Below are 60,948 nucleotides of genomic sequence, written 5' to 3'. Positions count from 1 at the left end.
CAGCCCCGGGGACGGGCAGGGGAGCCCCGGGGCTGGGGGGGGGGGGTGCCCAGCTGTCACGCTGGCTGGCTCCTGCTCCTGGGGGTGGGGGTGGGGGTGCTCGCGGGAGCCTGGTGCCAGCCCATCGCGGAGGAAGCCGCGGCCGGTCCTCCCCGACCTCCTCGTCCTCCCCGTCACAGCTGCGATGATGTAACCGTGAAGAAGAACTGCCTCCCAGTCAGAACGTGCCCGAGATAAGGGCCCTCGCCAGTGCCCTGCGGCTGCTCCGGAGCGCGGCCGCCGCTCTGCTCCGTGAGCGGGGTCCCGGCGGGCGCGGGGCACGGGGCGCCCTGCGGGGCTCTGCAACCAGGCCCTGGGCTCCCTGCGAACAACCCCTCGGCCTGGGGGAGGGGGAGCAAAAGTGAGAAGTCACGATTTGTGAATATATGACCAGCGTTTCAAGCAAAAGGGGAAATAAAACCCACGGGGTACTCGTCGGGACAGAGCGGATGATAATGGTGCTATGAAAGGCCCCCGGGTCTGGTGACGTGGCTCCTGAGCAGGGCGCCGTGGTCCGCGGAGCGGCCGGGCGGCGGCGGTGTGCAGGCCCGTGCGAGGTGAGTCACAGCGGAACGGCACCCGCGCGCGGCTTTGCGCGGGCTTGGGGAGGGGCCCCACTCCGCCATTCCGGACTCTTCGGGGGCCGACATGAGAGCGCAGTGTCTGCCAGGATCTCCCAAACAGCATGTGAGTTTAGAGAGCAGGGCGTAGGTAGGATGCAAGGAGACAGCCTGGCGGGGAAGTCTCAGGGCGAATTGGGAAAGCTCCACGCAAGAAAGTGTGCCACGAAGACGGCGGCCTGTAGCGCGTAACCGAGTCCCTCGCCCCGACTTGTGCTTCTCTCTCGGGCTGGGGGCAGGGCGGCCGTCTGGAAGTCTTGGTTTTGTACGAAAGCTATGGGGGTTTGCTGAAAGATCTCCCTCGGTGTTAGGTTGACTAGTCTACTTCTTTGTCCAAAGCACCATAAATATATTTCTGTGTGCCCAGAAAAAGTGGATGGAATGAGAAAGAAGGAAAGAGACAGAAAGGGAGAAATCACAATCTCTTAATACTCCGTGAGCCCCAAATTCATAAGCACCTGGGAAGTGGCTGCCGCCTTTATAGGGCGCGCTGATTAATGCGTTTGCTCTTCAAGTCAGTGACGATCGCGCTGAGAATTTTCTTACCTGGTACAGTTTCTACTTCGTGTGAAGGAACATGCCCTCTTTCATCGTTATCGAAAAAATAGACTAATGTATGGGGCTACAGGTTAACAGTTTGTCATTTCAAAACACGATAAAGGTTTGGAAATCAGCTACCTCATTTGTCTTCATTACCTGAAAGGCAAGGCCGCGGGGGCACATTTCCAGGCGGGGGGCCCAAAGTATCACAGTGCTTCCAAGCAGACGGGGTTTGCCCCCTGGCCGCAGCCTGCCGACTGACCTCCGACCTCCGACCTCGCCCGCCCCCGTGCTGGGTGGGTGTTGCCCCCCCCCCCCCCACACACACAGCTCGTCTTGGTGAGGAGCCTGCGTTAACTTTCCTGCTGTCTGTTCAGGGTCGGCCCCGTGTCTCATGCTGCACGGGGCGCTGGGCTGCAGCCACCGCTGGGGCAAGGACATGCCGGACACCGCGCTGACCGTCCACCACTGCGTGCCGTCAGGGGACCCCTAGAGACAGGTACGTTCGGCAGCGGGGAGCGTGGCTGCGGGGTGACTCTGAGCCTGGAGACGCTGGAGCCCTGGGAGAGCGCAGCAGCACCCCCCCTCCCCGGCCCCAGCACTCGGTGGGCGGCTGCCTCCCCGCCTCTGGCGACAAGGTGCTCCCAGGGGTTGCATTTCAAGGGTATTTCAGAAAATTAACCAGGAGTCAAGTAGTAGCAAGAGAAAAAAAAGGGCATGCATTGTCCATGGTCCTCGTTATCCACGGCCGGTGTTTGGAGGGTGCGTGGTGTCAGCGGGGGGCCGCCGTGTGCCTCTCGGAGCGGTCCTTTCCGCTGTCCGCCCCGGCTTCTTTCCCCGTTCCTCGTCCTCCCCCGCCCCGCCTCCGCCCCCAAGAGATACAGTTTATTGCGGATCCCCCTGCGCAGGAAAAAATGAGGAAGTTCAAGTACATGCTTCGCATCTGAGGGCCTAGCAGAGCGTGAATCCTCTGAGCTTCTTTTCGATTCCTGTGCCCGGGGGCCGCGCCTGGAGGGAGCTGTCGCCGCAGCTGACTCAAAAAGACCCTAAAAGTGGTGCCGGGATGACACCGTCGGTTCCACCAGGAAGGCCCCAGGCAGAGCCATGAGCCAAACAGATAAATGAGACGGGCCAGTATTTACAAGTCTGAACTTCAGCAGAATTTGCCCGATTCTCAGGAACATCGGGGAAATTCATGGCCGATGGTCCAGACTTTACCCCCACCTTCTGGAAACGTCTGTAGGGCAAGAGATCTGCTCCTATTTTCTCCCAAGTTAAAAAACAAAACCCATATCTCACACCGGCCAGAAGGCTGGTTCTCAGAGGGCACTCGAGGAATTGCAGGCCGGGTCAGCGGAGCGTGAGCAGGCTCGGGAGGGGGCTGGCAGGCCACCGTCTAGGAAACGGAGCGTGTGTCTCTGGCAAAGCGGGGCCGGCGGCCGTGTCCGGGCCCCTCGGCCTCACTCGGGTCTTGTTTTACCAACCAGTGGGTGGGCGTCTGCTGGGTCTCAGCGGGCGGCCGCCAGAGGAAGAGTGAGTTGAACGCATTGTCCTTTCGATGTAATTTTAAGCTGGTCAAGGAGCCCTGTTCTTGCACAATGAAACACCGCCCAGCTGACACCTGTGAGGAGGTGGCCCAAAGACTCCTGGGTTATTTTCTCCGGCACAGCCTGGGACCCGACTCCAAAGGGGCCGTGGGCACACGCGGGAGGCGCTTTCAGGGAGCAGAGCGAAGAGGGGCCCGAACCGTGGAGCACTCGTGGTCGGGGGCTGGATGGCAGCACTGCCCAGCCCCGTGTGGGGGTGCCCAGCCCCGTGTGGGGGTGCCCAGCCCACTCCCAGTTGTAACTCTCGGCAGCCTTCACACTCCCACTCGAGGGTCTCGCACTGTCTGCAGGACAACCAGCTTTCTCTCGACGGGGGTGTATTTCCAAGACCAAATAGCACGATGACACTCGGGGTGAAAAGGCTAAGGTGATGTTGCATGGCAAAGTAGATGAACCCTCAAAAACGTTTGAATGATGCCCTTTGGAAAATAGTTCTATTTTCAGCATCAAAAAATGTGTGAATGATAAAATTTGGAAAATAGTCCAAATTTTGGAAAATAGTCCTAAATTTGGAAAATAGTGCGAAACTGGGGGATAAGAACACAGGACGGATTCTCGGAGAGGGCTCCCGGTTCTGTGAAGTATTCGGTCCTCTCCCCGCCGAGATATTTGACGGTCTCACTGCTTACTTCAACAGTTTAATTGCCAAGAATAAACAGAAACTGATCATTTTTACAAGAATGATGGTAACAAAGTATCTACTTTGCCAGTCAGTAGAAGTCACGAGGGAATACCAATTTTGCATTTTTGTTCTGACCTAGCATTGCCCCTGCTAATGAAAATTAGGGCAAAGACAGAGCGTATATAATATCACTTCAGGAAATGCTGATATTTCAAAACATCACCTTCTTAACTTAAAGAGGAAGCTGTCTTTGTTGTTGTTTGTTAGGGGATTTTCATCTTCGCTTCTCAGGCTTCATAAATACTAATGCTTCCCTTTAATTCATGAACAATCTCACTTTTTGAAACTTTAAAAAATGCTAAAATATCGGCCTTTGTTGTCGTTGATTTATACATTCTTGTTCTACCCAGCGTGGAATCGTTAGAGAGAAAAAAAAAACAAGATTATTTTTGATCAAAAGTGGCATAGCTCTGATTAGCAATACTTAAGTTTATTTCAGAAAGAAATCGAGTAACCGGTAAGTGGCTTCTGTCTTCTGTGTTGGGACATTTTCCCAGTGCCACTTGTAAGTTGAGCAGGGAGTTAGGTGAGTAGTAAGTGAAGGGGTGATAATGAAGAAAGGGAGTTTTGGGTGTTTCCTGAAGGTATCCAGCTAGCCCATGTGCAGCTTCTGTGGTCCCACCAGAAGTTTATCTGGGAAACACTTTGTAAACCACTTAACATGTTAAACTGAAACAATGACAGTCATTTGAACGAGTACAGAACCTCGGTTTTGCTGTTGGAAGATCCGAAATGGGGGTCAGGGTTTCCGTTCTGCACCAGCTGTTTGGTCTTTGCGAACGAGTCTTGTAAATTGGGTAATACTGCCCCCCCCCCCGCCCCGCATCAGGATCAGTGGGGGGCCGGGGCGGGGGGGGGGTGCGGGGAAGCAGGACGGTCTGACCTGGAGGAGCTGGGGCACCACACACCAGGCGGCTTGACCCTCAAAGTTAAGTTCCCGTGAAAACGGCTTTTCCGACTCTGCTGAGGAAACACTCAGGAACTCTAGCGACCAGCTCCCAGCAAGAGACCCCGGGCTGTCTTCCCGGACCGGGGGGAGCAGCTGTGGAAGGGACCTCGCCACGCTTTCGCGCTTCGGGGTGGAGGTTTCCACTCTCGATTCGTCTCTGTCGCCCGGGGGCTGAGGCGGGGAGAGACGGGCCTGCATGTTCTGCAGGCCCACGCCTGGGTCCGCGGGCCCTCCGGTGGAGCGCCTGCTCCCACTCGGGTCGCCCCGCCGCCCCGCAGCTGGAAGCGTCGCCGCGTCTTGTGCACTCCGGCACGCATGCCGCTTTCCCGCGTGGGAGTTGATTTAAGTTTCAGCTTCTCGCCCCAAGGGCCCGTCTTTCAATTCTCACTCACGAGAATGGCCGTGGTGTTTATTTTCCACGTGGTGAACCGCGCCTAGCACGGCTCCTGTTCTCGGGGCCGCCCTGGGACCGCTGTCCGCTCCTGCTCGCTTCCTCTCCCCGGCTGCGCCCTGGCGGTGTCGGCCCCCCCCCCCGGAGCACGGGAGGGGTCCCCTCAGAAGCCCCTCCGCTCCCGCCGTGACCCACACATACCGGCACCGGAGCAGCATCGGCGTGGGTGACAGTGGGTGTTTCCATGTCCTCCTGCGCCTTGGACGAGATTTGCTCAGATTTGTGTTTCTAGCGCGTCCCAGATTGCTCGTAACTGTTTGCTCGCCGGCCAGGGGGCTGCATTTGACTTCAGGAAACAGCTGCCAGCGTCTCCTCCAACCCCCACCGCCCCCCGGGGTCTCCTTCTCCTTCTGCAGGACCGGCGCCATGGCGCCCGCGCTGCTGATCCTGCTGGGGGCCGCGGCGATCCTCCGAGCCGACGGGACCCCTGACGACGGTGAGTGCCGCCTGTTCTCACACGCAGTGATGGCTCCTAAAAACCTGAGCGCGTGACAAAGGTGCCGGCATGGTTTTCCGCCCCGTGGCCCCTCCGCTGGGAAATTCTGTGTGGGTTTTCTCTAAAGGGGTGGGATGGCCGTCCGCGTCAGAACGCCAACTGGTTTGGCGTGCTGGGTCGTGAGAGCGTGAGGCTGGCCGAGGGGCAGACTGGCGCTGCCCGGGGCGGGGGGGGGGGCGCTGTGCCAGGGTGGGTGCACGGGCCCCACAGAATAGAGCACCCCCCCCCGGGATAAGGCTGGAGCTGGTGGCCCCTTGGGGACGTCTCTCCAGCAGGGGAGCACTGAGGAGGCCACACGCCCCAAGGACAATGACCTCCCCCTGTGTCCGGCTCAGACATGTGTCGGTGGGTGGGTTTGGTGTGGAGACCCCAAACTGAAAACTGTCACAGGCCCCCGCCCTGTAGGGTCCGAGAGGACTTCCTCCGGCAAGGCCAGTGGGCCGTGCCTGCCCTGTCCGACGCAGGGGCCATAGCCGGTGGTGACCACAACTAAGGCCATGAGGGTGTCATTTCTTTAAGTGCACTTAGATTTAAATAGTCGCATGTGGCCGCTGGTGGCCGTGACACACAGTTTGGTGCAGACAGAACCCTAGGAACCCTAGGAGTGAGGGCGGGCCAGTCACAGAGGCCGAGACAGATTCAAGGTCAGTGGGAATACCCTGACCACGCAGTAGTCGAACAGAAGCAGGTTTCATAGCTGTGCCTGTGGTACAATATTCTCCTAATTTTCTTTAACGTAAAAGGGGTTATTCACACCCCCTCAGGGGTAAAGAAATGCGTCACATGCTAGTCCCATTTGCAGTGGTAGGATTATAGGTGATTTTTCTTTTCTTTTTCTTTTTTTTTTCTCATCTGTGCTTTCCAAACTTTCCAAAATGAATGAACATTGATTCTGGAATTGAAATAAAAGCTTTTCTTTTGAAGGCAAAGTGAGAGAGTGGTTAACTTATGAAAATTAAAAACAAAACAAAAATAAATCTTTTTCCAGAAATGACTATATAAGTAGTCTTGTCTGCAAAGCTGTCGGACTTTAAATCGTGATAAGAAGTGCATTTTATGTCATGAACCAGCACTCACACAAACTTGTGAGTACAGTTAGAGTGGAAAGGAGAGGTTCATGAAAAAGATTTATTGTAGAAAGTATCTTATGACAGTTCGGTGCACGAGGCAGGACTTCGATGTCTTTTCTGTTCAGTTTTCTTCTGAGTCAGGAAAAACCATGATTAGCCACAGACAGACACATTGTCCCAGCCAATCAGCAGGTAATGGCCCTCAGTTTGAAAACCGTGGTTCTAAAAAACCACTTACAGTAAAACATTCATACTGCAATTAAAAATCTGTAGGTGCTATAGGCACATACTTAGGCAAAGTGAAAAAAAACAGAAGATAGCGAGTTAAACACAGCTGTGACCCTGGCCCGAGTGGTTCAGGTGGCTGGGCGTCATCCTGTAAACCGAAGGGTCGCTGGTCTGGTTCCCGCTCAGGGCACAGGCCCGAGTTGCGGGTTTGGTCCCCAGTTGGGGGGCGTGCGAGAGGCAACGAATCGATATTTCTCTCTACATCGATGATTCTCTCCCTCCTTTTCTCCCTTCCTTCCCCTCTTTCTAGAATCGATAAAAGACAAAAAAAAATTAAGGCAGCTTTAAAAGAAAGTCCTCCAAAATTATTTCAGTATTATACCTTCTAATAGCCATAATAGCCAGGATCGTGCGGTGCACCGTGAAATAGTTTACAACTTTAAAGGGTGCCACTCTGGACCACTGACCCTGTGTGACCTCTTTTTTTTTTTCCCTCGGTCAGTTTCACTTCTCCCACCTGTCAATTTCACCATTAAAGTGACCGGTTTGGCCCAAGTTCTTCTCAGCTGGAAACCGAATCCTGACCAAGAGGGAAGGGGCGTGCAGCTGGGCTACCACCTGAGGGTCCACACCCCACAGGACGATGACGTGAGTCCCCCCCCCCCGGACACCCGCCCCTCTTCAGAGCGAATGCTGACGTTGACGCGTTTTCCTTCCCGAAGGAAGTTTCCACTGAGCAAAACGGCCGAGACGGCCGAGCACCTGTGCCTGCAGGTCCTCAGCAGCCCGGGACGCTGTAACTCTGGGACCACTCTTTCTCTTAAAAAAGCAACTTTAGCACCTTCTGAGGTACAGGAGATTAGACGTGGGTTCTGTCTTCACTAAAATAGCCAGAAAAACAAAACAAAAGCAAACACAAACAACCCCAGAAGAGGTTGGCTAAGGAAGATGGGAGGACAGCAGCTGACCGAATCCCGGCTCCTACGCTGGCAGCCTTGACCCTGGACACGTCCATCTCGGGGCCCCGGGTTCCCTCTGGGGTCACGCTCAAGCACCTGGAACCTAGCAGGTGCCCGATACAGTGAAACAAAGGGCGGGCGAAGCGGCTGCCGGGCACCGAGTGTTTTTCCGTCAGCAGGGAATTCTAGGGAATTTTCTGCCGCAGAGTCAGCCGTGGGAGAGACTGGGAGGGGGACACGGTCAGAGGGGGCTGGAGCCTTGTTTGCAAGCTTTTGTTTTTTTAAGAAGAATGTGTTTGTGTATCGTAGAGGAATAGATTATGATGTTTTCATTATACTGTTTTTTTTTTTTTAGAAAAAACATGAATACATGCTAGAATTGGGTAACTTGTTCATTTTTAAAAACCACTTTACGGGAGGGTGTAAAAAGCTGTGCACATTTAACGCACACGACTGAGGAGGTGAGGGTTACGTGTGCACCCGTGGACCTGAGGGTCTGATTTCTGTGCAAGCCTATTCCACTGCATTTGATGTGCTATTAAGAACGGGGAGGACACGCACGTCTGCTGAAACCAGGGTTCCCAAGGTCGTTCCCCTGGGGTGCATCACGACCCGTGGGCTCTGTTTTCAGTTCGAACTCAAGTACACCGGGCGCAGGTACGAGGCCGCCCTGCATCGAGGCTTCTCGGCCAGCGTGCGCACCATCCTGTGGGAGCGCCGCCCCAGCCCCGCCAGCCGCTGGGTGTCCGCCGAGCTGAGCGCCCTGCCAGGTGAGCCGGCTTCCGAGGGCCCCGTGGACTCTGGACTCTGCCGGTAGGGGAGGTCGGGGACACTCAGCAATTCGCCCTTCTCCAGTCCTCCCCCAGGCCCCCCCCAGGGTTCCTCTGCATCTCTGACGTCCCCGCCAAGGCCGCCTTCCCATCTTACTGCCCTAACCCACCCCGAAACACCTGCCAGGTCCCTGCAAACGCCCCTCCCAGCCCTCACTGCCCTGTAGAAGCTCAAAGGGTCATCAGGTCCCTCGTAGGTGGGTCCTGAGGGACCTGCGTGGATTCTCTGCTCTGCTCAGGTGTCTGACCGTGACCCCGAGCGCTGCGCTGGGCACGCAGCCGCTGAGACCGCCCTCCTGACCCCTCTCCCCGGAGTAACCCTGCACCCCAAAGCCCTGGCCCTATTCCTCTCCCCCTGGAATGACCCTGGGCCCCAGTGACAAAAATGACCTTATAACTGACTCACCCTCAGCCAAGAAGACCCCCTTCTGTCACTTGCAGCTGAGTCTACAGGCATGTGCGTGGGTGGGGTCTCCCTGACCCTCAGCCCCCTGCGCCTTTCCGGTCCCCAGAGCACGCTCACGGCCGGTGTCGGCCGCGTGTTCCGAAAGCACCGGACCCCACTGCGCCGGGGAGGCCGAGAGAAAGCAGGGCTTCCCCGTCAAGGAGTCTGGGGAAACCCTGGGCGAAATGAACGTGAAGGCCCCGTTTGAAATCTCCAGTGTCCCTCAGTGTCCTGCCGTGGCAGCTGGTACTGGACCACACCTGCGTGTGTGGTGTCTCTCGGGGTAGAGTTATTTCGCCACGTCCCCGAACTCGCGACCTTCCGAGCAACCATCTGCCTCGTCCAGGACGCCTGTGGTCACAGCCGCGAGGGTGACCAGTGGCCTTGGAGCCCTTGCCCAGCCCAGTCCCTCCTTGGCAGCCGGGAAACCAGGGCCCAGGGTGGGTGGGACCTCGGTGGCCTGGCCAGCTGTTGACAAGTGTGCATCAGATGACCGAGGCCGCTGGACACAGAGCTCTGACCGCTCCGGAACGTCCAGTGAGTCGGCCCCACACAGCCGCCCCCAGCGCAGGGGGGAGCTCTCCAGGGCCGCAAACGCGCCCCCTCCCCCAGGGGGCCGGCCTTTGCGAACAGCAGGTTTCTACACATGCGTGATGACAATCACTCTTCGTAGGTGAAGGAGACGTTCATTCCCAGCCCCTGGGGTTTCCGAGGAAGCTCCGGGTTCAGAGGATGTCACGATCGTTTCTTGTTCTTCTCGTTTTGGACCACCCAGGGTCTCCCGGAACCTCAGCTGTGAACTTAACTTGCGCCACAAACACGGCGGCCGGCGGCCACCCCGACTCCAGGCCCTACCGAGTTTCTCTCCGCTGCGCCTGGCGCGCAGGCGAGGAGGCGCCCGCGGACACGCAGTATTTCCTCTACTACAGGTTGGTGCCTGTCGTCGCCGGGGCAACGGGGTCGTTTCCCCCGATCTGGGAAACTCACGGGTGTCCCGACGCAGGTACGGCTCTCGGACCGAAGCGTGCCGCGAGTACGGCCAGGACGCGCTGAAGAGAAACGTGGCGTGCTGGTTCCCAGCTACCTCCATCGACGGCAAAGGGCAGGACGCGCTGGCCGTGCGCGTGAGCGGCTCCAGCCCTCGGGCTGCCATCAGGCCCTACGACCGGCTGTTCGCCCTTCACGAGATCGGTGAGGCAGACCGGGGTGGGGGCCGCGGCGGCGAGGGAGGGCTGCGAACATTGCCCCCTCGGCCTCCGGTCCTTCCTGCCACTGCAACCACTGGGCCAGGCTCTGGGCCTTGGCGCTGGCACCCGGGGCCGGGTGACCAGATTGTGGGGGCTCTGTGAGCTCCTGGCTCCTGCCCACTGGGTGCCAGCAGCCACCCCTCGCCCCTGCCGACTGTGGCCACAGAAATGTCTCCACATACTGGGTGTCAGGTGTCCCTGCGGGGACAAAGTCTCCCCCAGCTGAAAACCATGAGGCCACTGCTGAGAGATGTCATTCTGTGTCTCAGCAGCTCCCACGGGGGTCAGACATTTCTGCCCGAGGGTCCTGGGTAGATGAGTAACACCCAGTTCCGACCCCCTTGCCCACAAAGCAGGCCCCCAGCCCTCCGCAGGCAGCCAGGCAGCCCGTCCTGAGACCCCTCCTACAACCCTTCTCCACCCCAGTGTGTCCTCTCCTGAGGCTCCTGAGTTTGAATGGCCTCTCTCAGTCGTCTCTCTCAGCCTGTGACCCTCAGATAGAAACCTGTTAGGTGAGGTTGCGTTTGCTCAGGTCTCAGGTAGGAGGCGCTCTCCGTCCTGCCACCTGCGTGCACGCGTCACAGCCGGGAGCCTCTCCCACAGCCGCCCTGGAGACTGACCGCCGGGTTTCAGTGGCGGGGCGGGCACTGGGGTGGGCTGTGGGCTTGTCCCCCGCTTCCCTGGGGACCAGCGAGGGGGCCTCGGACCAGCTGTCCCTGCCCTGGGCCTCAGGCTTATCTGAAAAATGGGAGGCACGAACCCTTCCTACCAGGTTTTGTGAGAGTTAAGTGTTGTTAGCGTTACAAAGCGCTTGGAACAGCAGCTTGCGCAGGCACCCACGAAGTGTGCAAAATGTTGTTGTTTAAAGGTCGTGGATTGGCTGCAGCGTATCCGTGGTGAACGGAGTATAACTTGGTTGAAAGAATCGCAGCATTTACTAAAGAGCAACGTGATTCTAGTCCACAGCCTATGTCTTAGGCGACTTAAACGTGTCACATTCACGACAGGCGGGGATGCCCACGCTGAGGAACTCGGGGAACACTGCAATTGCCGTGAAAACAGACCGAACCTGATACCGACCCCAGGAATCACCCATTTGCTTTACATGACGTTCAGTCCACTGGGGCCGATTCCTCAGATTCCTAAGACAAACGAACACTTTTTTCGGTCACAAACTTTCTCCTTAGGGAGCGGCAGGTTCTGCAGCCAGCGGGTCCCCTCTGAGCGTGTCCCCATGACCCGGTCACCGTGAGGTCTCAACCACCCAGCCTGAGACAGGAACACTCCCCTAGAGACACTTCCCGCCGAGTCACATGGCCCGAGACGGTCGCGCGAGGCCTCAGGGGAGAGGACTCGGTTCTTGTTTTAGAGCGGAGACAAATTTAGCCCGAGGCGCTGTCTCTGTGCAGGGGGCACTAGTGTTTTCCACCCCGGCCAGACCCCCGAGCAAAGGAAACAAAAGCCACAGCCCGAGAGGGGCGCTGCTCGGGGGAAGCAGGGCCTAGTGGGCACTCCGGGGCGGCCGCTCTCCAGGATCAGTTTACCCTCCGACTGGAGCAGTTGAAAGGGGTGGGGGTGGTCTTGCCCGGCTCTGAGGGGGGAGGAGGCCCCACCACTCAGGGCCGGGTGGGGCAGCAACCCCTGACGGCTGCCCCCGGGGTCTCTTCTTCCCCGGGAGGAAGCAGGAGTGTTAGGGCAGCCGCCGGAGCCATGCGTGGGGCCTGGGGTCCGGGCACGCAGCCCTTGAGGGGGATTCCCTGAGGGGTCGGTGGGACCTGTCGGCCCCGCTCACCGGCCTCTGCTTGTCTGACCCAGACCAGGTGAATCCCCCGGGGAACGTCACCGCGGAGATGCAGGGAACGCGCCTCTCCGTCCGCTGGGAGAAGCCGGTCTCTGCCTTCCCGGGCCACTGCTGGGACTATGAAGTGAAGATTTACAGCAGGAGGAGGGACTACGTGCAGGTAATTCTCCAGGCCGCCCCCAGGTGCCATGACGGCGCTCTTTCAGGAAGCTTCTAGAAGTTGTGGGCGGTGACCGCTCTGCTCGCAGCTTGGGACGGAGGAGGTCAAGGTCGGCGCTAACTCACCTCCACCCAGGCGTTAGGGAAACGAACCAAAGCTCACCGGCCCTTTGTCTCGCGAGGAGACTCGTTTAGTTGGGAATCAGGCGGCGGGGGTGGGGGGTGGGGGATCGGATACAAACACCGCACTCCTGACGGCGGGGGGTAGGGGGTGGGGGCAGGGCGCAGAGCTCGGGGGGCATGTCAGACGGCACAGCCACTGGGGGAGCAGCCCGGCCGTTTCTCAAAAGTTAGGGAATCACCGCCCGACCCAGTGCCCACCCTCGCGGCCAGTCGGTGGCGCAGTTGCCGCTCCCTTTTCCCGGGACGATGGGGCCCGGAGGACGAGGGCACTGGCCCGGAGTCACAGAGCCTGAAAACACGGGGAAGTCGGGGCGCAGACGCGCATCCCACTTACTCGTTGGAGGCGAAGCGAATTCCACTCAGTTGCATGTGATTCAACGAACATGCACAGATTGACTTCTCTGGAAGGATGCTGAGACTTTGTTTAAAAATAAGGAAAGATTTCTCTTTTAAAACCAGGGTCACAGGCGCTGGGCCCGACAGAAGGAAGGGTTTGCTCAGTGCAGAAACGGGGCGCATCTGTGGGGTCAGAGGCCATTTCGGGGGCGGCAGGAGAGCCGGGTGGGGGTGGGGAGGTGTTTCCGGGTGTCTGGATATCGGCCAATGGTTGCTGCGGCCGTCGGAGCCCCAGGTGACCAGAGCTAAAACGCTCAGTGCTCGTGGGGCAGGGGGTGGAGGGGGGAGAAACACTGCCGGGGGCATTTGGGATGCGGGAGGGACCAGGGGCCCCTCCCTGGCTGGGGTCAGGGGCCTAGTGCGGTGGGGTGACGTGGGCCAGGAGGGGGAACGGAGGAGAAGGGTTTGTGAGGGAGAGAATAGCCTCATTTCAGCACCAGACCGAGTCACAGCCCGTGGGATGAGACGGAACCTTCCAAAACTGCTGTTTTGCCCATGAAATGGGTGGAGTAGTGGCTGTGTTCCTGTGATTCGATCTAGTGGTTTCTTTCTTTTTTTTTTTAAGATTTTATTTATTTTTAGAGAGGGAAGGGAGTGAGAGAGAGAGAGGGAGAGAAACATCAATGTGCTGTTGCTGGGGGCCATGGCCTGCAACCCAGGCATGTGCCCTGACTGGGAATGGAACCTGCGACACTTTGGTTTGCAGCCTGAGCTGAATCCACTGAGCTACGCCAGCCAGGGCTTGATCTGGTAGTTTCTTAAGCTTGGCCCAGACACAGGTCACTCCACGTAACTCAGTGACCCACGAGTCAGGTGTCAGTGTCCCTGCATCACAGGCCGGGTCGGGGGGCAGCAGCTCGGGGAGGTCGAGGACTTGCCCCGTGGGCAGCCGGAGGCAGAGCTGGAACTCAGCTGCCCTGACAGCTGTCTCTCTCCTGCCCACGCGCTCCTCGACCCCCCGCCCCCCACCCCAGAGCTGTCGGTCAGGGAGCAGCAGGCGGTCTCGGCGAAGGACCAGGTACTCCGGGCTTTGCGGGCCGGCCGGTTTCAGCCACCATCGCCGGGCTCGGTGTCCGGGACGAAGGCAGCCGCAGGCGGCACAGCAGTGAGCGGGTGTGGACGGGCCCGGGCCGGGGACACTCTGTTTGTGGGGCCTGACGTTCCGATCCCATGTCACTTTCACGTGTCACGAAGTACTCTTCTTCCGAGAGTTCTCATTCACGGAAAGACTCATAAAGCATTCTTCCTCGGCGGGTCCCAGGGGCTCACGGAGTGTCGTCTGCCAGTGCGACACGGGACGGAAAACCGAGGGGCCCGGCTGGGACCTGTGAGTGTGGATGAGGAGGGGCGGGCGAGAGGCGGGATCGCACTTCGTGGGGGCGGCCGGTCCAGGCCAGGCCTTCCACCCGGAAACGCCGTTTGGGCCCCGACGGGTCATCGAGGCCTCACAGTCGCCTGTTCCGTTTATTTTGGCCGCTAGAGAGCTTCCCCCTGAAGGGTGACTCGGCCACCGGAAGCCGCTCAAATAAACCCATCGATCCGCGTCCTATGGACTGCAGACGGGTCCACTGGGCAGAGTCCCGCCCCTTATGTGCGCCCCCCCCCATTCTGGTTGTTGGCGTCGCTTAAATCACGTGTCTGGAGATGTACTAGAATGTTCCTTTCTTTCCCGTGCAGGTAGAAAATACGACGGCCAACAAGTTCAACACCACGGTCAGCGACACGTCTCGGTACTGCGTCGTGGTGAGAGCCGCCGTGAGCCCCACGTGCAGGCAGCAGGGGCTCTGGAGCGCCTGGAGCCAGCCGGTCGGCACCGGTGAGTGTCCGGGGGTCCAGCGGTCCAGCGTCCATCGCCCAGGAGCCCATGCCTGGGGGAGGCAGGCCACCCTGGAGCGTGCGCATTCACACGTGGGCGTCGGGACTCCGTCCCGGGTCCCCGGTGCCCCGTCTGCTGCCGGTTCGCCACCGCCTCCGGGACCAGAGGTGGGCTGACCCCGAGGCCCCTGACTCTCAAGGGTTCCAGCTTCTTGCCAGCGCCAGCTTTCCCAAAACCTTGTACCTGTTTTCTTTTCCAGATTATCTGATTCTACTTCTATCCTGGGTTTTTTTTTTGTATTTTCTTTCTTTTTTTTTTAAAGATTTTATTTATTTATTTTTAGAGAGGGAAGGGAGGGAGATAGAGAGAGAGAAACATCAATGTGCAGTTGCTGGGGGTCGTGGCCTGCAACCCAGGCATGTGCCCTGACTGGGAATCGAACCTGCGACGCTTTGGTTCACAGCCCGCGCTCAATCCACTGAGCCAGGCCAGCCAGGGCCTTCTATCCTATTTTTCATAACTGGATTTTTCGTTTGGGGAAAACCGTAGGTTCACGTGCGCATATGTCGTCAGACCTAAGGCGCAGCGAGCTGGAGAAGCTTGCGTCCGGGCTGGGCTGGGTCACGGGAAGGAGTCACCTCTCCCGTCACCGCCCCAGGGGGCTGAGCGGTGGCCGGAGTACCGGGCTTTCCGCCCGACTAGCCGGTCCCCCTCCCCGCCCGGGGTCCCCATTTCCTGGTCCCCGAGCTCCTCCTGCCTCTGCCGTCCCTGCCGTTTCTCGTGCCGTCAGCCCCCGGAAAACACTCAGGGAGAGAACCGGGGACCCACAGAGAGAGTCCAGGCCAGTTTGGCTTTTAGCTTCTCACCCTCCAGGGAAGCGCTGGTCGGGACCTGGGCTCCGGAGGGTCTGCCCCAGGGGCAGGGGCGCTCGCCGCCGTCATTTGGGGCAGAGTCCACTTTCTTATGAAAATGAGCTGGTCGGTCGTGCTGCTCACCTCCTCGGTCCGTCGCACTGGGACCCACTTCCCCGCTGGGCGTGGGTCGTTGGAGACCGTGACCAGTGCCGTCGTGGCATTTTCACCCCAGTGACCGGCAAACACCGTGGGCCGTCCGGCCCCTCCGGGACCCTGGGCGGGACTCTCCTTCCCCCGAGGGGCAGCGGTCAGGCCGCCCAGCTCGCAGTCCTGCAGGTGACTTCCCTGCCACGGCCATTGCCTGCCACAGCCTCGGTCCTCTGCCTCCCTGCCCTGTCGATGGCACCTGGGAGCCTCCCCTTCCTTCCACTCTCACGCCAGCCCCCCGGCTCGGCCCTCGCCTCTTTCTGGGACATCATCGAGTCCTCCTCCTCTATTTCGTGGTCGGGGAGTGGAGCCCCCGGGAGGCTGAAAAGTTCTGTGGTTCTCAAACAGGCTGTTCGAGGACGGCGTGTGTCTTTCTCCCGCAGGTGACCCACATGTCGGTCATTGGCGTGGAGCCGGCCCATCCTCGCCCAGGGCCTAGCGAGTGGGAGGGGCCTGTTCTGACGGATGAGGGACAAGGGGCCGGAGGGGCCGGGGCTGCAGCCTGGCCGGGGCGGGCACGGTGCCCAGCGGTCAGGGGGCGAGAGGACCACACCAGGGAGTGGGGGGGGGGTGGATAGCCAGCCGCCTGTGCTCCCCGCCTGCCTGAGACTCGGCCATGGTTGTGTCCGCTGGCGCTGGGGAGCCCAGAGGGGGGGGCAGATGTACTTTTTAAAAACAGAACAAGTGGTTTCATGCTATCAGTGCCCCTTATCACCTGCCCTTCCTCAACCGGCTTCTGGGCCTTATCTCAAGAGCTGACTTCCCGCTTTCCGCGTCCTCCTCTTTGCTGAACTTTCTTAACTTCCACGTTCTGCTGCTCGCTTACTGTTTGGGCCTCTCCTGTTTACCGGCGCCCGCGCCCCAGGGAAGCCCGACGCCATGCGCGAAGCACGCGAGCGTGGGAGCAGAACTTCCCGCTGCCCCGTCCTTCCCCGCTCCCGGGGGAGTGTCCCGGGTGTCCCCTGCGCTCGTTGCTGGCCGCGTCGTGGGTCTGGCTCAGTCCCTCTGAGGCCTGCCTCTCGTTGACCGGGCTCAGCCATGGCCACAGGCCTCGTCTGTCCCCCCAGGGCTCTGCCCCCGGCACGGAAGGCCAGGGTCTCAGCGACGCAGAGCAGGTGCCAGTGAGACCATCTGGTTCAGGGAGGTTTAGGCCGAGACACGCACCCGTGGCACCGGGCTCGCCACCACGGTCAGGCGGCTCGGCATGCGGGCGAGGCCCACAGGGCGCCTGCCGCCTTCGGGGGCATGTCCTTCCACGGCAGGGACCTCCTGCGAGCGGGGTGAGGCCGGAGCCGGGGGCCTGGAGGCTTTGGGCTGGGAGGTGAGAGAGGCCCCATCAAGGCCGGTGAACGGGCGGTGCTGCCGGCCTCCCTCCAGCTTGGCGTGCATGGCTGTGGCCGTGAGGAAACCCGGCCCCTCGGCCCCGGGCACCTGAGTCGGAGCCTGTGGGGCTGGACCCACCTGGGGGACCTCTACCTGGTCGCCTCCACCTATGTGTCGGGGGTGGGGGTAGGGTCCCCCCGGCCCCTAGCGTCAGCCCTGCCCTCTGGTTCCCTTGCCAGCTCCTTCTTTCCCTTTTTTCTCCTGCTGCCCGGAGGGGCGGGGCATGACCTAGGGCCCAGTGGCTGGGCAGGGACTCGGCCTTGGACGGGGTGGGGTCCAGGCCCCGTCTTTTCCCTCTCGACCCCATCCCAGTGCCCACCCATGCTCCCGCTCGCCTTCCCGGGGTTAGGAAACAGGAGAAGTTTCCTGAGTCCAATGCCGAAATCGGCGGGCACCGAAGTCACCAGAAACACCGGCACCGTCGGCCCAGCGCCCGGGACGGACGGAGGGAGGGAGGGAGGGGGTCCAGAGGGCCCCGTCCGAGGGGGCCCGGCCGGGTGACTTCCCCTTTGTGGGGCTCGTCTCTGCGCGACCACAGAGCGGTGCCCGCCGGTTTCCTGAAAAGAAAAAAAAAATCTTTGAGTTTCTCCTTGAGTCAGAGATAAAGTTCAGGTTATCTGGAAATACTCGTTCTTAAGAAATCCCCGGAGGCCAGAGACTCCAGAATTCAAACTAATGACCTTTTCAGGACCGTTGGATGGAATGACACGCTCATCATTTCCACCCGCAGGACACGCGTGGTCGGTGGGGGGGCCGTCCCCCTCTCTTCTGGGTCCCCACAGTCGGAGGAAGCACTGACTTCAGTTCACTCGCTCCTGTCGCCGGCCCTTGGGCCCCTGCACTGATGAGTAACTGAGCAGCGGGGGGCCCGGGGTCACTCCCACTCGGTGCTGAGCCCCTGGTGGCTTCGTCTGGTCTCACAGGCCTGGGCGTGTTTCCTTCGCGGTCAGCTGACCTCGGCCCCCTTCTCCGGGGTCCTCGGCCCTGGCACACCACAGACGCCTGGCGGGAAAAATGACCGCCTGGCCCGCTCCCTCTGGGCAGTGACCCTGACTTTGAACCCGAGCGCGCCCTGCGTGCGCCAGTGCCTTTGTGGGAACTGAGAATTACACTCGGGCGCCTCTCTGCTCCTGCGAACTCCGCGAGAACCTCCGCTTAGGGCCGGGGGCGCCGGAGGGAGCAGCCGCAGGGTGGTTTAACCGAAGAGATTTTTGTCATCACGGCGCGAGCCGACGGGCCGTTATCAGGCGCCGGCACCCCGGCCGGGGCGTTGCACCACGTGAGATGCAGCGGGGCGAGTGTGCCCCCCCCCGATAGTGTTTACACACGGCCGCTGCTTCCTGCAGACCCACACGTGCCCCCGGGGGAAACGGGACTTTCCCCTCGTGGGGCTGGCGCTCGGGGTGCTGGAGTCCGGAGTTTCTGGGTGTTCTTCCCAGGGGGCTGGCATCAAGGCTGAGCATGGGGGCGCCGAGCCTTGGGCACCACGGAGAAGTGGAGCCGGAGGGGGGGGCCCTGATTTGGGGAGCTCCCCTGGGATGGAAGGCCAGTGGGTGCTGAAGGCGGCGGCACTCGCTCTTCCCCATGGGTAAGTGACACTGGGTGTCAGCTCTGAGCATGTGGGGTGACAACTGGGTCTGGTGGGGCCCTGGGTCCCACCCGAGAGCCTGCTGTTGACCCTTCAGCCGCCTGTGCGGCCGGGACGTCGGAAGGTGTGACTCTTCCAGGCCCTTTGTTCCGTGACTGACGAGGCGTGGCTCTGGCTGTGTGTAAAATAGCAGATGGAAATTAAAGTTTCTCCAACACTAGGCCACAGGGTTTTAATAAAGGGACTCATTCCCACCCAGAGCCTACGGAGCACCCGCCGAATCGCTAGTGTGTGTGGGTCAGCCTGGTTCACACGGAGACGCGGCCGCAAACCCAGCCCTGTCGGGGAGTGGGGACACGCAGCCGCGAGTGTGTCCAGCCGGACAGGGGACGCGCAGGAGGGTGTTTGGTGACCAAGAAGTGCTTGGGGTGGGCTCGGGGGCGTGCCTGCCTGTGCAGCGGGCCCTGGGGTGGGGGACGGTGGTGATCAGTTTGGTCTGCACGCCCCACCCCCGCCGGTTCCCTGAGGAGGCCGCGCCCACCCCGCCACCGCAGAGAGACCACGCCCACCCCCCTGCAGAGAGGCCACGCCCACTCCCTAGTGTTGCAGGGAGAGACCACGCCCACCCCTGCAGAGAGGCCACGCCCACTCCCCCGTGTTGCAGGGAGAGGCCACGCCTACCCCGTTGGGGGGCCGCGGGAGTTGCGCGGAGAACCTGCGGCCCTTACGCCCTTTGCAGAGTGTCCAGTCGGTAGTCGCGAGCATCGCGGCCGGGGGCGTGTGGTCACAGGTTGGGAAAGAAGCTGCTTCCGTTACCGGCGAGCGTTAGGCTCACCGCGACTCGCGTGCACGGCCAGCCTCGCGCGCACTGCCCGCCTGAGGTTGGGTTTGTTCAGGATGAGCGTCCGCAAAGACGCGGGACGCGGTGGCGCTGGGCGCGGAGGGCCCTGTTTTCCCAGGCGAGGGGCCGAGGCCGCGTCCCCGCGAGCTGCGGGCAGGGCACGGGTGCAGACCAGGCAGGGGTCCCCGCATTTAGGACGGGGCACGTTGTCGGGGGGGAAGTCCACGAGGTCCCCACTCGGGAGGGCAGCGCGCTGCTGCCCGCCCCGCCCATTGCGCCCCCCGCAGCGGGGCTCAGCTCTGTTTCTCTCCGTCTTCGCCCTCCAGGACAGGACGAGCAGAAGCCATGGACCGAGTGGCTGCTGATCCCGCTCACGGCGTCCCTCTGCGCCGCGTTCGTCTGCTCGCTCAGCCGCAGGACGTAGGTGTTCTCCACGCCGGGGCTTCCCCGGGCGGAGCGTCGGCTCCTGCTCTCTGGACGAGTCGGTGGGGGGCTTGTTCTCGGGTGGCGCCCACGGCTCGGGCTCAAGGAAGGCGGCGCGGGGCTGGGAGCACTGTAGTCCCGCCCCCGTGCGACCCGGGCCGCCATCAGCGGTCCCCGAGTGGCTGGCTGGCTGTTCTTAGGTCAGACATGTGCTGGACATGACACGCTGATCTGCTGGCCCCCCCCGCCCCCCGCCCCAGGGACCACAAACGGCCCTGTGAGAACGCCTCAGCCATTCTGGCATTCAGTCCCCAGCGCGCTGTGCGGGAGGCCCCGCAGCCTGGTCCGGCCTGGCCCTGGCCCAGGAGAGCCTTTGGAACAGCCTCACTATTACAAATGTGTATTCCAGTGGCACCCTGGGGTGGGGTGGGGGTTGGGGGGGTGTGGCATCTCAAAGGAGAGGAGAGAAGTCCCGTGGGCCCGCACCGTGGGGGGAGGGCGCTGACCTCACCCACACCACACGGGACCTGGGTCTCGTGTTTGCAGAGATCAGGCCGGTAACGTGTGCTGTTGTGAGCGGCTACCCTCTGTCTCTCCGGGAGGTTCGGGCCTCACCAGAGCCCCGCGGTGCCCCCCGCCCCCCGGGCCAGCGACCACGATGACCGTGTAGTTGTTTCTTGGAGGTGTTAGCCCTGGTGTTAACGAGGCCAATTTTCAGCGGGACGTTAAGGACCTGATTCCCCCGCTGCTCTGGTTTCAGGGGACACGTGTGCACCAAGCTGTTCCCACCGGTTCCGGGCCCCAAGAGTGACATCGGCGATCTCGTGGCCACCGTGAACTACGAGGTAATGCTGGTGGTTCTCGGCGTGTGTCCTGCCCGCCCAGGGTGGGGGTTTCTCCCGACGTGCTCATTCTGGGGCCCTTTGCACAGGTCCGAGCGCTCGGGCTTCCCCGGACGCTGCTGACTCACCTCCGGCTGCTCCAGCAGCGCCACCTGTTGGAGGACATCACTTCCCCAGGGAGTCAGGCGACGTCTCTGTCCAAAGGCGGTTGTTGGCGTGTGTGTGGGGGGGGACCTCTTTCTGGACCATCTGTGTGGCCTCCCTGATCTGTTCGAGCATCTTTGTGCCGGTGCAACGCTGTCTTTACCCGTAGGACTTTATTCTGAACCCGCAGACCAGCTCCCCTGGGGCCTCTGAGCACCCTTTTCTTCAGGGCCGATTTTCTTACTCCCGGTCGCTCTCACTCTGTGTGAGTGTTAGAACCAGCCTGTCGCTTCTGCAGAGAAGGCTCGGGGGGTCTGGACCAGAACCGCGTGGCGCTGCAGGTTAATTCGGGGAGAAGGGACGTCCCGGCACCACTGACGCTTCCGCTCTGTAAACACGGCACGGCGGCCTGTTTATGTGGGTTTTCTCTAACTCCTCCTGGCGCTGCTCGCTGGTTCTCAGCGGGTTCTCAGCGGCCCGTTGGGTGACACTGCTGTCGGAGCTGGCCTCACACGGGATGATGGTTCCTTAGACCAGGGGGCCACAAGCCCGTTCTATAAAGAGGCAGGCAGTAAGCACTCGAGGGCGAAGTGGTTCATCTCAACTGTCCCACGCTGCCCTTGTCCTGGGAGAGCAGCCGCAGACGACACGCACGTGGGGCCCCCGGTTCTGCGCCAGCGAAGCTTCATCGCACAGGCAGACGGCCGGGCAGCGCTGTTGCGCCCACTGGGGTTTGTGGACCTCTGTTGCAGCTCAGGCGATGTTCTCAACAAGTCGTTTTCCCTCTGACATAGCCATTGGAGGCACCAGCTGGTGCCTCTTGTAGGGACAGCCAGGGGACAATCGGGCAGTCACCAAGTGAGCCATTTCAATAAGCTGGGACCCTGGGGGAGCAAGAATCCCCCACGCAAGGCCCCGTCTTGGTGGCCAGGGGAGCGGCCTGTGCTCTCGTGGCCTCAGCTTCTGTGGAGGGATGGTGGGCCCCAGGGGGGCCCCTCAAGGCCCCTCGGAGCTGTGCCGTCCCTGCGCCCTCCCGGTGGCATCGTGGCCCTGAGAAGCTGGCTGGAGCCTGTGGCCCGGCCTCCTCGTGGGGCAGCTTATCTGGCATCTGACTTCCCGGCAAAGCCCCAAAGCCTGCCTTTTGTCCCCGAGGCTGCCGGAGGAGACCGGCTGAAAGCTTGTCGTTCACTGAAATCAAGTCGTGTGTGTGACAAGGCGGGGCAGACCGGCGGGTTTTGGAACGAGTGAAGATGAACGGCGGAGCTCAGCACGCCGGGCTGCTCGGGCACTCGCTGTCCCTTCTCACGTCGCAGAGTCATCCGGAAACGAGGGGGGGCCCCAGCTGGCGCGGCTCCGTGGACTGAGCGCCGGCCTGCAAACCGAGGGGTCGCTGGTTTGAGTCCCAGTCGGGGCACAGGCCTGGGTTGCGGGCCAGGTCCCCATCAGGGGGCGCGTGAGAGGCAACCACACACGGATGTTTCTCTCCCTTTCTCCCTCCCCTTCTCTCTAAAAGTAAATAAAATCTTTAAAAAAGAGTAAGAGACAGAGGGCGGGAGAGAGCGGAGAGAGGGAGCACAGGTAGAGCTGGGAAAAGGCGGCACTCGGACTCTACCGCCAAACGCAAACCCGTCTGGTTTGCTCCTGGGACCTCTGCTGCCAGGGTGACGGGGGGCCTGGGAGTGTGGGGTCCGCAGACCCTGGGACACGTTCGGCTGGTGGAAAGGAAGCCCCTGGCCTGTGGTCACGACACGAGCCCCTGAGCGTGGCCGGTCCCCCGGGCCCGGGACTGGGGCAGCGGCCGCACCCCGGTATGCACAGGGCCGCCCTCAGCACCGTTTTCCTCGTTCAGACCCGAGGTAGACACTGACACCCCAAGGACAGACACGGGGGTGGGGTGGGGTGGGGGGAGGGGTGAGAGAGGGATCAGGTGGCCTTTGGCAATAGAAAACAAGGGCTTATTGTTAAAGAAAAAAGAAGAAGAATAAGCTTATTCTGAGCTTTCAGTTTGCTGGAGACGGGTCTCCAGACATATCCTTGGTTTCCGAGAGCAGAGCCAGAGGGCGCTCCTTCCCACGGGGCACGGGGCGGAGGGGCGGCGGTGGGTGGGGCCCGGCCCGGCCGGTGCACAGCCCTGTTCAGGCAGACGTGAATGAGGTGTGACAGACACGGTCTCTTACAGGCCGTGTTACTTTTTTTTTAACTTAATTTTTTTTCTTTTTTGTAAGATTTTATTTATTTATTTTTAGAGGGGGAAGGGAGGGAGAAAGAGAGAGAGAAACATCAATGTGCGGTTGCTGGGGGCCGTGGCCTGAAACCCAGGCATGTGCCCTGACTGGGAATCGAACCTGCGACACTTTGGTTCGCAGCCCGCGCTCAGTCCACTGAGCTACGCCAGCCAGGGCGGGCTGTGTTACTTTTTCCCGCCGTTTTTCTGATTCACATCGGGACTGTTCGTAATCACCAGAACGGACACAGCAAGCGTGCGCTGTGGGCAGAATGTGACAGAGCCGTTAAAGAGGCTGTGGCCAAGGCACATATAATGAAGAGTAACATATTACGTGATATGACAGGGAAAGACATCAGTTCACGAAGCCGTTGACCCACTGGACTTGGTGTAACTGTAAAAGAGATCATACGCAGAAACCAGGGGCTGAGGAGAAACTGTGGGCTGTGTTGGGGGGGAGGGTTTATGTGTATTTTTTGTCTTCTTTCTACTTAATTTGCCACATTGTCTTCCGTGAACGTTGACTGCTTTTAGAAGCAAAACAGACTGAAAGCAATTGTAGCGGACAACCAAGAAGCTCTGTGGAAGGCCGCTCAGGGGAGATGCTTTGTTTTGCAGAAAGGCGGTTCCGGCGAAACAGAGAGCGAAGTCATCAGCTACGTGGATGAGGAGCCCGAGGTCCTGGAAGACTTGGTGTTCTGATCGGGGCGCAGGCGCGGGCGCACCCGCCCCGGGAGAGAAGGGCGAGAGCGATCTCTCCGGGCTGCGCGGAGACCAGAACTCACCGAGCCTCGCACAGCCGTGGCCGTGCACCCAGACGCAGCTCTTAAAACTGTGGTTGCTGCACCCAGACCTCCTCCCGCCCTTGGGGGGCCCCAGGGGATGAAGAGGACCCCCTGTGGGTGGGATCAGTAAACCCCAGCGCACTTACTGGTCAGGGGGGAGCCGGGTCTCCGGAAGAGAGAGCGGAACCGAGAACGCCCCCCGGAGGCCCACGAGGGTGGCGGACTGTCCCCGCTTCCGGCGCCGAGGATGAGGTTCGGGGCCCTGACCCGGTGGAAACTGCCCCGCCCTGTGTGAACATCACGCCGCACTAAAAGGTGGTCTTGTTGCCCCCCACCCCCTGCCCGTTTCAGGTAACAGACGTGCGTGTGGGTGCAGGTGGGATGACAGGTGTTAATAGGAGCGGCCGAGAGCGGTCTGCGTCTGCACCCTGAACAGCTCATGTCTCATCCCCCCAAATGTCCCCTGGCCCCTCGACTCTGGTCCTCGTCTCTCAGCCAGGGCCCTCCGGCAGCCCCTCAGCTCAACCCCTCACCTCCTGTACCCCCTTTTTCTGAAGCATCTGTAAAAGGCACATGTGCCAGTCACCCCACATCCAAAACTTGCCTTGACCCCGTCCCCTTCAGGTTCAAGGCCCTTCGGAAACACTGGCCCCTTTTTCCAGCGTGTTAGCGGCGCCCCGACCGCATTCCCAAGGACGGCCCGGTCCTCGCGCTCCTGGTCCATCCCGAACACCTCCGTGCCTGCTCCCTCGGGGGCGGTGGGTGGGGTGGGGGGGGAGCTGTTCACTCTCTGCATCTCGTGGGCATTTTACCTGCTGAGTCCCCGCTCTCTGCCACCAGGAAGTCTCCCCCTCCGTTCCCGGTCCTTTCTCTTTGAGTCCGCTCCCTCACTCACTGTGCTATTCACGTTATTGACACCCCCTCCCTTATTTAAAGTGTAAGACACTCAGGGCTGACAACAGTGTCCCGCCGCTCTTTGTGGGTCTAACCCCCGAGTGGGAGCTGGTCGGTCTCAGCCGGGCAGTGAGAGCGGAGGTGAGTTTCTTAAACGGGCACCGGACTAGACAGCCAGACCCGGCCGCGGGTCTGGAGAGCTGCGTGCCCGTGGCGGACCCACTCACCAGCACTGGGGGGATGGCGCAACCGACACCACGACAGAGACAGGGACTCACGGTTGGCGCGGCTCTGCTCCGGCACCCGGCAGCCCCGGGCTCCAGGTGAATGAGATGCCGGCACCCGCCGGCTCTCAGGGGGTCCCCGCCCGTGTACGCCCTGTCCGAGTTCCCTCGAGTCTTCACCGCGAAGGTGCGTTACCAGGTTGTCTCATTCATGAAGATGAGCAGCGAAGGCGGGCCCCTGCCCGGGGAGGAAGGGAAGGAGCGTTCGGCTGGTGGTGGTGGTTGGGGAATTGCTGGGGGCATAGTTCAAGGTCGGCAAGCTTCTTAAAGGGATAGGGTGTAAGTATTTTCAGCAGCGAGAGCATCCGGTCTCTGCTGTGGCTGTGTTCCAATAAATCTTTATTTATAAAGAACAGATGATGAGCCAGATGCATGGAGTATAGTATAGTTATACTATAAAAGCTTTTTAAAAGATTTTATTTATTTTTTAGAGAGGGGAAGAGAGGGAGAAAGAGAGGGAGAGAAATAGCAATATATAGTTGCCTCTTGTGTGCCCCCCACTGGGGACTTGGCCTGCAACCCAGGCCTGTGCCCTGACTGGGAATCGAACCTGCGACCTTTTGATTTTCAGGCCAGCACTCAGTCCACTGAGCCACACCAGCCAGGGGTGGAAGCCTTTTTTGCAATGTGAAATCCAAGTTTAACTGCATTCAGCTGTGCATTCAGGCCCCACAGACCCTGTCCCAGGTAGCGAGCGCCGCGCCCAGCGGGCAGACCCAGAATCACACGCTCCTCCCCCGAGGGAGGCCGGCTGCCTGGGGGAGCCCCACTGCGTGTCCCTTGTATGGGAGTCCTGTCGGGGACGTCCAGAGACGGGTGGTAAATCCTTGATTTTAACAGGCTAACTCCTCAAATCACACGGTCGGCCAGAAAGTGCGTTTAGTTTTTTCCGTGCGGCGGCTCCGGCGGCCCTTGGTCATCTGTAACTTCACTCGAAACAGCTCTGTCAGGTTGTGTCGTGATGGCTGTCCCATCAGCTGTGCGCTTAAAAAACTTACCAGAACTCGTGCACTTTCGTGCAGCTATTTCCTTATTGAAGATGGAAGAAAATAGGCAACGTTTTCGGCATATTACGCTTTATTATTTCGAGGAAGGTAAAGGTTCAACTGAAACGCAAAGAAGGGTTTGTGCGGTGCGGGGAGAAGGGGCTGTGGCTGACCGAGCGCATCAGGAGTGGACTGCGCAGCCCCGTGCTGGAGGTTTCCTCGCTGGGCGGAGCTCCGCCAGGTCGGGCAGACCAGGTGAGGTGGTCAGCGGCCAGATCCAGACACCACCTGAGAACAGTCCACGTGCTGCCAGGCGGGAGGGAGGTCGCCGCCAGAGTCAAAGTCTCCGAATCAATAGAGTCGTCGGTGAAAAGGAAAAGCGTGCGTTTCATTTCACGGAAAAAACTGAGCGCACTTTTTGGCCGACCCACTAACTGTAACCAGGGGGAGGACACGCCCCGTTCTTGCTGGTCTGCCACGACGGAGAACAGCGCCCCCCGCAGGGCAGCGGTGTGTCAGCCTGGCGCGCCGGCTGGCCGCCGCGTCACCTTGGAAACGACTCCGCGGCAGCAGCCGGCCTGCGCTGTTTGCGGACTTCTGGTGACGCAGCGTTCTCCCAGCACGCCTGCGCCGAGGCAGGCGCGGCGGGGGCCCCGGGGGGTCAGTGGGGGCTACCAACGCTTCCCAGATGCCGGTAGCCACGCATTTGACCGCGGGAACCACGCGATCGCGCGCTTTAAGGTGGAAGCTCGGGGCAGTTCCCTCGTCACCGGCTGGGGGCGCTCTGCGCTCACCTGGAAACGAAGGGCCTCACCTGCACCTTCTGCTCCTGGGCGCGTGAGCCAGGGCGCACGAGGCGCTGCTGCTGTCTCGACTGGGACCCCGAGGCAGAGGACCCAGTCCCGAGGCAGAGGACCCAGTCACCGCAGAGCAGACTCTCCTGCTGCGCAGTCACTCCGCCGGGCGCGCAGGCCACGCAGGGCTGGGGGTGGGTGGGCACCCGACCAGGTGGAACAAGGCAAGGGGCCCCTTCGAGTCACATCACAGGCCGCCCGAGCCCACCCCGAGCCCCGGCCGGAGCTCGGGCTTAGCAAGTGTGTCGCCTGGACTTTCCCAGTGGCCGCTCCCACCTTCCGGAAACAGCGTCTCAATTCTCCTCTGGCCAATGACCCCTCCCCTGGGAACGCAGGCTGGGCGTCTCCGCGGGACTCAGCCGTGTGACGCAAAATGGGCCGAGCCCATCTCTCCTGGGAATGTGGGTCCTGAGCAGAGTGGCATCGAAGCTGGAAACAGCCGGTTTATCCCCACCACAGCACCCACAAGACCCTGGAAAGGCTGTCCCAAGTCCCCGCGCCTGCACCCTCAGAGAGGCCCGGGCTGTATTCCCTCTCTCGCCCGGGCTCTCGTTGACTCAGCACGTGGTCGGACCTGCGTCAATCTTCACGCTGGCTGGAGTCGGCTGGGGCTGCTCACCGGGAACCCACCGGCTCCGGCCGGGCAGCCGTGGGGCTGCTGGGCCCCCGGGGCACTTTCTAAAGCGTCTCCAGCCTCGGCCGCTAACCCAGGGCCCCAGGTATCGGATCTCGGAGTGAGAGATGCGAGGCCCTTCCAAGCCCCGCAGTGAGGAAGGAGCCAGGCCTCCTACGGCCCCGCCACTGCACCGAGGGCGCCGCCGTGGGCTTCCCCGGCTGGTGCGCACTGTCCGGCCACTGAGGCCAAGTGCTACGTCAGAGACCCTTCCCACCGATCCATCAACGAGTATTTATTGCAAGGCACGGGGCTAGGCGCTGCGGAGCGTACATGGAAGACAGACCGCCGCCCCTGCCCCCGGGGAGCTCACAACCTAGTGGGGAGACGTGGCGAACACACCGGACGGGGCGGGGAGGGGGCAGTCCCGACACAGGCGCTGAGTGAGAACGGGAGGCAGCAGCGTATCGGAGCCTCCCCACGGCCACACCTGACGCTGCCCGCCCGGCGTGGGGCTGACGGGGCTGGTGGCTGGTTCAGAGGGGGTACCGAGTGCGGGAAGGCCTCATGGCCGAGGACCCTCGGAATTTGGGGGCATGGGAGGGTTGTTGCAGGAAGGGGCCGCCGTGTGACCCAAAGGCACAGAGGCGGGGCAGGAAGCAGAGGCGGGGCAGGCAGCAAGCTGTGTTAGCGGGCCAGGGAGGGCTCTGCGTGGCTGGGGACCAGGCTCACTTGCTCATCGATTTAAAGGGGCCTCACACGCTCACACTTGGATTTTATCCTTTTCACAACGGGGGTGGGGGACACCCTCGGGCAGCAGGTGTCCTTAGATCGGATACCCGAGGGACCGAGCTCGCCAAGGGGAAGGGTTCAAGGTCCATCTTCAGGGCATTTAGTCGTGGATCTGACACCATGTCTGTGGGGTCGTCTCCGGGGTGAGGGGACAGCTCGGGGCCATTGGGCCTTGGGTCCAGGCCCGAGCCGTGGGAGCCCTTCTCGGGTCTCACGGTCCCACGTCGTCACCAGCACGAGGGGGAGCGAACCGGCCCCCGGCCGGCAGGCCGGAAGAACGCTCCCGAAAGACACGTATCTTTACAAACGACAGAATATTTATTAACAACACCTGTAGAAAAAGGTTACATATGCTCGCTAGACCCCTGGGGGGTGTCCCCGACACTGGGCGGGGGCTGCCCAGGGGTCCTCGTTTCCACCCGCTGTACCATGTCATGGTGTGTGTGCGTGCACACGGGAGGGAGGGAGAGGTTTTAAATGTTTTTTTAACAGAGAAGCAACCACGTCAAACTGAGGACAGACTGCAGTTCGAAATGCTGGCGGCATTTTCCCTGCCGCCACCCTAGTCGCTGTGCACGTGGGATCCTGATTGTGAGTTCACTGGACACACGGAGCTCCAAGGTGGAGAAGGTGCCTTGGGTTGTGTGGCGGAAAAGGGACAGTCGCCGGCAGGCTGAGCCCCGAGGAAGCGGAAGGGCGGCCGCGTGGCCACGTGCGGAGACTCGTGTGGAAGACGCCGCGGCCTCTCAGGTCCTCCGGAGCCAGCTGCAGCGCCCCCCGCCCCCGCCGGCACCAACAGCACTTCCGTGGGAACGCGGCTCTGCTGATGTCACTGCTTCCCAACGTGGCATTTCTCAGACTTGGGAGGTAAAGCGTGTCAAGCGTCTAGGCTGCTGACGGCACAACGGGAGGCCCGCCAAGATGCCGTGCAGCGGCACCGAAGACCTTTTTTAGGGCCTGGGGACACATTCTCGGCAGCAGCTGCTCCCTGAAAGAGGGGCGATCTGCCCCACTCCGGGCGTGGTGTGGGCCCCCCAGAAGGGCTCTGTTATCCAAGAGACACACACACACACTCTACATAGGAGGGAATCCTGGAAAGAAACCATGAACCCGTGAACAGAGAACCACCCTTGCTTTAGAAAGGTACGCTCAAACAGATACATTTAAAGAGAGGAGAGTTACCTTTCAGCCCCTGAAAGACTCGGCTGACTAGAGCGACTTCCAGGCTGTGTCCCCACCGGGAGGAGCTCCCGGAGGGACGCCTGAGACCGGGCTGCCGTGGAGACGAGCTCACACACACTCGGCCGAGCGGAGAGGAAGGCTCGCCGTGCGCCGCGCCTCGCCCGGGCCAAGAGGGCGGCGCGGGGCCCCTCTCGGGCAGCAGTCGAGGTGTGAGCTCGCAGCCGTCCCTGAGACCATCTCGAGTTGAGTCCAGATGCACAACGAAACCCACGCGGGGGCGGGAAACACGGTGTCCGTGTGCGAGGACCCGGCCCGACGCTGGGCCGCCCGCAGCGGCACCCACAGCCCGCCCCCGAGCAGCCTGGAGCGCGAACAGGCCCCGGCCCCCGCCCTTCCCCCCCCCCCCCGTGCACAGCGGGACAAGGGGTTCGCAAGCCCGTCATCGAGGTGAGTCGCAAACTCTGTCTCTAAAGGAAACATTCTCAAACCATAATTGTATGACTGGTGCCCATCGCGTTTTATAGCAGAGGAAAAAAATTAATATCTACATTTCATGTTAACTTTAAAAAATTCTATAAAACACTAAATATATAATAAAAATATGCATATAAGGACGTATGTAAACCGCTTTGGTAACATCGTATTACAGATGTCTTCAGTGCATTGCTGCGTTTCCGGGGGAACCGCGGACAAAGCTCGACTCGCTTTGAGGAAGTTCTGTCGAATGCCATTCCTAAAGAAGCAAGAAACATTTTTTTTTTTCCAGGAATAAGATGTACTCAGCGACCACATCACTCAGCCCTGGGCGCTCCCAGCGCCGCTGGCGCGGTGTCGCCGAGCGTCACAAGCTGGACCTGGCCGTGAGCGACAGCATGATGGTGCTGAGGGCGGACAGCGCGCAGGCGTTGGAGGTGGACGGGCCCGCGCCGCGGGCGTAGGCGTCTGCGGAGAGAGAAGGCGGTCACTCGACAGCGCCGCCCCCTGGCCGCCGCGGGAAGCGAGGCCAAGGGGCTTCCGAAGGGGCAGCCGGAGGGAACCGGAGGGGACTGGTGGATTCTACAGGGAATGACCGCCGCCGAGGGACGGCATGGACACCAGCCCTGCGGCTGTCCAGCTAGGGCTTCGTGGGTGCCCCGCTGTGGCTTTGCTCTTCCCGCACCCGGACACTAGCCTGGGGGACCCTTCGCAGAGGGGACGGGAACCCAGGACTCCGGGCAGGGCTTTGTCTGGGACTGAAAATGCCATCTCCCCTCTGACGGCCTGAAGCGCCCACCTCCAGCCTTTGTGAGCCTCCTGTCACGTGCAAAGGGGGCGGAGAGCCACACGGACTTTCCGGCAGCCAGCACTGCTGTCTAGTTCCAGAACGTTCCCGTCACCCCAAATGGAGCCCAGGGCCCATCGGGCCACAGCGCCCGCTGCTGGCCGGCCCCTGCCAGCCAGAAATCTGTCTCAGAATGTGCCTATTCTGTGTTTTTTTAGATAAATGAGATCACTCAGTAGTAACAAAAACTACGCTGCTGGCCGAGACATTTGCAAACGCAGCGTCTGAGGAATAGGAATGAACGTGTTTGCTCGAAAATGCAACAGGGCGGGCAAACACGGGCTTCTGGGTGTTCCTGTGGAGAACCACACGACGGTGACACGTGACGGCACAAGTAACTGTGTGTCCCGTGTGCACAGCTGTGAACACGCTTTTGACCCCTGTTATTCTCACAGGCTACTGTGCGTGCACAAAGGCGACCTTGGCTGTACACACGTGTGCGTCCACACTCACGTGTCACGTGCCCCCCTCCGAATGAAGAGTGTTGGGCCTCAGTGTTTTCAGCCAGAGACACTGCGCTGCACTGTGCCACTGGGGTGCCCATCGAGCCCCACGCTTGTCCCCGCCAAGAGAGGTGCACTCTCGACTCTCTGGGCTGCTCTCTGGGCGACCACGGGGCCCCACCGGGGCCGCCGACCCGGGGCCACTGCAGCCTGGCTCTCTGGCGCGGCTCTCTCTGCGCCCGGCCGAGCCCACAGCAGCCCGGACCCACCGTGCAGCTCCCGGCAGAGGCAGGTGGGGGAGGGGACGCACCCTCACCTGTCCTCTTTGGGATTCGGATCTGCTCGCTGGCGCTGCCGTCGCCCCCGTCGCTGAAGGGCCTGATCTCGACGATGCAGTCCTGGTCCAGCGGCAGGGCGAGCTCCACCGACGTCCCGTTCGTCTCGACGACGGACGTGCCGCCGTGTCTGTTCCACCTGTACAGGACCTGCCGGCGACGTGGAGGGGCGGGCGTCACCTGCCGTGCCCCCCGCTGGGCCCCGGCACTGCTCGGGAATGTGGGGGCTGTCAGGCCACCCGCACGCACTGCAGCGACCCCCCCCTCAAAAGGCGCTGGCTCCTGTGGCTCCCTCCATCCGAGGGGCCCTGCGGTCAGGCCCCTGAGGGGCCTCTCATTCCCACTCATTCTGGGGCCGATGGAGGCCGCTCCTACCAGGCCTGAGCGTTCTGACTTTAAGTTCTTCTCTCCGAAAACATTTCAAAATCACAGATTTGGATCTTACCATTCTTTTCTTCTATAGTGAACACACTACGAGGCAGCTCATTAAGGTGCCTGCCATTTCCTTCTTTTTTAAAGATCTTATTTACTTACTTTGAGAGAGGAGGGAGGGAGGGAGGCAAAGAGGGAGAAGAGCATCGATGTACGAATCAACGGGCTGCCTCTCACACCCCCCGACCGGGGACCCGGCCCACAGCCCGGCGTGTGCCCGGGCTGGGAACTGAACCGGCGACCTGTCGGCTGGCAGGCCGGCGCTCAGGCCACTGGGCCACCCCAGAAGGACCCTGGAGGCCTGGTCAACACGGCCCCGGGCCCGTGGTTTCTCAGAAACCTCGTTTCGGGCGTTCCCCACTCACGGTCCGGGACCGGAGAGAACTCTCAGGGCCCCGTGACTGAACTGTCCCCCCTCTGTCCCTGCCTGACACCTCACCCGGTGGCCATCGACTCTCCAGGGACGAAGAGCACCCCCTCTCTGTGAACGCTGTCCACCTTTGGAAGAGCTCCGCCCCCACACAGCAGGGCAAATGGATGCTCACCCCCAGGTGGTCCCCCCCTCCTCGGCCGCCCTTTCCCTCCTCGGGAGCTGGGGGGCTGACCCCGACCTTCCGTTGACCGCCCTTCAGATGCCCGCAGTGACCGTCACGCCTCTGAGGGTCCTCTGTCCTCCAGCTGGCTGTCCCCAGCCCCATCTTTGGTGTCGGCCTCCAGGTCCAAGCCTTCTCCGTGTAAGCAGTGGTCGGAACGTGGGCCCGACAGCCCCCTGGTGCCCACTCGGGGCACCGCACCGCGGGGAAGAGCCTGTTCCCTCCCTCAGAGCCTGAGCCGCTGACCGAGCCCGTCCGGCTGTGGCCGCGGAGAAGATGGGCAGTGTGGGCGACCTCCCACGCCGGGCCGGCAGCTGCGCAGTAAGCCTGGGGACCCGGCACCCAGCAGCCCGTGCGGGGGCCCCGCGGGGACACGGGGAGAGGCGGGGTGGGGTGGGGGGGAGGCGTGCTGACCGCCCAGCCCGGAGCCCGGGGTGACCCCACCGCGGGAGACTGTGCACTCTGGCCCCGCCCCCACTGCTGGGTCACGGAAAAAGGTCAGTTTTTGGGTGAGCCCCCCTCGCCGTTTAGGTGGGATCTCAGGCAGCAGCGAGATGCCTGAGGACACCGGCAGGATGTTTAACTCTTTTTCATTTCATTGTGACGCCCCGGTCCCGTGCATTTCCTTTTCCGGCTCTTTAAAGTCAAGTCAGGCCAACAGCATGGGATCGCGCAAAGGAATTTTCGGAAGAAGCATCCTTGCGTCTTTCCCACACACCCGTCTTCCTGACTCAGGGGCGAGAGGGCAGCGATGCGCCACCGGCAGCCCCGGGGAGCCACTGCGGCGGATGTGGGGCAAAACGCTGCAGAGACGGGAGGGGCACCGAGCGGAGAGCCGACCGGTTAACGGCTCCTCCAGATGCTCCGCAGCCCGCACCTCCGGGCCTCCGCCATCCCTGACCCGCTCTCCCTGCGCCCCGCGTAGGCGGCTCCCCAAATCCTGGCGGGTGGCCCGGGAGCGGCGACCACACTCAGGCCCAACACCACGGGGCAGAGGTTCCCGGAGGGCTGGGAGTCCGCGGCCGCGGGGGGCAGCGGGGCCCCGGCGCCCGCGCTTCCGGGGAGGGGACCGTCCCAAGAACGGCCCTGGCGGCGCGAGGAGCCACCCACCTTGTAGCCCTTCACCTCCGACTCGTTTCCCAGCGCCGTCACGCGGTCCCAGTTGAGGACAATCTTGGAGTCGGACGAGTTCCACACGATGTTTCCGGGAGGCTGACTGGGCGCTGCAGAGAAGACACCGAAGGCGCAGGTTACCGGGCTGCAGTGGGCTCCGAGGGCCGTCTCCCCACGGGGGGCGGAGCGCGGAGGCAGTTCCAGGGGCTGCCGCGCTCACGCGCGTCTCCCCGGCCCGACACCCCGCGCACGCGGCGCCACAGATGGAGCAGGACTCCGGCGGCCGCCTGCGCCCTTCCCGGTGCGGAGGGAACCACCGGCCTCTCCGCCCTCCGTCGGAGCAGGGAGCTCCGCACGGTGTCCCGCAAGGCTCTGCTGAAGAGCTCGGGTGGATCTCGATCCACGCAGTGACACAACAACTATCGCGCAGATGCCCGCGGGGGGTGGGGCGCGCGGGGGAGGCCTCGGGGCGCGTCCGAGCGAGGCCGCGCTTACGCGGCTTCCGGGTGGTCACGTTGACGGCGGCGCTGGAGGGGCCGACCCCAGCCGTGTTGTAGGCCTTGACGGCCACGTGGTACAGCGCGCTGCCTTGCAAGTTGGAGATTTTGGCCGACGTCTGGTTCCCGGGTGTCCGTATTTTCCTAGCGTTCTCCTCCTTGTCTTCGTGCCTCCAGTATTTGACCTACGGAAATAAAACGCCGGGCCTTGCAGACCACGCCCCCCGGGACGTGCGCATTGTCGCGGGGCCAGATGCTTTCCCACCGAGACCCTGACGACAGGGGCGCGCAGGCGGAGCTTCAGAGCCGCGCGCTCTGCGGGATCCTAGCCGTCACCCATGGTGGGCGGGGCCCCTGGCTCTCACGCATGTGCGTGGTGACGTGTGACCCGGGCCACCACATTGGCCCTTCCCCCCTTTTCCCCACCTCTGCTTTGGGCCACTAGACTCTGCGGGCATCCGAAGTCCAGGCTCCTCTTGCCGAGCATCTTACTCATGCAAACGCTCAGACGCGCGCACATTCTGGAATGCATCTCCGAGTGCGGCCCCGAAAGCCAGTCCCGCAGTGGGAGGCCCTCTGCTCCCGTGAACGCCCCCACCCGCGCCGGGCCCCTGGAGCGCAGGCCTCTGAGCACGAGTGTGTCTGCAGGGCTCGCCGCCCGGGAGGGACTCCTTTCCACGGCCGAGCGCCGATCCCCTGCTGACCTCATAGCCCTGTATCCGCCCTCTGTTCTTTTCCGCGGGGGAGGCCCAGAACACTTCGATGTCGGTTGCAGACAGGCTTCTGGCGAAGAGGTCGGCCGGGGGTTTGGTGGGTTCTACAGGGGAGGGTGGAAAAGGGCGTGACTCAGTCAGCTGCTTCTGCACAGGCTTCTGGACACCCAGAGGCGGGCAGAGAACCCATGGTTACGGAGCCGCCCTCGTGGGTGTTGGGTGTAACCCACGCCCCGATGCCACAGGGGAAGAGCTGTGGCTGACCACCTGCACGGACAGCTGGGGGTAAAGGCAGCGATGCACATGCTTGTGCAAGGCCCCCGGTGGTGAGGTGGGGGTGAGTGAGGCCAGCCGCCAGGACCGCTCCAGTTCGGGCACCAAGTTCCACTTAACACAGGTCCTTCTTAACTGTGATGTCCCGGCCCCATGCATTTTCTTTTCCCGCTCTTTAAATGATCCCAGCTCTTAATTGTTACGTCACAGGCACGTGTCCCAGTCCCTGGGGTATGACCGAGACAGGAAACGGGAGCAGGACCGTCGGCTGACGCTGTGGCTGTGGCCCAGGAGAGCCGGGTGGCTGCTGAGACCCGCACAGCACACCGTGTGGCCTCGGACACGTGCCCTGCTCGTCTCGGGCCTCAGCTCCCTCGGTGGCACACAAGCGTCTGGGCCAAGACTGTTTTCTGAACTTCAGTGGTTTTTACCGGATTTTTGCCAAAACTTCGTACCATTCCTAAATGTTAACATATCCTTTCAGTGTCCTTTTTTTCATAGAATTTTTTTTTTAAAGATTTAATTAATTTATTTTAGAGAGTGGAAGGGAGGGAGAAACAGAGGGAGAGAAACATCAATGGGTGGTTGCCTCTTGCACACCCCCTACTGGGGACCTGGCCCGCAACCCAGGCAAGTGCCCTGACTGGGAATGGAACCGGTGACCCTTTGTTCGCAGGCCTGCGCTCACTCCACTGAGCCACACCAGCCAGGGTCAGTGCCCTTTCTTAAAGAAGAACTTGGCCATGTCCTGAGCAATAATAGTCACGAAATCGGGGTTTGGATTTCACAGCTGTGTTTTCTCCTAATGCAGTTCCCATCTACACGGAACCACTACGTGTTTCTAAAGGTCCATCTGGCAGGTTTGCAAGCCACCTGGGCGCGCGCCCTGGGGTGCCATCGCCCTGCGGAAGGCGCCGGACAAAGACGCCCCTGAGCCCCGGCCTCTCTGGGACACTCAGTGACTGCGTTCCGTGTTCCCTGAGTCAGCACTCGTGAAGGGCCCACGCGTCCCACGCGGGTAGACACCCGTGACACGGAGGTGTCTATGGATGAACGGCGGGCCCTCCACAGACACACCTTAGTGAGGACGTAAAACTGAAATTCAAACTTTATAACGCGTGGCGAAGAGCATTACTGCAGAGGACGCTGGGAAGGGGACAGGCTGCACTCCGCCAGCCTGGGGACCGAGAGGGGGCCTCGGTCCTTCACGCTGAGGCCTGGAGGGCGCGTGTGCGAAGTCCCGAGGTGGGCGAGACCGGGGACATGTGCACGGGATGGAGCTTGCGTGGACAGCTGGATAGCTGCAGTCCTGGGAGACGGCTGGAGTGCAGGGCAGCCTGGGAGCTGGGGACAGCGGGGCGGGGTGGGGCCTGCGGGCTGCTGAGTGTCAGGGGGCTGCTCGGCGGGGAGTCCCCCACACCTCCTCCTGCTGCAAACCAGACTCAGCTGCCAGACGTCCCCCTACGGTGTCCCTGTGGACACGCCTGTTGTAACGGGGGGATGCACTCCTGTGGCGACGAAGACTGTGCAAGGGGCACTGGGGCAGCAGGGACCGTGCGTGGGGACCCTGGGGACAGGGTTGAGGGTGACCACGCCGTGTTGCGACTCATCCTTAATAACCCAGAATGAGGGTCCGTGCCAGAGGCTTTATAAAGATAAAATGGCGCGAGGCCACGCCAATCCTGCTCTGACAGTCACCGAAGGGGGTGACAGAGGCCACAGTCCTTCTGAGGGAAGCTGACGTGGGCACAGGCAGGAGGACCGCCCACGGAGCCTGCCGCTCCGGGCCTCAGCAGTGGCGCCCACTGCGGGCGGCCCGTGGAGTTACCCACAGGAGACCTGCTGTCCTGCATGGAGCCCGGTGGCGCACAACCAGCCACGGTTTCTGCGTCGCCCGTTTCCCAGATCAAGAGCCGCCTCCCGCTCGCTGACGGGCGCGGTGCCCTGCACCTGCATGTCCTGGAACCCGTACCCCGGGGGGGGGGGCCCGTCCCCACGGTGGGGGCCCGCACCTTCCTCCGCGGAGTACACCACCGTGACGGGGCTGAAGGGGCCCTCGCCCTTGCTGTTGTAGGTGCCCACGCGGACCTCGAAGGGGGCGAAGGGGCGCACGCTCTCGTTCCGGAAGACGTATCTGCAGGCGTCGGCCGAGGCCAGTACCGTCAGCATCCAGGTGCCGGTGCCGTAGGGCCGGAAGGCCACCACGTAGCCGAAGCCTCGTCCGTTCTGCAGCTCCTCGGGCACCGTCTGCGGGCGGAGGGCGCGGTCAGAGAGAGGCTCCGGAACCCCGAGGTCCGGCTCTAACGCCAGGATGGGTTTACGCGGCCAACCGGGCACTGCCGTCTGGGTTCCCCGCCCTGCCCGTCTCATTGTGGGCCTCCTCGACTCTGGAGCCTGGGCCTGGGCCGCCCTCGGCCTCCCTCCGACACTGGGGGGCGGGGCACGGGGCAGGGTTAAACAGCCTCGGCCAGTGTTTGCGTGTGCAGCGCGGCCCAGGCCCGGCTCCGAAACAGCGGAGACGGCCGTGAAAGACGGCAGCCGGCTGACGGAAAGCCACCCGCCCCGAATCTTCCTCCGGCCCCGGCCAGACCGAGGCGCCCACAGAAGGGAGAGCCCCTTGGCTCTGGCCAGACCGCCCCGCTCAGGGCTGGAGGGGGGGGGCTGGAGGCGGAGCGACTCTCGCAGCTGGGGCCTGGCCGAGGCGGTCATCGGGAATCCTCCAGAAAGATGGAGAACCCTCTGGAACCGCCCCCCCCACCCTCACGACTGTTTTAGAACTTCACCCAGTGATCGGCGGGCTGCCCCCGGCTGTGAGCTCTGGGGGGGCGGTTCGCACGCAGACGGGTTTCGGCTGCTACGACACGGGGGGCCCTTCCCAGACGTGTTTCCACGGAGGAAAACACGGAACAGCCCAGACGGGCGTGGGCTCCCCTTGGGCGGGGACCCCCTTACCTCCCAGGTGATGACCAGCTCTGACTTGCTGCCGCCTCCACCGCTGACGTTAGCTGGGGTGACCTCAGGGACTGTCGGGGGACGAGAAGGAGGTCACGTCAGGGGCAAAGGCAAATGAGGGGCCGGGAGGCGGCCGGCCGGCAGGGTGACTCACTGGGGCCCATGGCCGGGCGCACACACACCTGTCTTTTCAGACCAGAAACCCCAAGGGCCCCCGGTTCCCCTCCAACAAGGCACGGGTGTTACCGGCCCCGAGGCCCCTCGCTCGGCTCCATCCCCGGAGGCCGAGGGTCGCCGCAGGAGGAAGGGATGGTGGCTCTGGGTCTACCGCTGGGGGAGGCGCTGACCAGTCACGGGGCGGTGCATGGGGGGCAGCACACAGGGGACACGGGGCAGTCACAGCGTGAGGTCCGAGAGGGAGCGCTTGGGCTGGACGGAGAGGGGCGGGAGCGGCAGGCTGCCCAGGGGAGGGCCGGCCTCGCGGCGTCTCGGAGGGCGGAGGGGTGGGTGCGGGGGGCAGAGGCGGGCGGTGCTCAGAGGCGGACCCCCCGGCTCACGGGGCCTGAGCTGGCGGTCCCAGTTTTCTCTGTACAAGAGGGACGTGGCGCGAGCTCCCTCCTCAGGGCTGTTGGGGGGATGAAGGCCGTCCCGGCTGGCGCGGGGGGGCAGGCGGGGGCGTTAGCCGCAGCACCACCACGTCTCGGAGAAGGACTCCGGGCAGCTGTAGGGGTGCCCAGTGGTACGCAGGCAGCTGGGACTGGCCACGGCCCCCCGGTCACAGCCGTGAGACGCCCCTGGCGGGTTTGGTCCAGGAGCGGGCTCAGGGTTCCCGTCTGTTCAGGGTCCCCGCTCTCCCTTCAGCAAGCAAAGGGCCTCGTGTCGGCTGGGAACCCCGGCCCCCCCCCCCCCGGGCCCCCGTGTGCGCGACAGAATTTCAGGGACGCGTGACCCAGCGGGTTCAGGTCACCTCCTCCCTGGGCTCACTGCAGCAGCGGTCGCGGGGGTCCGACGAGGCTGCCGACCCGGGAGTGGCGGGGTGCCCGATCTCAGCTTCGGGGTGCGGTCTATCCCCTAAGACCCCTGCCTGCCCTTCTCTGAAGACCCCGCCCTCGGCCCCCGGGGGGTCCCGTGGGGGTGTGCGCGAGAGCGCGCCCTGGTGGGGGTCCCGCCGACGAGCAGACCCGGGAAGACAGAGCTGCGGCTGGAGAGGCCCAAGCGCCCCCGTGTCCCCGCACACGGGCCCGTGCGGAGGGAGAGGCTGACCCTTCTGACCCTCAGGGAGGGAGGGCGTGCTCACAGAGGCCCCGGGGATGACCGCAGGAAGGGTCACGGCCCCAAGGGGCCGTCTGCCTGGGGAGCACTCACGGGCCTCCTCGGTCCGCCGCTTCTCCGAGGGCTGGCTGGGCTCCCCGATGCCGATGGCGTTGGCCGCCACCGCGCGGAACTCGTACTCCACCCAGGGGTTTAAGCCCGCCACGGTCGCCGTGAACGTCTTCCCGTCGATGACTTCGGGGACTGAAAGGCATCAGGGGCGTCCCGGGTTGGGGGGCAGGAGTGTCCGCCCGCCTCCCCGCCCGGACCGTGCCCAGGGCGCCGCACGACCCCTGTTCCCGCGGCTGAGCCCGGAACTCAGACTCCCGCAAGGGGGTCACTGTCTTCACGGCTGGGAGCCACCTGACGTGCACGCCGGTTAGTTCTCAGCGCCGCCCCATGGGGACGGCGACGGGGTGGTCTCGTGTGTGCAGGTGAGGGCGGCGCCCTGACGCAGGAAGGGGCTCGCCCAAGGCCGCTCTGGGTTGGCGCCTCCGTCCACTGCAGGCTCCGCCCGAGCCTGACTCAGGGTGACGGGGCCGCGCTGGCTCCCCTGAGGAAGGGCTCTGTGGGCGTTGGGGGTGGCTCTGAGCTGCGAGGGCCTGGGAGTCAGGGAGGTGGAACCGCCAGGGTGGCCGGGCGGGGCTTGCAGTCGGGCTGCTTCCTGAGGCAGACTTCCCGTGGGACGCCGGGCGTCCGGAGGGGCACGGCCGGGGCAGAGCCAGGCCCTCACAGCGGGGAGCGGGCGGTGGCTGCCAGCCTCGAGGGCCAGCACAGACACAGTCCCCTCCACCCCCCGCCGAGGTGGGGCGCGGGCTCCGGAGTCAGGCGCTTAGCAGCCGGTTCCAACTCTGAATCCACACTCAGCAGCCAAGGGGCCTCGGGCGGGTCGCCCCACCGCCCCACACCTCGGGTTCCCTGCCGTCAATGAGACTGATAACAGTGTCCCTTCCTGCCTGTGGACAGGTGGACAGAGCCCACGAGGACGAGTGCCCAGCAGGGCGCAGGGTGCCTGGCGAGGGCTGGACACACCGGAGTCGTCTTTCTGTAAACTGGCCGGCACCCCCTCTCCCGTTACACGCCCACAGCATTTCCTGTGTGTGACAGAGCTCCACAGCCGCGTCTCTCCTGTGTGCCCCTCGTGCCCGCTGACCGGGACACGCAGATCCCGTCAGGGCCAGACTCCCCCCACCCCGCCCCGCCCTCCCACCTCCTGCCTCCCCTTCCTGAGCCTCGCCCGCAGCAGGAGGGCAGCCGGGACCGAGCTGGGCGAGTTACAGTGGGGAGAGGGGGGCGGGTTGTCCCAGTCCCCAGGGTTCCTCTCGGTTCCATAAAGCTGGACACATCCCTCCAGTTAATGCTGCCTCACCACGCCGAGGCCGCGCAGCCAGCGCCCGGGGGCAGGAGGAGCCGGCGCCTTGCGGGCAACAACCACCGGTGTGTCCGTTTCCCCGCAGTGGGACCCAGGCAGGACAGCAGAGCAGGCCAGTCTGGGGGCGCCGCCAGGCACAGTGGAGGAGGGGCCGACCCGCGCCCTGCGTACTGCAGCCACTTCTCACGCCTCTCCGGGCCCAGACTGATCCGCCTACAGCCGCGGGCGGCCCGCCCGGCGGCCCCGAGCCACTGCCTGGTTCCCGGGTTCCCGGAGCCCCGTGTCCCTGTGACGGGGACCGCAGTGCACCAGCCTGCACCTCTGTGTCCCCGCGGGGAGATGGCACTGAACGGGGCACAGCACAGCTGGCTGTGGACTAGGACCCACTGCCCTGGTGGGGTGTCGCCCCGCTGTGCCTGACGAGGACCCCGGCGCCCGCAGCTCTGCTGCGGCGCTGGGCCCGTCACGCCGGGTCCCGGGAGGCCCGCGGACCCCCGTGCGGACGGCCAGTGCGGTACCTGTGCTGACGGCCTGCCAGCCCACGGAGAACGGGGTCCTGGCTTGGATGGCGTACACAGTGACGGGGCTGTGGTTGTCGGGCCCGGGCCTCCAGGACAGCTGGGCGGTGGTGTCTGTGATTTCATCGACCGTCACGGCCTCGGGGGGGCCTGGGGGACCTGCCGGAGAGCAAGACCCTCAGGCGTGGGGCGGCGGGGGCCGATGTCTGAGCGCACGGGCCCTTCCTCATTGGTCCCCGACTGGTCCCGAGACCCCTCCCTACCGAACACCGCCGAGGTGCCCCGTGTCCCTCTGGGCTCGCAGCCCGCGGTGACCGAGATGCACCCCGTTCCCGGGGGCTCCCGTGCGACAGGAAGGACCAGCAGGTGGAGCGCGGGCTGCGGCAGAGCGTTTGTGCTGAGGCTGGGCCGGGGGGCCGGGGGACCGGGGGGCCGGGGGGCCGGGGGGCCGGGGGGCCGGCACGCAGGGCCCACACTCTCTAACCCGCCCCTCACTCATGTGCGCGCCCTGCTGGCCGGGCGCCGTTGCGGGACACAGCAGCGGTCAGCGGGGACGGGCGCCTGCTGGGAACGCCCCGTCCCACCCCGGAGGGTGGGGCTTGAGCAGAACCGGCTTCAGAACTTCGGGGTCCTGGTGTCGCCCTGCCCACCCTCCCCCCACCTCGAAGGCAGGGGTGTCAGGGCACGGCCGTGGCACGGCCGCTCCCCAGCACGTTCAGGATCCGGCTGGAGTCCCCAGACCCCTCCGCGGCCTCTGCAGGCCGAGCCTCAACTGTCCGGCGTCTCTCCCGGGTGGACGTTGTTTGCGCCCACGGACTCGAACCAGTGACCACAGGCTTGGAAGTGGAAGGAACAGAACGGAGGGCGGAAGTGGGTGCAGGGTTAGGGTTACGGTTAGGGTTAGGGTTAGGCAAACCGGAAATACTGATCACAGGGCGGAGACCCGGCCCGGCCCCGGTCCCGGCACAGAGCGCTCTCGCCGGGCTGTCCCAGGTCTCGCTCAGGGACATGCTGGACCGCCTCAGAGAGAAGGTGACCGCGAGGGAGGGACGCAGAATGACGGCCGCCCCGCCCATCGGACGGGCGTGGGAGGGGTTCGCCGCGCCCAGGGCAGCAGTGGGAAGCCCGGTGGGGCCCTGCGGGGCCTGCCCTGGGGCCGGGGGGTGTGGGGTGCAGGGTGGGGCAGTTAATGGCCGCTTCCTTGAGGAAGACTCCGCTCCTGACCTCGCGCCCGTGCTGTGCGTGCCCTGCCCCGAGTCCCTCTCCTTGACCAGCCCCTTCACGGACCCGCGGGAGAGACCGAGCGTGCCTTCTCCCTCCCTGCCCCGGAGGACAGGTCCGGGACCCTGGGTGCCCGCGGTGGTTGGTTTCCACGGTGACATTTCAGCGTGTCGGCCTAATGCCACCTCGGTAGGTCTTCGGGACCCTTACCACCCAGACAGAGCCCAGAAGGCGATAAAATCTCTTTCTCATCCTCGGGTCCCCCGCCCCTGACTGCCGCTGCTCGGATGGCCTTTGGAATCAGAGCCCGGAGGAGGAGGCAGAGGAGTCTCCCAGCCCCTCCACGGACGGACAGACAGGCGAGACTGACAGGGGCTGCGGGCCCCCAGCGGGCCGCTGGAGATGCTGTGGCTGGTCCAGCGACGATGGCACTGGCGGGGCTCAGCCCTTTGTAAAATCCGCACCCCCCACCCCCGCCACGATGCACAGACGTGGCCGTGCAGAATGCTCCCCAGCCTCCCCAGGGGGCCCTGGGGGCCCTGGGGGCCCTCTTTCAAGGACTCCATGAGCAGACGTGCGCCTTCTGAGCGGAAGGTTCCCGTGGTCCCGGGCTCTCTGGGGCTGTGGTCCGGGCTCAGCATGGGGGGGTGGCCCTTCCCAGCTGCCCCGGCCGCTGGAGATGAACCTGGTCACTATCAGAGGACTGGGGGGGCCGGGCTGAGGCTCCAGGCTTGGGGCTGCGCCGAGTCCCACCCGAGACTGCGCCCTCCTCCAGGGCAGGGAGCGCCTGCCCCCTCCCCACTGCCCCCCCCACCCCACCCGGAAGGGCAGCCCCTGGGACAGGCAGCTCCGGGGACAGGCAGCGAGGCCCCGGGCGGAGCTGGAGGGGATCAGGCAGGGACAGGGGCTGCCGCAGTCATTTGCCGGCCTTGGGAACTGATTAACCCAGACTTTCTTTCAGGCTACATTTGCAAATTCCTCCTGGTAGTTAATGTTATTTTCTGTGAAATGAAGTATACAGTATCATTTAGGAACTTGGAGTATTCCTGATTTAAATATTTATTAGTGTAACGTATTGGCATTTAAATTGCTGAGCTGAACAGGATCCTAATTAGACAGAAGACAGGTTTTCAGTAGCAGAACTCCTCTGTCCGCCGGCGGGGAGCGGGCTGGTGTCCTGACCTTAGAAGGGAGACAAAGGTGTTCCCACAGGGTGTCCCCGGGGGGCGGCACCCCGGCCGGCCGGAGGGTTCTCCCCTTACCCGGCCCCGTCTGTGCTGCTGTCACTGGCCACCCCGCCCCGGTCTGTGCTGTCACCGGAAGGTTTCTCAGGGCAATTTACAGAGGGACCAGAGCAGACAGGCTGGAAAATCGTTTTTTCTGGAACTTCTCCTGAGAGCCACTTTCAGTTGCTAACCCCCCAACCTCCCAGTGTTAAGCTCAGAGGAGAGGGCAGCAATTTTTGTGGCTTCCCGTGACCCTGGTTCGCTGCGCACTGAGATTCACGCCGCCCACGCCTCGGAGAGCCCCTGGATTTCACTGCCTTGTACCCAGAGTCCCATGGGCCCAAGAGGCCTGTGCACCCCCGCCAGGCCCGGCGGGGGGGGAGGGGCCCGCAGGCGCTGTCTCCACGGCCGAACGGCCCCACTTTCCCCAGGCTAGGAGGCCCGGAGCGTACACTGGCTCACGGAGATTTTACATTTAATTTAGGGAGAGTCCTTCAAAGTCCATGGACTCGTCCCTTGCAGACTGGTTTGTGGGACTTGCAACTCTGTCCATCCGTGGGGCTGGGACAGGGGGTTCGCACCCGTAGGCTGGAGTCAGGCCAAGAGACCCCCCCCACAAACGTCAGTTTGCACGTGAACTCCCAGCTTAGCCACGTCCCAGGCCACCAGGAGGCGCTGCTCTCTGGAGCCGTGTGTTAGGAACTGGACGGGACGATTAACTTCAGGGAAAGAATGGGGGGACACTGGGCGGGGGGAGGGTGTCCTGCCAGCCCTTCCTTGGCCCCAGCCTAGGCGCTCATCTGTGGCTTCGGCGAAACCTGCCCAAGCACGCCGACCCCCCCGAAGCTGTGCGCTTGTACTTGTGTGACGTTATCCCTGGTCCCCACCCACGGGTGCTCCTGGGGGGGACGCTCAGTGCCAAGGAACCGGTCTCCTCCGCCTTCCCCGACACCCTCCCGAGAGAAACCCATGCGCAGAAACCCCTGCGGACTGCGAGCCTCTGTTCACAAGGCCTCGCTCCTCCCTGGCGCCCGCCCCTGCCCCCACAATTCCGAGCCCCCGAGCCGTTCGGGGCTCCGGGCCGGGGCAGGCACCCGGGACCGGGACGGTGCGGAGGGGGAAGCCGGGCGCCTACCTCTGACCATCAGGCTGGCGGCCGCGGACAGCTGGTCCACGCCGGTCTGCACGGCGCACACGTACTTGCCGGCGTGCCTGAGCTGGATGTTGCGGATCATCAGGTCGCCCGCCGAGTCCTGCTGAGAGAGCGGCGGCTCCGGTTAGTCGTCAGGGGGCGCTGCCGGTCGCGGTCGCGGTCCCACGAAGGGCCCCGGGCCCCGTGCGCGGGCCGGGCGCTGGCCGAGGACGGGGACGTCGGGGACGCGGGCCACGGCCGCCGCAGCTGGGGTGGGGGGTCTGCCTGGGCGCCGAGAGCGCGGCTGCGTCCAGGACACACCGGGGCCGGACCCCGGGCCTGGCTGCTCCGGGTCTCTGGACTCACGTGCCGCCCACGCCGGAGGCACGTGACTTACGCACGGCGGCTCCCGACTGGGTCCCACGGGCTTCCTCGGACCCGCCCTGGGCCCGTCGGCTGCGCGGGGTCTGCTCCCCTCCCTGGGGCCCTGCATTCGGAAAGACCCTCCTCTGGGGGCCTCTGGGGGCCTCTGCAGCCCAGAGCCGGACGGCTGTCTGCGCGCCCCAGACGCAGAGCCCCGCGCGGTGCTTTCAAGGACCCGTGGACGTGCCGCACAGGCCAGTGGGAAGGCCCCGCTGTCCCAGCCCGGCGGCGGCCAGAAGCCTGGAGAACAGCTGCACAAGCAGGAGCCCCTCGGGGGCAGATGTGGGAAGACCGCTTCTTTCTAGCCCCCATGGGTGGGCGACAGTGATGAGGCTGTCCCCCCTCACACTGCAGACCCTTCTGCTGCCCTTCTCCCTCTGCCAGTGACCCTGGGCAGCGGCGAGCGGCCCCTCGCAGCCGGCAGGCAGTCACGGCACTGGCTGGGGCTCAGTCTGCGTGAGCGCCCCGCACACCTGTCCCAGGAGGCGGGGCCTGGCCACCTGATCTGACCGGGGAGGGAGCACCCGAAGTCACCGCCCAATGCCCCGCCGGTGGCCGAGCCAGGCTGCGCCCCCGCATCGTCCCAGCCCCCGTTCTGTTCTTTTCCAATCGCAGCCGACATTTGATGGTGTTCTGTGTGGGTGTCGGGCGCGGGGCGCGGTGGTGACAGCCGTGCACGTCACACTGTGCGTCCCTGGGTGCCCCCCGTGCCCTCCTGGCACCGAACCTGCAACAGTCACCGCCACCACCACCTCTTTGCTGCCCGCGTGCCCTGCGCTGTGCCCCCACCCCGGCGCCTGCTCTGTCTCAACCCCGCCTCCGCCCAGCCCCCGGCCCCGGCCCCGGCCCCTCCCCGCCGGCAGCCACCAGCCTGGTCTCGCGTCTGTGGGTCAGTTTCTGTTTTGCTTGTTGATTCAGTTCGTTCTCTAGGTTCCTCCACACACAAGTGGGATCAGCGGTGTCTGTCCTTCTCTGTCTGACAGTTTCTTTAGCACCGTGCTCTCCAGGTAGGTCGGCCCGGGCTGCTGCGAGGGGCAAGACTCCTCCCTTTCCACAGCGGAGCGGCGTTCCATCGCGTGAACGCACCACAGCTTTTCTGTCCGCCCATCCACCCACGGGCACTGGGGCTGCCTCCACGCCCCAGCGGCGGTGGTGAACACCGCTGCAGCGAACATGGCGGGCAGATACCCTTTCGAGCTGTGCTTCAGGACTCCAGCGATTCACTGGAATCGCTGAATCACAAGGCAGGTCCCCTTAAATGTTTGAGGCCCCACCACACGGCCCTTCACAGCGGCTGCCCCTGTCTGCACTCCCACAGCAGAGCACGAGCCTCCCCCTTTCTCCACGTCCGTTTGCCGATGTAGCGACGGCGGCCATTCTGACGGGGTGAGGGGACCCCTCGCTGTGGCTTTCACGTGCATGTCTCCGACGATCGGTGACACGGAGCTCAGTCCCCTTCTCACCCGGGAGGCCACCCAGCCAGCCAGCCAGCAAGGCCTCCTCTGACGGCGGCGGTGCCCCGGGCTTCCCCCCCTCGGCTCCAGCACCGTGCACCACCACTGGCCCACCGCCTGGGGCGGCGGAAGACGCGGGCCAGGGGCCGTCCCCAGGACTGGAGGGAGGGAGGCGGGCGCGGGGCCAGGAGCGAGCCGACGTCGGACGGGACAGGACTGACCGTGCGCCTCCCCCGTAAGCCCCTTCCCTCCTCTGGGCCTGAGACCACCGACTGGGAAGGCGGGGCCCACCACCCCCAGTGAGGCTGTCAGAGCGCAGGGGCTGGGTGTGAGTGTGAGAGCGTGTGAGTGTGAGAGCGTGTGTGAGAGTGTGTGAGCGCCCTCTGACAGCCGCACACTCAGCCACATCAGAGACATCACACCTAATTGAAGAGCAGCTGTGACTGTGTTTTTTTAACCTGGGAGCACACTGGGTGTGCGGACACCAGACTCTACTCCTCACTGGCCGAGTCTCCCCGTCACTCGGTTAGCTGGGAGGGTGACCCAGCACTTCCAGGCGACGAGGTGCTTGGACAACACGGGCAAAGGCGGGCTGTGCCTTGCTCTCCCGCCCGGCCAGGCGGCCCGGGGTCGGTACTTACCCCTCCGACCCTCTCGAAGTGGTCCCCGTCCCTGTCGAAGTCGACCAGCCGCCCGTTGAACCGCCAGGTGAACGCGATGTCCAGCGAGGGGTCATGGGTCACTTGGCAGGTGAGGACGATGCTCTCCCCGACCGTGACGTCCATGCTGGCGGGGGGCACGGTCAGCCTGGTGGGGTCTGTGGGGGTCGGGGGGGGGAGACAAGACAAGCAACTGTCTGTGGGGGACCCAGGTGGCAAACGGGGACCCGCAGACCCCGGCCCTCTGGGGAGTCCAGGTTCGGGCCTGGAGGTCGGTGTCCTGAGAGAAGAGGAGAACGCGCACGTCACCTGGGGAAACCGCCCAGGGCAGCGGAGCCCGGGTGGGTGGGGGCCCGGACCTGGGGTGGGGGGGGTCAGGGAGGGGGGCTGCCCTGAACTGGCCCCTCCAGCAAGGCCCCCTCCGCCCCTTCAGGAGAAGGCAGGGCAAACAGGGAAAGCTTTCTGCATTTGAAGTTCATGGAGCCTTTTTTTCCCCCTTTGATCAAAGCAATAATCAACGTTTAGTTCGGGGAATTGAGAGAACCAGGAGGTTACAAGAAGGAGCCAAACCCCCGCCCCAAACAGACAAACAAACGAACGAACAAACCAGAACAAAGTCCTGTTCCCTCCCTCGCCGTCTGGCTTACAGTTCCGTTCGCACTGCAGTGGGCCTGCCCGTCTCTGGTCCCGAGATGTCCCCTTTTCTCTCCGGCACTGCTGCCGCCAACGTGCCACACACGCACCTTTCCTGCCTTCTCGCCTCAATCTAACTTTGGGCATGTTTACATCGCTATCTACGTCTCTGATAATCTGCTTAACGCGTGTTACTGCGTTTACATAGAGGTTCGAAACCTCCCTTTGAGACTAGTACACATTTTAGGAAATTTTGTTATAAATATAATCACTGACGATGTTGTAATGAATACCATGGACGGAACGATTTACGTGTCCTGCTTCCTTCGAACCTGGACGACTCATTTGTTCCCCAGTGTGCCCGCTCCGTCCTGGTGTCCGCTGGGAACCGGACGGGACTGCGGACCCCAGACAGTTTATAAAGCCCCAGCTGCCCTCCCAGACAGGGGCACGGTGCGTTCACATGCGGCGCCGGGGGGGGGGGGTATGCGGGCGGGAGCGATCTGAGGTCAACAGGAAGGTCACATCCGTGCCTGAAGACTGAGATTCTAGCCCTGGCCCTGGGGGCTCAGGTTGGAGCACCGCTCCCCACACCAAAAGGCTGTGGGTTCGGTCCCCAGTCGAGGTATGTGCCAGAGGCAGCTGGTGGATGTTTCCCTCTCTCTCTCTCTCTCTCTGAAATCAAAAAACATATCCTCTGGTGAGGTTTAAAAAAAAAAGAATGAAATTCTGACTTAGGCTATATTCCAGAAATTTCTCTCGTGCTCCCCCAGATGAAACCAAACCAGCCCAACACGCCATAAGGAGACGGACGGAAAGCAAAGGGAGCCACACGGGAACATGGATGGACCCCCTTCCGCGTGCACAGGACGGCCTCGCGGGCTGTGGGCCCGGGCGTCTTCCCCGAGCGCGCGCCCCGCTGGGGTCCACGTCGCAGCTGGGTGTCCGGGATGGCGTCTCCCGACTACCTGACGGATCTCTCCCCGGCAACCACACCACCGCGGCCGCTCGGGAAAGCCTGTGGGACAGTTTGTCTCTCTCTGCCCTTCCACCGATCGCAGCCAGCACACCCCTCCCGGCCCAGGAAAGGGAACTCCGGCCGTAACTGCAGGGTGACGTGGGCGTGATGGAGGCGGGTGCTGTTTTCCGAGAACCCGAAGGGGGGCGGTGGCTGGGTGGGGGCTTCCAGCCGCCGCCTGGGTGGGGCCCGTGGGAAGAGGGGAGAGACAGCACTGCCGCCTGGAGGTCGCAGGGGGCAGCCCTTTATTCCCAAACCTGGGGGTTTTGCAAGTCGCATAATCAAAACTTGTTCCATAGGTTATCTGACCTGACCTGTGCAGGAATACACAGGAATAGAGGGGTTCCTTTTTTAGGTGAGGGGAGGGGCTGAGGGCAAACCACCCGAGAATAATCCTCAGCAAAAGCCTAGCAACAGCTCCACGTTGACGGAATGTGTCATTCCTCATTTCCGAAATCAAGTTTTTCTTCATCTACGAGGGAATAATTCCTGGTTAAAATGACCTGCGCCCGTGGTTTTTATTTGGCAAGACGTGGCCTCATTCTACCGTCACAGCTGTCTGCTGGTTCTGCCGTTCAGGTCTTCAGTTCAAGGCTCCTCATCCGTCGGTTGACTTGTCCACCGGGTGTGCCTCGGCCATCACGGAGACGACAGTGTCCTGTGCCAGGAGGGAGGCGAAGGGGACCGAGGGTGAGGGGGGCCGAGCCCCTCACCTTCTCCACACCGTGTCACGTGCTGTCCCTGGGCGTCTCATCCCCTCTCACCGAGCCGGTTCTGTGACCGCCCTGCACGGCGGACGAGGAAACTGGCGTCTTCCAGAGGTGCAGGGCGGCCTCTTCCCTTCCCCTGAGAACAGGACGTCTGGCTCAGATCGCTCAGGGAACAACAGTTCAAGGGCATCACGAGCAATTTGCACCCTGGATTATGCGTAGCTAAGGAAGCTATTTAAATGCAAAATAAATTCAAAGGAGGCCACCGGGTGAGGATGGTTTCTGAGAGCCTCACTGCCCGAGTAATGAGCCCACAGCCGGGATTTCACGCCCAGGCCTCAGCGCTGGCCGCTCGCTCCGCCAGTTGACAGGTGCGGCCGACTGCCGGCTCGCGTCCCTAAGAGCACACCTGGGCTTCCACACAGCTCCGGGCGGCTGGCACACACCCGGATGCCGAGAGCCACCTGCACCCTGGCTCACGTTTTTGAATGACATTTGTCTCCCAAAGAACAGTTCACCCCTTCATGCACACGCAGGGGCCGGGACAGTTCTGTTACCGGCGAACTCGGCTGCCTGTTTGCCGAGGACCAGAGCGCCCTGAGTCAGGCATTGGGGGGCACCGTCCCTGTGCCGACAGAGCATCCGATCGTTTCCTCTTGTCACCGAGCCACGTCCCGCGCCCTGAGGTGGCCGCAGTCCACGCGAAGCAGGCCGTGCACTGTGTGCACGCCAGGGAGGGCTCCTGGGGGCCGGGGGATCTAGACCGGACAGGTTCAAGTCCCTGCGAGCTACTCTTTCTCCAGCCGCGTGCGCGTTCGGCATCCGTGTGCTTGCTGCGAATTCTGATGCGGGCCGCCTCACTAATGTCCTCACGTTCACGCCGTTTAGCGGCACACGGATAAGCAGATGGCGTCTTCAAAACACACTGTCTCCCTCCCTTTGGTTTTAATTCATCAAGATCAGGAAGCTCCCACATTTACGACTTCTGTTCTGAAGGGTCACGCCAACTACTGCTCTGTGCAAGGAGCCGTCAAAGGCAGTCGGAGCTCAAGATGTGACTTGGTGTCTGGATTCGGATGTTGATTAAGTGGCGAGGATGGGCAGGGCCGACACCCCCCGACTTTCCTGCTGGCAGTTGGTTCATCCGGTGGAGAATGCTACATTGAAAGCTTTAGGAAATTCAAGCCCTGGCTGGCGTAGCTCAGTGGATTGAGCTCGGGCTGCAAACCAAAGTGTTGCAGGTTCGATTCCCAGTCAGGGCACATGCCTGGGTTGCAGGTCAGCAACCCAGCAACCGCACATTGATGTTTCTCTCTCTCTCTCTCTATCTCCCTCCCTTCCCTCTCTAAAAATAAATAAGTAAATTAAAGAAAAAGAAAAAAAAGAAATCTCTAGGAAATTTATGCTTAAACGTAGATATAATATATATACACATATATACTATATTACATATATGCATGTGTTATATGTGTGTAAATATATAGAGTGCCTTAACTCTCCTGGGATAAAAAATATCCCTTTCTGTTCTCCAGCGTCTTCTGTACCACACAGAGGATAAAATACACTCAGTGCTTTGAAGACCGTGACAGCCAGGAGAGGGAGAGTTAATTGTCAACCACGACTCACGAGGAGGCTGACCACTGGACGCACACAGTGTAACACTGATTATTACCCGAGCCGCCTTGCGCTCCCACTCGGGGCGTTTGCCGCCCGGGAACCCAGGGCTCGTGGAGCGCAGGGTCCGGGTTCCCCGGGTCTCGCCTGCCCTCTCCCATCCTGGCTGCAGCCGGTCATGTCTCTGCCTGCCACTCGCAGCGCCAAGGGGGTCCCCTGGTGCCTGTCGGGAGGGTCCCCACCCGTGTTTCAGTCGTCCCCGTGCACAGAGGGCCGTATCCCCTCCGCAGCGAGTTTCTGGAAGGCGGCGGCTTTGACGGCAGCCCTTGGCCCGGCTGTGCCCTGGGCCTGCCCTCGTTTTCACAGGCAGCTTAGAAAGCAGGACCCTTCCAGAGGACAGCAGCCAGCCAAGAGCCGACGGCCAGCTTGCCCCCAGTGACACGAGGGGAGGGGATGCGGGACGGCCTGTGATGGAGGGAGAGGCCACTGCAAAGACGGTTGGCCGAGGGTCGCAACAGGCCTGGACGTGGCCTCTCCAGGGGCGAACGTCAGCACTCTCGCTGGCCGGCCGGCGTTTTCAATAAACACGCGGCCAGCGCTGGGTGAACTGTTGGTCAGTTCTGCATGAAACAGGCATCCAAAAGGGACACCTTAAACACAGATGAGAATCAAAATTCACAGTGACCTCAGGCTGGACAAATCCTTTCACCGAGGGTAAGATTTAACAGGGACAAAGGCCGAAAGCTTCATGTCAATCAGCCGCACAGGGGTGGAGGTTGGGGGGGGGAGACCGAGGGGCCCCCTCCCAGGAAAACGACTCCAGTACGGCAGTGACCGAGGGGCTGTGCAGCCCCCTGAGCTGATGCGCCTCGCCCTCCCTGAGACAGGCACGGACCCCGCTGCGTCTGCCCCGACGAGGCGGCTGCTCACGGGGACCGTCCTCGGACGCGGGCGGGACCTCGGTTACTCTGTGTTGTCCCCAGGCAGTGAGAACGTGGCTGCGCTACCGGAAGGCGTAGGTGGGCTCTGGCCTGGGGGGCGTTCTCGGGTAGCTGGCCTTTCCCACAGGGGGAGGGGCGCCCGGGAGAGCGCGGACCACACCGTCTGCAGGTGCTCGCCGAGGTGGGCGCCCCCAGGCGGCGTGCCCGGGTAAACGGAGGGCCGGCCAGGCGGAGGAAGCCAGTGGTCTCTGACGGTCCCGTGACCCCCTCCGCCCCGCTCGCGTTCTCCGGGGGTCCCGCCCACGGGGAGCCCGGCAGCGCTGGGCCCGCCCCACTTCTCCCGGGACAGGCTTGGGCGTGGCTGTGGAGTGTCACTCACACGTATCCTGCGTCTCCCCGGCCCCCCCCAAGTTCCTGGGGACGGGGACCGCGTCTCACACTCTCCAGTCCCCGGCGCCCAGCTCTGTCCCTTCTCGCCCGCGCTGGTTAAAGCCGAGCTGTCGGGGACCGCGAAGGGCAGTGCCGGTGACCCTTGAAAATGCGCCCCTGAACTGCAACCGCCACGGGACAGGATGTGGTCGTGCTGTGTCTATTTTTGACCCCCGACTCCAGGGGCCACCGGCAGCGTCACTCGGGTGCCAACTCCGGCCCTTCCGCCGAGCTCAGCTGCTGACTTTTGTGGTCTGGGTTAGGGTTTATTTTTTTTTCTTGCTTTTAAAAAATAGTTTATTAAAAATATAAGCTGGTGTCAAATGGACCCAAACTCACAGACACGTTGCCAGAAAAGTACGAGGAGCTGTCGCACGAGCGCCCAACTGTTCACGTCTCCCTGCATTTCCTTCGCTCACACATGGAACAGCCATGAGACAAACGAGTCTGCCGTCCGGCCTTCCCTGCCGTCCGTGTTTCCCTGGACCCCCCTCGGCGGACACAGGCGCCCTGCCTCATCGCCCCAGCGAGAGAAACCAGGCGTGGGCACCCACGCTGCTGGCTCTAGGCGCTCTCAGTGTGTGTGTGTGTATAATGCATGTAACTACACGTCTATGATGATTTCTACATTTTGTAAATGAGTAAATGCAGATACATCACATATTTACTTCATCGACGTGTGTTTTGTTCAGTATGACCGATTCCCTAGCCTCGTCTGCTGCCTGTCTCCTCTGCCCACCCACCTCTCGCCCTGGGCTCCGGGGGGCACAGACCCAGGCCCCCCACAGGTCTCCCAGCCACCTCGCCGCCCTGCCCTGGCCGCTCGACCCCTGTCGCCTCCTCCGGGCTGGGCCGGGAGGGTGGGACTGGATGGCCTTCACGTGCATTTAAAATGTAAGCGTTTTCAACAGCTATGCCATGAAAAAAGTGAAAAAGACGGCCAACTCTAATTCCAGAGCACATCCCATTTAAGAAGTCAGTTTTGTGTTCCGTGTTGGAAGAAGAATGAGTGCAGAAAATGCCTCACTTTACCAAAATCGAAGCGCTCCGAGTTTCTCCGTTTTATTGGGGTGGGGGTGGGGTGGAAGCTGAAGTCGGCACCTTCATTAAATACTGCTTGTCAGGAGCAACTCATTACTTAAAATTATATGAAGCCTTTGGAGCCCAATTCATCATTAAATAGAAGAAAAATTGCTTAATTTTCTGACTATCCTTCTCCAGGGCCTGCATTGCAGAAGAAGCAAACAGCCTGATTTCCCGTGGTCCTTTTCGCCCGAGTTACTTTTCCGCAGTGAATCCGTTCTGGGGGGTGGGGGGGGGGCGGGGGGGGTGGGGGACCTGGAGAGGACGCAGGGTGGGGGAGGGGCCCTCGCATGATCCCCACGCTCCGCCGAAAGCCTCTCCACCCTGCCCCGCCATCGCTACCTTTGGGGCTGTGCGCTCTGCACTTGCTGCATCTGCTGACTGCCCCTCCTGGGAGTCTCTGGAATTTCGGTCTGGAAGTTCACCCTACAAGGAAGCTTTTTCCCCCCCTTGCGGGCGTTCTTCCGTCTGCTGTGGTTGTATAGCGAAGCTCGAAATCCGGTTATGAGGGACGTAGGGTTCTCCCCAAATAGGGCACCGAAGCGCCGCACCCTGTGTTACACGGGCCTGGCCGGGCCGCCCCTCTGACCGCAGATACATTCCCTGCCAAGTTCTCGAATCTTCCTGGAGGTCCCTCGCTGGCTGGCGGGGAGGGGAGACCCACACCCTGACTTCCGGCACAGGCGGGGACAGGAGCCCCAGTGTCCCTGGGAAGTAAAACACACTCAGGGCGGCACCAGCCGGGCCACGCCGGGCACCCACGGGTCTGGTTCCCGTTTCCGAGTCTCCACGTGGGCGGCACTACCGCTCCTTGGGGTCTCCGGTCGGCCTTGGCCTTCTTTCAGACAGGTACTAGACGCTGAGATTTGGTTTCCATGGAGCAGCTATGCTTGCGAATTGATTATCTAAAGAGACTTAAAACAAACATAGGCTATTTTTTTTCTGCTTATCTTACCTTTTTGTTAACACAATTAAAATATGACCTTGTTGTATAAAGAAGGGAAAGGAACCAGCTGGAAAAAGGAAAAAAAAAAAAAATCACCCAGCGATGGCATCTCAGACACGGAAATGGGCCCTCTCTCCGGGGGCCGAGGAGCCAGGCCAGGGCCCGGCGCGCTACCGGAGGCGCAGCTGTGAAGCCGCTCGCGCCCCGCGGGACCTGGCGCTGCGAGCAGGCCGTGTAACTTGACCCGTGACATCGAAGGCGAGCACCCAGCCGACGCCGGTCAGACTGCGAACTCCCTGGACGGTTTCTGCAGAGCGATTTCCAGGCCGCCCCTGGGCACGGCGCCCACCGACCGGTTTTCAGAGGCTCGGGGTGAAAATCACGAACGCAGCGGTGCAGGGTGCGGGAGTGCGCTGCCGCCGCCGGGTGGGGACCTCGGGGAGGACGACGCTGCGCATGCGCCCGGTCCAGGGTGCGGCGCAGGCGCGGGTTCACGGCCAAGGCCAGTCACCAGTACGCTCCGGGGGCCTCCAGGCCTCCAAGTCAGAGACAGTGTTGCACGCGGAGCTTTGTCTTGTGCAGTTCTGATTTTAAACCAGCAGGCTGGAGTTGGTCTTAACATCATTCATTTTCAGCTCCTTTGCTCTCCCGTTCGCCTGCCATCGGGAAAGCAAAGCTCCCGGCGTGGGATTCGCGCCGTGGTGTGGAGCGGGTGCCTCAGCTGGGGCGTCCTCCCCAACGGGAGGCATTTTCCGCGGGGGCCTCGGCGCCCCCCAGGGGTAAGGAGACTCCTCGCGCGGCCCGCAGACACGGGGCTCCGCCGTGTTTCCGCGCGCACTTTCTCCCCGCGGCGCTTTCTTTACGGTTTCGGAGAGACGATCTATCCACACTGTTGGAAAGACTGTCCTCGGACACACTGATGAACTGCGCCCCCACGTGGATGCAGAATGAAAACAACTTCCTGGCGCTCTGGGGACATATGTAAAAGGGCACCGCAGACCTCTCGCGACCGCGGGGACACACTGCCCTCAGAGAGTCGGGGTTGCTCCCGTGGGAGGGGGGGGACTCCGGGCCTGCGTTTTCCAGCCCCCGCACGGCACGTGAGCGACCTGCCCTGTGCGTCACGGGGCCGAAGGGTCCCCAAGACATCCCCTGGGCGTCAGTGAAATGCAGCCCCCCGCAGAGGATGCCGGAGGAGGGCACGCCCTGAGGCCGGCACAGGGCGGAGGGCCACAGGCGGTGCCTCCCAGGGTCCGGTCCCCACCTGCGCCCTGCGGGCCGCGGGCTGCGGGGAAGGACTCCGCGTGGACAGCAGGTGGCGCTGCGGCCCCAGGCAGGGAGAGAGCCGCCTCCTGCCTGCTCACCAGGCCACTGTCTCCCCCGGTTTTCCGACTCCGCGGCTCAAGGACGCTGCGTCTCCCGGGCACTAATTCTCCTGTTGGGAAGCGGCATTTCTCTTGTTTGCTTACGGATCGCAGGAAAGGTCAGAGAGGAGCATGCGCAGTTTAAAACAGGGGTCTTCCTGCCTCTGGGGACGGCATGAGCCCCCTGCCTTTGTCTGATGCAGGAGGAGGATTCGGAAAGCTGTCTGCAAGCGACCCCGCCCGCCCCCGGGGGTCCGGGCCCCTACTGACCAGCTGGCTGGGGGGCTTGTCGGCAACTCAAGGGAACTCCCCCCCACCCCCAACTTTCAGGTTGGGCTAGTATTAACAGCTGCGGGGCCCCGCCCTGGAGGCGCCCCTGTGGGCTCGGAGCGGGGGGCGGGGGGCGGCAGGAGACCTGAGTTGAGCACTAGAAGAGATTTCTCCTGCCACACCCCGAGGTTCCGAGCCTGGTCCGTGTGCGCAGTCGGTGCAATCCTAAGGAAGGAGAATGAACTCGGGTGGGGGGTAGTTCTCGGAGCAGGTTGGTCCGTGCTCTCCACGTTGGGCAGCCAGGACCCCGCGGCAGGGAGCCCGCCTGCCGCAGGAAGCCCCGCCCAGGGGTGGGCGTGCGGGTCGCCGCGCTGTCTGACGTCCCACCCCGGAGACCGGGCACCCGCGCTTGCACTGAGAGTCGCTGATCCAGGAGGAAGGAAAACCATCCAGGGAGGGTCAGGGAACAAGAAAGCAGCGTAATTTCGTTTGTTTTCAGAGAGATGTTTACAGCTTTCCCTGCCTTTGAAGCGGGGTACTGGGGACATCATGTCGCTGGAGCCTACTGCGGGGGGGGGGGGCGAGAGGGGGTGAGGGAGGGGGGAAGGCAGGGCGGCGGCAGAAACGAGACAGGAGCTCGGAGGAATGGCATGGCACCCTGGCCGGGAGCAGCGGTGTCCCAGCTCCTGGTGCTCCCCGACTCCGCACACACAGGGTGGCGTGGGAGTGGGGCGTCACGAGCTGCAAGCGGACCCCACACAGACACAAGGGGAGGCAGCAGGCCCCGGAGGACGTTTGGAAAGTGGAAAGACAGTTTTCCGTGGAACAACATTCCACGCCGTGGTTTTCAGGCCAGTGAGGGAGAGCCTCGGTGGGGCCAGCCGTGCCTCTGGGAGTGCCATCCCTCACAGGTGGCTGCGCTTTGCTCCTTCCCCCGCAGGTGGGACCGGGGGGGCGAGTTCCGGTTTAACGCAGAGTCCCTCGTTTCCCACGTCTCCGTGGACTGTGTTTTGCAGGGACACCTGGGTTTCCCGCCGCGATTCTGTGAAGCACTGTGGTGCCGATACCGCCCCAGGACACGGAGCCACGGCCAGGATCGAACGCCGTCAGGCGCTGGAGGTGGGGTTATCACGTCAGAAAGGGAAATCGCTTTCTGGTCGTGTTTGGTTAGCTGAAGAAAGTAACTGCTTGTTCATTCCAGAAACACGCTCCGTGCTTGAATGGAGACAAATGGAACCTCCCAGGTGTGCGTGTGCGTGCAGGCGCCTGGTGCTCAGGCCCCCTTCCTGGACGGCACCGGGAACCCTACGTCCTCCCCGGGTTGTACGCCGGGGCCCAGCAGCTCGCCGTTGGTTGGGGAGACCGGGCGGCGAGCCCCCAGCCTCCGTTATCACCAATACACGCTCTTTACTTGTGTGACCGGGGCCAGGTACCCTGGGTGCTGCTCTGGGCTGCTATGCCGAAGGGGGAACAGAGTTTTGCAAATTGCTGCAGTGTCCAACAGACGCAAACTCCGAGTTCTGGGAGAAGAATTGGCCTGTCCACTCGGCCGGCAGGCAAGAAGCAGGAGGCGCGTCCCCAGTTCAGAAACGGGTCCCGGCCCCTTTCCCCGAGTCCCCTGCGCCCGACGACGACGGCCCCGGGCGGCATTTCCCCGCAGGTGCAGACCCCGACAGGCTCGGAGAGAGCAGGCTCGCTCTGGGTGGCTCCCCGGGGCCCGCTGCTCCGCTCAGGGACAGACAGCACCATTCACACGGTGCACGGTGCTCACCGGGGTGGCCCGGCAGCCGGCAGGACGCCCTCCCCTCCTCCCCCGGGGGAGGGGGAAGGGTGCTGGGGCCCAGAAAGACGCTGCAGCCTGGGGCCCCTGGAAACGAGCCCGGGCCCGGAGCCCCTTTCTGACACGGCAGCTGGGGGTTGTTTCCAGCCAAAGACCTTCTTTAGGGGACCCTCTGGGTCGGCATGGTCTTCCCTGAAGATGTCAGTGCGGTGCAGTGGAGACGGCCCTCCGTCTGGGGCCCCGGGCACTGGCCTCCAGGTGTGGGCACGGGCGCCGACGAGATGTGTGGCTGTCAAGAAGCCTGCTGGCCTCTCGGAGTCTCCAGGCTGCAGTGTTCTCATCTGCAATTTGGAAGTGACGGTTTCTGGCATCGCGGGCTGACCATGAAATTCAAACGGAGTTAACGGGTCTTGCCATGCTTCATAAACCATAGCGTGGTACCCCAGTGTGAGGCGCGGTTCTCTCTGTTACTGCAGATGCTGCCTGTTTGCTCGGGAACCAAAGGAAAAGGAGCGGCCTGTTTTGAGGATCCGAAGAGGGTGACCGAGGAAGGGGCAGAGCTCCTGGCGGTTGGCGTAGCTCCAAGACCGCCGCGGGCTGCGCACTGAAAGCCAGCGGAGGGGACCAGGTGGTTTCCAGGCTCCCGGGGAACCCAGCAGGGCTGACCAACAGCGACAGGTGTGGGCCCCGGTGCGGAGGAGTGATCGCACGGAGGGGCGCAGACGCAGGACCCCCGCTGTGTTGGGGCTGGGTGGCACGCACACTCGGCCCCTGTTTCCTCCGCCGCACGCTTGGCCGAATGACCGCGGTCACACAGATAAGCCGAGGACCACGGCAAGGGGGCACTGCCCCCGTGAGGAAAATCCCACCAGCCTCAACTCCACAGGGCCCTCCCCCGCTCTGCTCCCCGGCTGGCCGAACACCACACGCAGCCTGGGGTGACTGCACGAGAGCAGAATAATAAAAAAGCAACAAAAATAATCGCTATGATTATGTATGAGATGCTGCACTAGCTCCTTGCCACAAATTATCTCATCTCATAATCACTCTATTAGGATTCTGGGGATGCTCTAAACCCCTCTAAACAGCAGTGCGGGGTTCTTGTCTTTAAAGGCGCAGGCCTGCAAGGCCAGAGGGGATGGTTGGCGGCCGTGACCGCCGACACAGGGCATGCTGGGAAGCCACCCCACGGTCAGTGGGCAGGAGGCCCTGGGCCCTAAGCGCGCACCGGGGAAGCGCCCCGAGCAGGCGGCCTTCCTGGGCAGGATGTCCCTCGGACACTGTGCCGCCGGTGGCCTGGGGCACCACTGCAGGCCAGTTCCCGAGTGCTGTGTGGGTCACCCTAGCAGGCCGGGGACCTCGGGGGGCTCGCACTCCTGCTCCCGTCTCCACGGGTTTCCCCCAGGGGGCGCTGCCTTGGCCGGCAGGCGGGTGGGTGTGCAGCCGGCTGCCCGTGCCCGCCTGGCAGGGGCAGCAGGGGTGAGAGAAGTCGGGGAGAGGGGTCTGAGAACATTTCTGGAGGGCGGAGCAAAGAAAGAAAGCAGGAAGGACGAAAGAGGAAGTTACAGGACCGCTCTAGATGAACAGAGCAGGTCAAAGGCAGGAGAGAAATAGACTCTCAACACAACAATCCCCCAAGTCCCCGGGACAGAAGGACATCTGTCTCCCAATCAAGTAGGCCCCCCAGGTGCCAATTGGGGGCGGGGGAGAAGACTGGGTTCCCCAGCAAGCCACGGCCACGTGGCACTTCTGAGCAGTGGAGGTGGGAAGGTCAGCAGGCGGAAGCGTCTAGAAAGAGTCCGAGGGAAACCAAACCTCGGACTGCCTCACTGCCCAGACAGTCCTGGCCCCCTGGCCCACCCCTGGTGTCCCAGCCCCTCACGGCGCCCCGCTCACCCCCCACCCCCCCGCCCCCAGGGTGAGGAGTTCCACGGCAGCCTCGTGACGCGGCAGCAGGGTGCCATGTCGGCGGCCTGGCACCGAACCTGTCCCTTCGCCCTGCTCCGCCCCACGCCAGCATCTGCGCCGCCCGGCCCGTCCCGCGGGCGGCCGAGGACCGGGCAGCACCCACCCCTGGATATTCCCTTTCCTGCTGGAGAGTGGGCACCCATCGGCCGCCCCGACCGACTGTCCCCGCACGCTGGTTTTAGGCAGAGGCAGCTCCCTCCTGCGGTGCCCTAAGGGAACCCGGTAGCGTGACGGACGGCGGCATCCTCTCGGTCCGGGCTGAAGACGGCAAGCACGGGCGGAGCCGGGGGCACCTCCTGCGGGCTGTCGACTGAAGGGGGCTGACACCCATCTGTCCAAGCACAGAACAGTCCGCTGGCATTACGGACATGACGGCAGTCCTACGGGGAAGCCGAATCAGACGGCGGGGAACTCAGACCTGCCCCCTTGACAAAGAGCAGGGGACTCAGAGATCCGTCCCAGGGCCGCGCCCAGGCCGCCGACCCCCCAGAACACGGGATTCGGGGCAGCCGGCGCTGGCCTGCCCCAGACCTGGCGCGGAGCAAGAGGCCGCGCAGGTCGGGATGGCTCCGCCCGCAGCGAGCGCTGACTGGTGGGCTTCCGGACGCGCGCCCGAGGGTGAACTGCGTAGACGGAAGGCGCAGACACAAAGCGATGCTTTCCTTCTTCCGAGAAGAGGGCCGCTGGTCACCTCTTGGGCCTCGGAGCCGCTCCGGAGCGCAGCTGGGCTGCTGGAGCGTGTTGGGGCCGCAGAGAGATGCAGGGCAGGCACTTGGACACCGGGGGGGGG

General features: G+C 62.8%; 2 protein-coding genes across 3 annotated transcripts in view; one reads left to right on the top strand and one right to left on the bottom strand.

Moving 5' to 3' along the window:
- The first annotated feature begins 283 nt into the window (after positions 1 to 283).
- IL5RA (interleukin 5 receptor subunit alpha) lies at positions 284 to 24,541 on the top strand. Of its 2 annotated transcripts, XM_045857107.1 has the most exons (12): positions 284 to 596; positions 1,577 to 1,698; positions 5,245 to 5,324; positions 7,185 to 7,330; positions 8,273 to 8,411; positions 9,692 to 9,845; positions 9,920 to 10,107; positions 11,979 to 12,124; positions 14,380 to 14,518; positions 19,718 to 19,811; positions 20,575 to 20,659; positions 23,643 to 24,541. In XM_045857107.1, exons 3-12 carry the CDS (start codon positions 5,255 to 5,257, stop codon positions 23,724 to 23,726), a joined length of 1,245 nt encoding a protein of 414 aa, XP_045713063.1. In that variant the 5' UTR covers positions 284 to 596; positions 1,577 to 1,698; positions 5,245 to 5,254; the 3' UTR covers positions 23,727 to 24,541. The 2 variants fall into 2 exon arrangements, with proteins under 2 accessions (XP_045713063.1, XP_045713064.1); XM_045857108.1 differs by lacking the exon at positions 19,718 to 19,811.
- Positions 24,542 to 29,907: 5,366 nt separating this feature from the next.
- The window catches only part of LOC123830605 (contactin-4-like), a 212,148-nt gene continuing 181,107 nt past the window's right edge, over positions 29,908 to 60,948 (bottom strand). The window contains exons 12-22 of the mRNA XM_045857008.1: positions 47,385 to 47,560; positions 44,870 to 44,987; positions 41,288 to 41,446; positions 39,452 to 39,601; positions 38,087 to 38,157; positions 37,147 to 37,381; positions 34,853 to 34,965; positions 34,147 to 34,333; positions 33,649 to 33,761; positions 31,495 to 31,663; positions 29,908 to 30,356 (exon numbers count right to left, since the gene is read on the bottom strand). Coding sequence (XP_045712964.1) covers positions 30,256 to 30,356; positions 31,495 to 31,663; positions 33,649 to 33,761; positions 34,147 to 34,333; positions 34,853 to 34,965; positions 37,147 to 37,381; positions 38,087 to 38,157; positions 39,452 to 39,601; positions 41,288 to 41,446; positions 44,870 to 44,987; positions 47,385 to 47,560 — 1,592 coding nt within the window. The 3' untranslated portion in view covers positions 29,908 to 30,255. The remainder of the gene's footprint in view (positions 30,357 to 31,494; positions 31,664 to 33,648; positions 33,762 to 34,146; positions 34,334 to 34,852; positions 34,966 to 37,146; positions 37,382 to 38,086; positions 38,158 to 39,451; positions 39,602 to 41,287; positions 41,447 to 44,869; positions 44,988 to 47,384; positions 47,561 to 60,948) is intronic.

Source organism: Phyllostomus hastatus, unplaced genomic scaffold (genome assembly GCF_019186645.2).
Source record: "Phyllostomus hastatus isolate PE091 unplaced genomic scaffold, TTU_PhHast_1.1 phas_scaffold_129, whole genome shotgun sequence".
Classification (NCBI taxonomy): Eukaryota; Metazoa; Chordata; class Mammalia; order Chiroptera; family Phyllostomidae; genus Phyllostomus; species Phyllostomus hastatus.
The sequence above is the reverse complement of the archived record's forward strand: the minus strand, read 5'-3'. Positions and strand labels throughout refer to the sequence as shown.

Excerpts from the sequence above, each read along its gene's own strand:
- IL5RA (XM_045857107.1), top strand. The coding sequence starts at position 5,255 with ATGGCGCCCGCGCTGCTGATCCTGCTGGGGGCCGCGGCGATCCTCCGA. Across the intron at positions 7,331-8,272 it reads ACACCCCACAGGACGATGAC|TTCGAACTCAAGTACACCGG; the intron begins GTGAGTCCCCCC and ends CTCTGTTTTCAG. Across the intron at positions 19,812-20,574 it reads TGCTCGCTCAGCCGCAGGAC|GGGACACGTGTGCACCAAGC; the intron begins GTAGGTGTTCTC and ends CTCTGGTTTCAG.